Source organism: Dromiciops gliroides, chromosome 6, assembly GCF_019393635.1.
Source record: "Dromiciops gliroides isolate mDroGli1 chromosome 6, mDroGli1.pri, whole genome shotgun sequence".
Classification (NCBI taxonomy): domain Eukaryota; kingdom Metazoa; phylum Chordata; class Mammalia; order Microbiotheria; family Microbiotheriidae; genus Dromiciops; species Dromiciops gliroides.
The window spans coordinates 157,188,287-157,260,375 of record NC_057866.1 but is presented as its reverse complement, the minus strand read 5'-3'; the positions used below and the strand labels follow the sequence as shown (position 1 = coordinate 157,260,375).

Below are 72,089 nucleotides of genomic sequence, written 5' to 3'. Positions count from 1 at the left end.
GAAAGAGTTGTGACCTAAACTAGTAGTAAGAGTATCCATACTGAAGAAATTAGGGATCTACCAAAATATGCAAGTGCTATTCTATTTTCATATTTTTTTTCATGAAATTCTATAACTTTTGTTGTTTCAAAAGAATTTTGTCATTGTGTCTAGTTATAAAAAATAGCCCTTTGATAGTTTGATTATAGCACTAAATGTATATATTATTTTGGAGAGTATCATCTTTTTGTTATTATGTTGGTATGACCCAACCATGAACAATGAATATAATTTCAATTATTGACGTCTTTCTTTCTTTCTTTCTTTCTTTCTTTCTTTCTTTCTTTCTTTCTTTCTTTCTTTCTTTCTTTCTTTCTTCATTCATTCATTCATTCATTTATTTATTGCAGGGCAATGAGGGTTAAGTGACTTGCCCAGGGTCACACAGCTAGTAAATGTCAAGTGTCTGAGGCTGGATTTGAACTCAGGTCCTCCTGAATCAAGGGCTGGTGCTTTATCCACTGTGCCACCTAGCTGCCCCCCCCCCTTCCTTTATTTTTATGGTGTTTTGTAGTTGTATTTGTTTTGAGTATGTCTTACTATGTTTACTCTCAGATATTTTATTCATTTTTCATAATTATTATGAATGGGATCTCCCTATTTTTTTCTCATAGTTGACAATTTTTTGTTACTTCATTTTGTATCCTTGGCACTTTATGAAAGGTATTATATTAATCATCCATCAAAAAGCACTTATTAAGCATCTGTTATGTGCCAGGTACTATGCTAGTCACTAAAGATATAAATACAAAGAATGAAACAATTTCTTTGCTAAATTGTTGAGGTTTTCTAAATAAAGCACCATGCAAACTGCACATGGAGATAATTTTGTCTCTTCTAGGAATGGAGTCTTGGAGTGTTTCCTAGTGAAGGAGAAAGTCTCTTTCCTGTAGTGGAATGTACAAACAGTACTAGGTTCATCTCTATGGGATCATGGTCCCTGGACAACGAATACATTCCAGCATTTTTATAAGGAGAAATCTGTCTTGCAAGGAAAGAAAAAAACATAAATGCAATTTTCAAATTATGAGGATGAAGTATGTGATGAGGAGCATGAGGTTTATATTGATTTCAAACATATGTATGAACTGGGTCTTAAAATTTTTTTTTAACAGTAGTTGGAAGAAATACTTCCATTTCTCGCTCCCCACTCTGCTGACATCAATTCAGTGCTTGCCATGAAAGCAAAGAGGGAACTCATTGTACCTTAGAAGTGGAAGTGAGGTATAATGGATTGAATGAATTGTGGAGAGCCTGCCACTGGCACTTAGTAGCTATATGACCACTGATAAGCCAATCAACAATAATTTATTAAGCACCTATTGTATACATGCCAAGCACTGTGCTAAGCTTTGGGGATAAAAAGAAAGGAAAAAGACAATTCTTTTTATTTTTAAATTTTTATGTAATTTTATTTTTTAACATAAAAGTATTTTATTATGTTCCAGTCACATGTAAAGATAGTTTTCGACATTGGTTTTCATAAGATTTTTAATTCCAAATTTTTCTCCTTCCCTTCCTTCCCTTCCCCCTCCCCAAGACAGAAAGCAATCTGATATAGGTTATGTATATATAATCACATTAAATATATTTCTGCATTAGTCATCTTGTGAAAGAAGAATCAGAACACAAGGGGAAAAACCTCAAAAAAGAAAAAAAAAAAGAGCCAAAAAGTAGAAACAGTATGATTCAATCAGCATTCATAATCCACAGTTCTTTTTTCTGGGTGTGGAGAACATTTTCTATCATGAGTTCTTTGGAATTGTTCTGGATCATTACACTGCTGGGAAAAGCCAAGTCTATCATAGTTGATCATCACACAATGTAGCTGTTACTGTTTATAATGTTCTCCTGGTTTTGCTCACTTCAATCAATATCAGTCCACTCAAGTCTTTCCAGGTTTTTCTGAAATTTTCCTGTTCATCATTTCCTACAGCACAATACATTTCATTCATATTCTATTACATTCATATACCACAACTTGTTCAACTTTTCCCCAATTGATAGGCATTCCCTCTATTTCCAATTCTTTGCCCCAAAAGAAAATTCTTGCTCTCAAAGAGCTCACAGTCTAATAAGGGAGACAATATACAAACAATTATGTACAAACGAGATCTATATAGGATAAATTGAAGATAACCAATAGAGGAAAGGCACTAAGCATTAAGGGAGATTGGGATGAAACTCAGGTTTATCATATGTACAGTTGGGATAATGATACAAAACAGGGTTGGTTTTTAATTTTTTTAATTCTGAATTTAACTGATACCAAATAAAATGTGTTCCTATATTCAAAATAGAACAGACCATACAGAGTTATTAAGATGCTACAACAAAATTATTGTATTTAAAGCATTTTGGAAACTTTAATAAACAATTTATAAACTTTAGTTATATTATTTTCTACATTAATGGAGGCCAGCACTTCAAAGATAATAGAAAATATAGACATACATAGCCTTCTGAAACACCAGGAACCAATCTTCCCTGTGGTCTACCAATGAATAGTGGGGTGAAGAGGAGGAAGGGAAAAGTATAATGAGAAGTTTACAATTAGACCACAGGATGTCATGAGAGAACCCAAATCTCTACCATAATTGGACCCTCAGAACCTAACTAGCATTACACATTGGGTTTCTAGGAGAGGTAGAATATAAGTAACAATTATATATGGCTATTCTTGGTAGAATCACTGAATTATTTAGGTATGGTGGTTGCAAAATATATTTTATTTCATTATGACTTACAGTTGTTTATCTATTTCCTTTCCCTGAACCCTATGATCCAGAAGTCCCCTATTCCTCTGTTAATTCACACCTTTGTTCATATAACTCCCTCAGCCTGCCTTTCCCTCCTACTTGAACTGGTAGTCAAGAGATTTAGGCTCTTATTAAATCTGCCACTAAAATAGTTGTCACTTCACCACCCTGTGCCCCAGCTTCCTTGTCTATAAAATAATGGAGTTGGATTAGAAGATCTCTAACATCTCTTTGTTAATGTTGTTCAGTTGTTTCCATTTCATGAGACTCTTTGTGACCCCATTTGGGGTTTTCTTGGCAAAGATACTGGAGTTGTTTGCCATTTCATTCTCCACTCCATTTTACAGATGATGAAACTAAGGCAAATGGGGTTAAGTGACTTACCTAGGGTCACATAGCTAGGAAGTGTCTGAGGCCAGATTTGAACTAAGGTCTTCCTGACTTCAGGACCTGGCTGCCCCAAAGGCTCTATCAGCTCTAAAGGGGTGGCTAGGTGGCACACTAACTCTGAAGTTGGGAGCACCTGAGTATGACCCTGGGCAAGTCACTTAACCTCAATTGCATTAAACATGTGGGGCCATCTCTGGTTGTCCTGATATTTACATATATATACATACATATATATATATATTTTGCCACTGGACCCAGATGGCTCTGGAGAAGTGAGGCTGGTGACCTTGCACAGCTCTCCTTCAAGTCCAATTCACTGCAAGTCATGAGATCACCCTGAAGTCATGGTTCTCTTCAAGAACAAAGGATCAACAACAACAACCAGCTCTAATATTCAGTGACCATATCCCTTGAAATGTGTGAAAACACTAAGGTCCAAGTTCTTTGTTAAATTATTTTAAAAAGACTTTGTTTTCATATACACATTCAAACATAACTTTCCCTCCCAAATCAAACCCTTAATCATGACAAAGAAAATCAATAATCAGGAAGCAAACATTTATTAACAAGCACCTACTACATGCTAGGCACTGTGCAATACATTTGTGATACAAAGATAAAAGTGCAATGCCTACCCTTAAAAGGGTTACATTTCAGTGGGAACAAAAACATGTAGAGATGACTAAGGGGTACAGTGGATAAATCAGTGGTCTAGGAATCAGGAACACTTCAGTTCAAATTTTTCCTCAATCTCGAGTCACTTAACATCTCTCAGCCCCAGTTTCCTTGTCTGTATATGACAGTTGGATGAAAGGCTCAATTGTATGAGACTGGCCTCACTGGTAACAGACTGGTTGCTTGGTGCTCCATGCCTGAATGAGGGGTAGTTTGTGTGAGTTAGAGGGAATTTGTCTTCTTCCAGCTTTGAGAGAGAAGATACAATTTCAGATTCTCTTCAGGTCTCTAAAGGGAGAGAGAAAAGGATCATAGAGATTGCTGGCTCCTCTACATGTCAGTTTTTTGCCACTATTAAAGATGAATTTGACTTGATCTCTAAGGTCCCTTAAGCTCTAAATATATGATCCTATTATAAGAGTGATCCTTTCATTTCACTTATCTGGGACATATAGATATATCTGCTTCTGAGAAAAGCAGTTGTTGTCTACTTTGACAGTTCATTTGCCTGGGGCATAGGTGTATACTCAGTATTCTGAGAGCATTTTTTCTGGCTCTATTTACTACTCCACAGTCTCTTTCCAACCAGATCTGAATATACCTAATTATACTATCATTGCCAGTGTTGTCAAACTCAAATGAAAATAGATCCCTGTAGGGTCTTGTGGGTTTAACTTAGAAAACTACAAATTAATATTCTTTATATTTTTATTCATTTTATTAAACATTTTCCAATTACATTTTTTTTTTGCAGGGCAATGGGGGTTAAGTGACTTGCCCAGGGTCACACAGCTAGTAAGTGTCAAGTATCTGAGGTCGTATTTGAACTCAGGTCCTCCTGAATACAGGACTGGTGCTTTATCCACTGCGCCACCTGTTAAGGGCTAAAATTCTAGCTAGTCTGTCTAAAATATCTAATGAGTGGTCGCCAATAAATTATAAGCTTTAGCAAGAGTTAGGTTTTTAAGCATTTATTAAGGAGAATAAGAATTTGGTAAAGAGAGAGAAAAAGGCCTAGATTCCTATCTATTAAAGGGAGAGCACATTTCTAGCTCTGCTCTCCACCCGAGTCCAGAGGAAAGAGCGCCGAGAGCGAGCGCCAGTCTCTTCCTTCCTCCTCCCACTAGCCCGCGTCACTTCCTGACTCCTGGTCTTGCCCTCAAAGACCTTCGCTTCATGGGCAGAACTCTTCTACAGTTAAGTCTCCAGCAGGTGGCGTCATTCCAATCGTTACAGTCCCCCCTGTTGTTCCTCAAGAAACAAAATGTTTCCTTGACGGAACAGTAAAAAGAATATAATAACTATTGCTAACTAATAATATGTGAACAACAATATAGAAAAGGAAGAGAGGAAAGTTTTGTCCAGAGGGGCGATTTTTTTTTTGTCCTCATGAACCGACGCTTTGACATTAGTCCTGCAAAGGGAGGGCCTCTGCAGAGAATACATATTACAGATGGTGTGTATTATAACAGAAAGAGAAAAAAAACAACAAATCAAAACTGTTCATTTAAAGTCTCTGAAAGTCTTTTCTCAGATGTCCTCTAGGTGTAGTCGTGGAATGGAAGTCTTTTCAGGGGTTGATGTGTGGATGCTGGTAATCAGCCAGGAAAATTTCCTACAAAATTGAGCTTAACACAGCTTTAAAATAGCTTTGTCAATAATCAAATCAAACAATGAAAGTTCTCAAAAACATGTCTAAGGGAATTCAGAATCTTAGTTGTTACACATGAAACATATAATAAAACAAAAATTGAACCATTCTTTAAAATTATAATATTACTATAGTCCCCCCTTATGGAGGGTAATTGAGAAGACAATTGCTGCAATATTAATTAATAAAAATAATTTTTATCTTTGTTTCATCACTTTTTGCATCATCTGCCTAATTATCCTCATGCCATTATGAGAAATTAGAAAATCTAATATAATTGGTAACAGGTGTCAAGGCCAAATTCAACACTGTTATTTATCATGACACCTGAGATAATTATGGGGGTTACCATAAAAGAACAGAGAAATGATGGGATATGAGCATTCCCACACTTGAGCAATATGTACTGTCCATGCAGTATGCCAGGCTTAAAATAGGTGGATGGAATATATGTCCATGCCACCGAACATATTGGAGGAAACTGAGTCAGACTTAATCAGATGCATGGGATTGAGATGTCCATGGCATCAGGCATATAGGAGGGAGCATAGAAGCCAGGTGTAGAAGTGAGATGGGTGGGATCAATACTTCCAGCCATCTGTACAATATTGTGGGGAAAAATAAAATAAAATATTAAACCAAGAGAATCCAACCTCAACATTAGTCAAAAGCCGTTCCCTCGGCCATACCTTGACTTCATGCATGTCTCCCCTCATGTGACAATTCAGTGTCTTCTCTTGCATGTATTCCTCTTGTGATTGGATGGCATCTTGGCTAACTGGCATCTGATAACTCAGAATAAAGGCAATTAATGTCTTAAATGATAAATTCCCATAATCCAAATCTCATATGGATTTAAAAATTGAGGATAATAAATGATTGCAAAAAATGTGAATACATCTTGACTCAGAACACAATATATAATTATGCAACAATTTCAAATAATACCTTTTTTTTACTTAGTATACAATTTCTTTTTTGAAAAATCATAACATTTAAATATAAGTTAAATCACAACACAATCTCAAAGAAAACTTTTACAAATGTTCCCCTCTTTTTTTTTTTTTTTTGGAATATGCTTATCAAAAATAATCCTTCTTTACACTTGCCATGGCAACCAATTCGCCAGGGAAATGCTTTAAAGAGTTCGATCAAATAATCAGTTGAGAAAAAATAACAAAAACAAACAACTCAGAATATGGGAGCACAATACTCCTAGAATTAACATTGTATAATAAAATCAAAACCATCTTGTAATGTTTCAAAATTAGAGAGATGAATAAATAGAAAAAAAATACACATGGAACAATAAAAGACAATGAAATTCAAACTAGGGAAATCTAAATGAATGTGAACTTAATATTAATAAGAGTATTATAAAATATAAACTTGATCACATGACTATAAAAAGCTTTTACAAATATTCTCCTTGTTTTAGAAATTAAGTATAAGACACAATCTCAAAAGCATGAAAATCTCTATGAAAATAAACCCATACCATTAATTTCAAAATGTATATGTAATAGCATAGAAATCCTATGTAACCTCTGAACTGATATTAATACTCTGAGTGAATTCAGAACACTTTTGATTCCGGTATCTAAAATCCCCAATACTCATATCAATACCTTGCTGCTTACTTCTACATTTCTGTAAAATATATATCCTTCCATGGCAAAAGAAGCAGAGTCTTGAACTATGTTGATGATTGTCATTCTTATTCAGCTTAAGTTTTTCTTCTTTAACCCCTCTATATTGTCTGTCAGTCTTTTCACCATATAAATGCTTTATAAGATTACTAATTAAAGACAAAAGCAGGTTAGCAAAATTATGAACAAAACGAGCATATCTGGAATTTAAAGGGTTTTCTAAAGTTGTCTCAGAAGCACAGCCAGGCTGGGGAAGGGCTGAGCCTGAAGCTGCAAATGTAGTTAGAGAAAGTTGCGCATGAGCATTAGATCTCTGGACTTCCCAGGCAGGGGAAGCTATGGGCTTGGCCATAGGAGGAGTAGAGGGTGGGGTCTGGAGAGGAGGGGAGGGACCAGAGCAATTTGAATCAGACTTGATTTTGAACTCAGGCCTGGATTCCTCTTCCCCCACTTTGCCTCCAGGCTAGGGGATTAAAAGCTTCTAGAGGGTGGGTCATTGCCTCCAGGCATGCAAAATTAGAGCAACAATTAGTGTTAGAACTGGGAAAAGCTGCAGGAATCTCTTCAGGTTTCTCTGAAAAAGCATGGTTGGGAGAGGGAGAGATATTTCCTTGTGTGAGTAAGTTGCTGGCTCTTTTAACAAAAATAAAAATAAAAATAAAAATAGAAAATCCACAAAAACAAAGCATTAACATGATCTTATCTCCCATTTGTCTGGTTAAACAGACTAAAATCAAAAATAGGGTAATTAGGGAGTTTAAAAGGTCCATTCGAAAAAATTTAAAGGGAAAACACAGCCAGTACACCAGTACTTAGCAGTTAAAGGGAGAGGGAGGGGAAATTTCTTACCCAACCAGAAGATCAGAAGAAGACTGAGGGTTAGCTTTCCTCTTCGTGGTCAGCCATCTGTTAAGGGCTAAAATTCTAGCTAGTCTGTCTAAAATATCTAATGAGTGGTCGCCAATAAATTATAAGCTTTAGCAAGAGTTAGGTTTTTAAGCATTTATTAAGGAGAATAAGAATTTGGTAAAGAGAGAGAAAAAGGCCTAGATTCCTATCTATTAAAGGGAGAGCACATTTCTAGCTCTGCTCTCCACCCGAGTCCAGAGGAAAGAGCGCCGAGAGCGAGCGCCAGTCTCTTCCTTCCTCCTCCCACTAGCCCGCGTCACTTCCTGACTCCTGGTCTTGCCCTCAAAGACCTTCGCTTCATGGGCAGAACTCTTCTACAGTTAAGTCTCCAGCAGGTGGCGTCATTCCAATCGTTACACACCTAGCCGCCCCCCCAATTACATTTTAATGTGGTGCAGCATCACTTCAGAATTTTGTGGCAGCTTGTACCCAGTGGGCACAGAATTCAATACTTCTATCACATTCACAAGAATGATTTGAGAGAATCTGTCAAATCTTAGTTAAAATCTAGATAAACTAAATATAACGCATTCACATTATTGATCAGCTTAATTTTGTTAATGAAGTAAATTTGATATGACCTACACTTGAGGAAGCAATGATGGGTTTTTGTGATCACCTCTTCCTTTTCCATATGTTTAATAACCATCCCCTTAATGATATTTTCTTTATTTTTATTTTTTGCTGGGCAATGAGGGTTAAGTGACTTGCCCAAGGTCACACAGCTAGTAAGTGTCAAGTGTCTGAGGCTGGATTTGAACTCAGGTCCTCCTGAATCCAGGGCTGGTGCTCTATCCACTGTGCCACCTCGCTGCCCCGCCCCCCCCCCCCCAATGATATTTTCTAGGACTTTTGTCAGGAATTGAAATTAAGTTCACTAGTATACAATTTGTGCACTCCATTCTCTACACTTTTCTGAAAGTTGGGCATTTGCCCTTTTCCAGCCAATCCTGTAGCACTTCTCTTTTTCTCCACGATCTTATAAAGAATATTGACCATGGCTTAGAAATCACATCTGGTGACTCTTTGAGAACCCTGGCAGCAATGCATTTGGATGACTGGAACTCACTAAGGACAACAGGAGCTGCTCATCCTGGGTGTCAACTCCTTATCAGCCATTTTAATTTTGCCTTTTCAGGTCCAGAGATTCTTCCTCAAGGTAGGAAAGCAAAACAAGGGGGCAGCTAGGTGGCGCAGTGGATAGAGCACCAGCCCTGGAGTCAGGAATACCTGAGTTCAAATCTGGCCTCAGACACTTAACACTTACTAGCTGTGTGACCCTGGGCAAGTCACTTAACCCCAATTGCCTCACTTTAAAAAAAAAAAAAAGGAAAGCAAAACAAGAGTTGAAACATTTTCCCCCTCCAATGAACATTCTCTCAACCTTCCAGAACAAAATCTATATTCTTCCTTTGATTTTCCTTTACTCTCTGCTTATTCTGGCCTCTAGTGTTCCTGACAATATTCTTACAGAATCATGCTATGCTTGTCTAGACATCTTCCAGCTTCATGCTCTCATTCTTGTATCATCCTTGGGGGTGATGCATTCTTTTTTTGTTGACAAATTTCCTGGTTTCTTTAGATAACTGCCCCTTTCCCCACTTATCAGAATCCATTCTCATTTATTCTTCAGAATTTTATTCGTGAGAGCTTTCTATCCCTCTTAGGCTATAGAATTATGGAGTGCTATGTAACCTTTTTTCCAAATGAAATTTGTTTTCCCCAAATCTAGGGTATATGCTACACCATGCCTTCTCTCACACAGATTCTAGAATGGAGTGCTTATTTCCCCAGAGGTTCCCACAATTTCCTCTTCAGAATCTAGTTCCTCTTTGAATTATTTTTGTTGAACATTTTGGACAATTATTTTCCCAAAGCACGGCACTGAGTTTAGCTGGGAATGGTTGGGTTTTTTTTGGTTTTGGTTTTGTTTTTTTTTTTTTTTTTATTGTCTGGCTAGTGGGATTCATTGCCTCAATGTTTTGTTGCTGTTGTTGTTGTTGTTTTCAAATGCTCTAGAATTTCTTCTTCTTGAGTCCAGGAAGAAGAAAGATGCAAACCCTCCCCCCATTTTTTCTTTTGAGTTCTAACATAATTGCCTCTGCTTTTGGGAAGATTCCTGTGAGGAAAGCACAGCACATCAGCTAGCCGTCTTCCATAGTATGAAAGTATTCTCCATGTTCTATGCCTTGGATTTCTAGTTTTTTCCTCATTCAATTAAGGTACACCATGGCAGGTCCCGCTCAGAACAGGTTGTGTCAGACAGAACAAGCTGAGGGCTAACAGTGCCTCTCCTACCTGAGAATAATGAAGTTCTCTGGAAAGATGAGCCATTAGGGTTGCAGAACTGAGAGATGGTATTTGTCAATATGTGGCTTGGAACCCACCCAAAGTGGAGATCATTATGGAGATGCTGTTTTGCCACCACTGTTATCGACTGCACCTGCTGGGGGAGTGAGATCAAGGAATAGGAACTGCAGTACTCACAGCCTGAAAAATAGCCACCTTCTTACTTACTGCAGAAACTGGGGTCCAGGTTGGTGCTGGACTTTGACTCGGAGTATCACCAGCTGAGAGGATCACTAGCATTTTCCCAGGAAGAAAATAGAAACTTAAAAGGCGATGTGACTTATAGGGTTAAGATATGTCAAATGTTTTTCAAACCTTAAAGAGTGTTGAAGGCTGTTGATGGAGTTGTGAAAAGATCCAACCATTCTGGAGAGCAATTTGGAACTATGTATACCCAAAGGGCTAGAGAACAATGCATACCCTTTGATCCAGCAATACCACTGCTAGGTTTACATCCCAAAGACATCCCTGAAAGAGAAAAAGATCTATTTGTACAAAAATATTTATAGCAGCTCTTTTTTGTGGTGGCTAAGAATTGGAAATCAAAGGAATGCCCATCAGTTGGGGAATGGCTAAACAAGCTGTGGTATATGATGGTGATGGAATATTATTGTACTATGAGAAATGCAAGCAGGATGATTTCGGAAAGACCTGGAAAGACTTGTGGAAACTGATGTATAGTGAAATGAGCAGAACCAAAAGAACATTGTGCACAGAGACAGCAATATTGTTTTGTTTTGTTTTTTGAGGCAATTGGGGTTAAGTGACTTGCCCAAGGTCACACAGCTAGTAAGTGTTGTGTCTGAGGCCGGATTTAAACTCAGGTACTCCTGAGCTCTATCCACTGTGCAGCAATATTGTTCGATGAAGAACTGTGAGTGGCTTAACTATTCTTAGCAATACAATGATACAAGACAATATCAAAGGACTAATGATGAAGCATATTATCCACCTTCAAAGAAAGAACTGATATTGATTGAACACAGACTGAAACATGCTATTTTCACTTTCTTTAATTTTTCTTTTATTCAAGTTTTCTTGGGTTTTGTTTTTGTTTTTGGCAGGGCAATGAGGGTTAAGTGACTTGCCCAGGGTCACACAGCTAATAAGTGTCAAGTATCTGAGGTCGGATTTGAAGTTAGGTCTTTCTGAATCCAGGGCCAGTGCTTTATCCACTGCGCTACCTAGCTGCCCCCCATATTCAAGTTTTCTTTTACAAAATGACTAATGTGGTAATGTTTTACATAATTCCACATGTATAACCTATATTTGATAGCTTACTGCCTCAGAGAGGGGAGGGGGGTAAGGAGGAATAAAATTTGGAACTCAGAACTATAAATAAAAAAGTTTATTATTAAAAAAAAATTTTAAAGAGAGACACCAAAACTCAAAAAAAAAAAAGTGTTGGAGGCAAGATGAGGCAGCGAAAAAGAGCACAGGGGATTCCAAGCCAAAGGACTTAAAATCCCCTGGCTCCTCCTTTCTCCCCCCAATGTGATGTTGTCACTTCACCTTTCTTATCCAGGGGCATTGGACTACACTTCATCCAGGGCCTTTACTAACTCTAAATCTATAACCCTAAATACCATATATGAGATAGGTCTCAGATACTATCATTCATGAATGAATGAATGAATGAACGCAGCACTTATTTCATGCAAAGCACCATGTGAAGCTCCCAGGAGACAAATAGAAAAGTAAGATGGCCCCTGCCTTCAGGCATCTTACATTTTAATAGGATAGGTCCAGCATCCGTGGAAGGCTTTAGCTCTAAGATAACTAGAAAGGTCCCAGAGGCAAAGTGGTTGCTAAGGCATCTTGAGTGTCATACCCACTGATGAAATCATATGAGTTCCTGATGTCAAGCCATTTGACAGAGCCAAAGACTTTCATATTAAGCACTTTCTTTCCTGTGGCTATGGTACATGCAGGAGCAGTTGCCAGGCTACCTCTCCAAAGGGTGATGGCTGAGGGCGCTGGGCTAGAAGCATTGCTTTTTCTAGGGCTCTTGAGTTCAAGGTCCTGGCCTGTCTCCATCACAGTTTTAGGCAAGATGGTGGTCAAGGTGGTTGGTAGTGTTTTCACTTGCCTGACACATGTCACCTCAGGGTACCCAGCTTGCTGCTTGAGCTGGGTTGGCTTGCCTTCTCTGTGTGTAGTAGTTGGTGGGGATGGCTGGCCCCTTCTTCATAAGAGCTACATCCCTGGATGGTGGCTGTGAAAGCAGGGCTGGAAGCTGGATAAGGGATGTGGAGAGTGTCACTGGATCATACAGCATGTGGATTAGAGAAGAAAGAAATAGATGGGTCATGAAGAAATGTAAAAGCCACCCAGAGGATTTCTAGAAACAGCCAACTTATTTCCTGCTGAATAGTAGGAACCAAAGAGGATTTGCCTCAGAGGGAAAATCATTCTGTACATTCATATTAAGTGAACGGTTCATTCTTAGTGATTCCAAAGCACTTACATAAGAAGGCAAAATGTGCTATGACAATTATTTCCCTCAACTGGACATAGTCACAACACCATTAGTCTACCTGACAAAATGGGATGGTGTGTTGTTCATATGACTTTCCCACTGTCAACAAAGAGAGCTCTGAGTTCTTAAAACTGGGAAAGGAGGGCTTCTTAATCTACATTGGGAAGTCAGAGGTTAACTCATCTGTCTGAATATCCTAAGGTGGCTATATCCATTCATTAAAAGTCATTCAACAGGCATTTATTAAGCACATACACATGGGTTACAAAGTGAAAACAAACAAAACAAAACAAAAAGCCCTGTCCCTGTGGTTAAGGAACTCACATTATAATATACCAATAACTGTGTATACAATACACTGAAAATGGAGGGTAATCTCAGAGGGAAAAGACTGGAGGGGAGAAGGGCAGATATGGGTGACCCAGGCTGAGAAGGGTGTCCTGGAGAAAGTAGGATCTGAAGGAAGCCAGTCAAACTAGGAGGCAGAGGTGAGGAGGAAAAAATATTCCAGGGACATCAGGGCAACAGTGCAGAGGAAGGGTCAGGAGATAAAATGTTCTGTGCAGGGAACAGCAAGACCAGGGTCATTGGATCCAGGAGAACATAGGAGAGGAGCAGAGTATTAGATGACTTTAGAGGTAGAAAGGGGGCAGTTGTGAAGGGCTTCAAATGACACAGGATTTTATATGTGATCCTGGAGGCAATAGGGAGCTGTGGGAATTTATGAAGCAACTCTTTGGGGAAGTGACTGGCAGCCTAGTGAAGGACAGAATGGTGTGTGGGGGGGAAGACTTGAGGCAGTAGCAATTGTTCAGGTGTGAGGTGATGATGTCCTGAACCCAGGGAGGCAGCTGTGTAAGAAGAGAGAAAGGAATGTATTTTAGAGATGCTCTAATGGTCGAAAATGACAAGATTTGACAATATTCATAGTGGAGTCACCAAAAATGTCCAAAAGGCTGAGAGAGAGGAGGTCTGTTATCTTTGAATAATCACAACCAGATTCTGATGGCAAGAAGACGTGGATGTGAAATGAATTGTAAACCAGAGACAGGCTCGACAGACTTTGTTATTTATTTATAAGACAGTTGATGGATCCCACAGAATAATGTTTACAATGGCTCAGCTCCAGTTTGGGGAGATGTGTTCTCATTTACTCATTGATTCCTTGGGTTTCAGGTGTCTTTGGATGTTCACATCACATGTTATCCATATTTTCAAAGAAAGCAGTTCCAAGCTTTAGCCTTTGCTGTAGGGTGCTGGGGAGGGAGGGGATAAGGGTATATATTTCAGTAGGAAATTTGGAAGCCTGCCATCAAAAACAGACAGAAAACATTCCAATGCAGAAGCTCTGAACCATCTTATAGATGAGTTTTGTGATTTTATTCAAGGCACCCAGATTTGATTCACAAAGAGTTTCCAACAGGAAAACAATTGTTATTTTATATAGTGCTTTGTTTGCAAAGAATTTTACATATATAATCTCTTGATGCTCATACAACTCTATGAGGTAGGTGCAGTTATTATCCTATTTTATAGATGAGGTAACAGGCAAAGATACAGTAAGTGACTTGCCCAATTCCCAGCTTTCTATGAAACTACATTAACCTTTTTTAATATTTAGATTTTCTTTTTTTTTTTTTTAAACTCAAGAATATTCCTGATGACAGATTCTAGGTCTGTCTTCCAAGGACCAGACTACCTGTGACTGAATCAAAGGGACTCTTCACCAGGTTAAATGAAGATTGATAAGTTTGGGGACCACAGCAAACTCTCAAACACCATCTACTGACAGAAGGGTTGACAAAATCACAGAAACTTGAAGAAGTGAAGTGTTTTTAGGGAAGCTTACCAAGAGATATTCAGAAATCATTGTTAATTGGCATAGAGATCTCCTAACATTTCTTCAGTGATTTCTCCAGGGCATAGCATGAAGTTTTAATTAAGTCTTTGTAGAGATTTAAGAAGACAGGGAAGGGCAGCTAGGTGGCACAGTAGATAGAGCACTGGCCCTGGAGTCAGGAGTACCTGAGTTCAAATCCAGCCTCAGACACTTAACACTTACTAGCTGTGTGACCTTGGGCAAGTCACTTAACCCCAATTGCCTCACTAAAAAAAAAGAAAAAAAAAACAAAAGAAGACAGGGGGAAGAAGGTATTGTTTATATTTAGCACAGCTTTTCTTTTCAAGTTTCATCTTTGGAGGATTTTTGTGTCTTCAGCTTTTCAGTGAGAGCTTCCATTATTGCCAAGGCTGGTTTCCTCCTTAGTACCCTGGGCTTTGGGATCCTTTCTACCCTTTCCCTGAATGCTTTGAAATATTCTCTCCCTCAATTGACACTGTATGTCAGAGAGTCATCCCTTATAGTAAAAAAGAAAAAAAAAGGGGGGGGGGACATTTAAGCAAAAGTAACCAACATATTAAAAAAAAAAGCCTGACATTATTTACAATGTTCCAAACCCATAGTCCTCTACTTCTGGAGGAAAAAGTAAATGACAAAACTATTAATTTTAGTAGAATTGATGGATATAAGAGAAATCATTACCATTCCATTATTTTATAGCCAACAAAACTTGGTAAGAAGAGCTAGAGGGGGCAGCTAGATGGTGTAGTGGATAAAGCACTGGCCCTGGATTCAGAAGGACTTCAGTTCGAATCTGGCCTCAGAAACTTGACACTTACAAGTTGTGTGATCCTGGGCAAGCCACTTAACCCTCATTGTCCTGCAAAGAAAAAAAAAGGCTAGAAATTTAAATTTCATTCAAAATAACTATAGAAGCTATAAAATATTTGGAAGTGTTATTTTTCTAAGATTCACTCAGGGACCATATGCATCTAATTATAAAATATTTTTGAAGAAATAAACATAGGCTCAAATAATTGTAGAAACATTAATTGCTCATGGGTAGATTGAGCTAATATAATAAATATGGTAATACCACTTAAATTAATTTATTCAATGCTATATCAGTCAAGATCCTAAAATAATATTTTATAAAGCTAGAAAAACAATGAAATTTGTATGGAAGAATAGTTAAATATTTCAAGGGGAATGATTTAAAAAGTGGGAAAGGGTTGGGCGGGGGAGGGAAGGCTATATTAGTACCTATCTCAAACTGTACTGCAAAGCAGTAATTATTAAAATACTTTGGTACTGGTTGAAAAAAGAGAGAAGTTGTTCAGTGAAACAGATTAGATATACACAAATAGAAGCAAACAAACACCATAGCAGAGTGTTTAAGAAACCCAAAGAATCTACTGGGGGAAGGATTCATTATTTGACAAAAAAACTGGAAAAACTGGATAGAAGGTTTAGGCTAGCACTTCACACCATATACTGAAATACATTTCAAATTGATATGTGATTCAGGAAGAAATAACCCTTCTTATCTGTGGGTAGGGGAAGAGTTCATGACTAACCAAATGATAGAAGCTTGCCCAAGATAAAATTAATAATTTCTATTATATACTATTTATATTTAAAAAATAATAAGCATTTTAATTTAAGGTTTTGAGTTCCAAATTCTATCCCTTCTTCTCTCCCTCCCCTCACCCCTCCCTTAGGTGGTAAGCAATCAGATATAGGTAATACAAGTGAAATTATGTAAAACATTACCCTATTAGTCATTTTGTATAAGAAAACTTGAATAGAAGAAAAAAATGAAAGGCGAAAAATAGCATGCTTTAGTCTGTGTTCAATCAATATGAGTTCTTTCTTTGGAGGTGAATGGTATGCTTTTATTATATGAAATTTAAAAGGTTTTGCATAAACAAATCTCATGTGTAAAAATTAGAAGGGAAATGGCTATTGGGGAAAAAATCTTTGCAACATATTTCTCTGCTAAAGGTCTCTTTTCCAAGATATATAATAGCCAATGTCAAAAACAGAAGACTGTCCCTTACAGAAACCGAGTGAAAAATCCCACAGAAAACAGGGTAAGGCACAGCTCAGCAAGATGAAGCACCAATTTATTATTTTCTCAGCAAGATGGACACGCATGCACGGGGAAATCTTGAGAAATACACCCCCCCCCCCACATACCTCCCAGCATTAACTTGGGGAAGGTGATATTTAAACAGCAAGGTTAGGGTGTACAGTTAAGATTTATGGCCTTGTTTTTTCCTGGTAAATGGAGATGTTTATACAATAAGGAATCTGTTTTCAGTGGTGATAAACAACAAGTACTTGGGTTCCTCATTCCATTCTCAATCTGACACTTCAAGCCTTTAGAATAAACAGTAAGACAAAGGCATGGGGAGAGTTTCTGTATATAAACTGATATGAGCTGAAGCTGCTTCAGATGGTCTGCTCCTGTCCACAGCAATGGATTGTTGTTATGTGTTCTAGGTAGGTCCTCATATAGTCCTCTGGTTACCCGGATAATTGGCAGGGGGAGCTCAAATAATTTAGGGTACTCCTATTTTTTCTATGCCAACAATGGCAGACCTACTATATATATGTGTGTATATATATATATATATATATATATATATATATATACACACATACACAATAGACATATATGTCTATATATACATAGACATATATGTATGTATATGTGTGTGTGTGTGTGTGTGTGTGTGTATATATATATATATATAAACTTACTATGCACCAGGCCCTGTGCTAAGTACTTAACAATTTACAGAAATATAAGAAACTGATTTAAATTTATGATGGTAAGAGCCATTCTCTAACAGATAAATGATTAAACCATATGAACAGGCAAGTTTCAAAGGAAGAAACCCAATCTATCAACAATCATATGAAAACATGCAAGAATAAGAGAAATGCAAATTAAAGCAACTTTGAAATTCTTCTTAATACTTATTAGACTAGGAAAGATGACAAAAAGAAGAAAATGACAAATGTTGTAGGGGTTATGGGAAAACAGGCACCCTACTACACTGTTGGTAGAGATATACATTGGTCCAGCCATTTTGAAAAGCAATTTGGAACTATGCCCAGAAAGTTACCAAACTGAGCATAGCCTTTAACCTAGTGATAACACCACTAGGCCTACACCCCAAAGAAATCAAAGAAAGAGGATTCTATGTCTACTGAAATATTTGTAGCAGCTCTTTTTGTGGTAGTCAAAAATCGGAAAATATGCAGCGGAGAGAGGTAGTTATTGGAGAATGACTAAAAAAATGTGGCATATTAATGTAATAGAACAATATTGTTCCATAAGAAATGATGAAGTGGATGATTTCAAAGGAAGCTGAGAACACTTTTATGAAGTGATCGAAAATGAACAGAAGGAGGAGAATGATTTATACAATGATAAAAACATAATGATAAAAATAATTTTGAAAGATTTTAAAACTCTGATTAATGCAATGATAAACCATGAGTCCAAAAGAATAAAGATGAAACAATGCCACTCTTCTCCTGACAAAGCAGTTTATGGCTGAAGTATGTATTTACTTTACCAGACTATATAGATATGTATTGAAGAATTTTAAAATGATTAGTGGGGAGGAGGGTAGTGGAAAAGATGTATTAATTTAAAAGTACTTGTTTCTTAAATTAAAAAACCCCAATAAAAATAAAAGTAAAAAAACCCCAAAATCAAATGAACCAGAGTGAGGTGAGGTGCTTTCTGATATAGGCCCACATTGTTTATCTTTTTTTTTTTTTTTTGCATCCTGGGGTGGGCTTGATGATCACTATAAATTTTTTTAAGTTTCAAGAAAAATGATAAGAGTCATCAGAAGAACATTATCCTAACAATTAAAATGATTTACAAAACATAGCTGCAGGATGCTGTGGCATTCCAACTTCTTTGTGAATAGAGATACAAGGAAGGTTTCCCATGTTGTCCCATTGGAAGGCTGAGGAAGCCTATGTACTACTTGTCAGAATAATAAATGATTAAATGCATAAAATAAAATAATTTCAAGGAAAACAGTTGTAAATTGAAATACAATTATCAAACCATTTTTTAAAAACCAAGTTCACAGATCCTAGGTTAAGATTCTCTGATTTAGTCACTCTCTAAATCAACAGCATTCTCATCAGATTCATTCTCCTGTTCCCTTGGAACAAAGATTCATCCACTTCCCTGCTTTCACTAGCTTCCTCTAGGAACTGAATAGACGGGATGTGTCAAGATTATGATATGTTTGGAACATCTGTTTTCCACTTAATTTTTTCCCCCCTTGCTTCTTCCTTCATCTTTTCACTTTAATTTCCAGGAGCTCTCTCTGCATCAAACTTAGCCTTCCAACTTCAGAAATTCTTAATTGTTCCAGGAATGCCATGGAAATAATGCTCTGCTCCTTTTTCTGTTTCCTTCTCTTTTCTAGTTTTGATTTGATATGTAATTTCATTTAGTTTTATTTTTATTGAACAGCTGATACAACTTTAATCATTTTACTACATCTCAGACATCATTACCTTCTAGTTTTTAGTGGGAGAACATTTCAGAACAAGGATTATATCTGGGTTTTTTTTTTTTTTTTCCGCAAAGAAACTGAAAGGCCTTCTGGACAGTTTCATCATTTTCTCTTGCTTCAGATATCATAATAATGGTGATGCTGGTTTAATTTTTCTGACAATACTATGAAGGAATCTTGGTAGATGTATCCCATGTCCTCTAGCTCATTGTGTTACTTCTTGCAGTAATCTGCCATTGTGGCCTGAAATACTGACCCATGGAACACTCAAACATGAAGAGCTCTAACCTAGAACCTGGGACCATCATCATTATTTTATAGCATTTGATTACAATTTTATTATGTTGTTATTGTTGAAAGCCACTGGCAAGCTAACTGATGCAATAATGATCCCCGTGGTGAACTCATCTTTTCTTGGTTTCTTTTTTCAGTCTAAACGTCAGATAGACTCTTGTCCAAAGTTCAACAATGACTGTTCTTCCCTCATTTCAGAAATGTGTACACCAGAATTAAGCTCCTGCCTTCTATAAAAGTTTTCTGGGGGCAAATGAATATTTTGCTCCCTCAGCATTCAAACACTTGGCTTCTCTTTCCATGTTTTAAAAATAGAGGTTTTCTTCTCTTTAATTATTTAACTGACTTTAACCAATTTAACTAAGTTGCTGTGAAGGGAGGATCATTGGAAGAGGAATTGCCTCTTTCACAAGAATATTATTACTAAATTACTATGCCCTTGGATTTGGTAAGATCCAAATGTTGTAAAAAAAAAAAGCTTGATGATGATTTGCTGTGGAAGTTATATTTATATGGGGGAAAAGGAAACTTTTTAAAAAGTGGAATATCCTAATTATATTTTTAAAGCCCATGAAGGGAGGGGAGGGGAAGAGAGGGAGGAGTAATCAGACCTTATCCAGGACTTCCCTTCACTGAACCCTATTTCCTCTTCACAATGCCAGTATTATTTATTCATGCATTTCTTCTGTGCTTTCAGTATTTTTTTTTAATAGCTGCCTATCTGGGCATGCAAATCCAGGCCATTAAAAGACCAATTAGGGAGTGATTTTTCACTTTTACAAAGGGATTTAACATAAGATTCCTTCAAATTGCAAGGTCCTTTGGGCAGTGAAGTGTTAAATTTACATTTGGATTGGAGCCAGGAATTTAAACCTAAACTAAATCTAGAACTAAAGCTTTGTGAGTATAGCCAAACACTAAAGCCCAGTCATCATTAATTATTTTGGGAACTCTACTTGTTAAATTTAAATGACTACTCATGTATAACTTATTTGGAATTGTTGAGTTCTTGTGGGTGGGGGGTGGGAATGGAGCGGGGAAGAGAAATTGAAACACAAAGTTTTTAAAAAATTGATGTTAAAATTTTGTTTTTACATATATTTTGGAAAATAAAATTCTATTCAAATCCCGCCCCCCCAATTTAAATGGCACCCATCTCCAGTCTCCAGTCCAAGGAATTAAAACTGGGAAAAGATGGGAATAGAAAAAACTTTTTAATTGAATTATATTGATTTTTCCTGCTGATCAGGGAAAACCAATCAATGAGAGATTTACTAAGCTAATTTTAACTAAGTAAATTGTTCCATCCCAATGTCTATCATTCTGTACTAAATAATAATAATAATAATAGTAAGAGAGGAAGTTTGTCATAGTAGCAGAACTAGCTTCAAAGCTGGGATGACCAGGTTGCCTGAACTATTGCTATAACTGGACTTCCTTCTTCAATTCTTTCCCTATTCCAGTTCATTCTCCACTCATGTAGGTCTGACCATTTGATTGGCTGTTAAAGTCAACTCTAGTGGCTCCCTATCCAGGATCAAATATAAAATCCTGTTTGGCTTTTAAAGAAAACCCTTCATAACCTGCCCCCTCCTACCTTTCTTTCCAGTCTTCTTGTATCTTACTGCCTTCCCTATATTTTGTGATCAGTGATACTTTTGTTTGGAGCCTCCCAAAAGCTGAGCCAACTCTGGTAATGCATGCATTAGCCTCATTATTAATGTGTACATCCCTGGAAAGCATACTGCCAAGGTAAGTGAACTAATCCACAGTATTCAAAACTTCTCCATTTGCTATAACTGATGGTTCCACATATGGATGGTGTGGTGCTGGCTGATAGAGCACCTGTGTTTTCTTAGTATTGTTAGGCCAAAATTATCACAAGCAGCAGAGAACTGGTCCATTTTTTGTTGCATCTCAGCTTCAGAGGCTGCATAGAATGCACAATCATCTGCAAACAAAAAATCATGCACAAATATTCCCTTCCCTTTGGTCTTGGCTTGTAGCCTTTCCCAGCTGAAGACTTCACCATCAGTGTGGTAGCTGACCGTGATGATTTGTTGGCCATCAATGAAGGCGTTTGACAACATGGCTGAAAACATCATGCCAAAAAACATGAGAGCAAGCACACAGGCTTGCTTCACTCAACTGGTGACCAGGAAAGCATGAGAGCATTGAAGGTCTACAGGGCCATTGTGGTGACCTCATTGTTGAATGCCTGTGAAACCTGGACAGTATACCAACACCATGCCAGGAAACCGAATTGCTTCCATTTGAATTATCTCAGGAAGATTCTGAAGATTACCTGGCAGCATAAGATACCAGACATTGAGGTCCCCTCTCAAGCTAAACTGTCAAGCATTCAAACGTTACTGCAAAGAGCACAACTCCAATGGGCTGGCCATGTTGTTCAAATGCCAAACGTATGCTTGCCTAAAAGACTATTTCATGGAGAACTCACAGAAGGCAAGTGCTCACATGGTGGTCAGAAAAAAAGTGATATAGACACTCAAGGTCTCTCAAGAACTTTGGAATTGATTGCATGATATGGGAGATGCTGGCACAGAAACCCTCAGCATAGTGTATCCTTATCAGAGAAGGTGCAAAGTACTACTCTTTGGGCAAAGTAGAATTGAAGTAGCTCAAAAGAAACATGAGATGTGCAAATTTAGAGACTCCAACCCAAATATTCATATGAATTACTTGTGCCTGACTTGTGGTAGGGGGCATTATGGGCTTATATTGGTCTGATCAGTCATAGTTGGACACACTGTAACTTCACTCTAAAACAGTGATGTCATTTTGGTCCTCTTCGAGAATGATGGACAACAACCATGATCAGTGATAGCGACCTCCTTGTTGTTCCTCAGAGATCTCCCTGCATTTCTTTTTCAAAATGCTGTTCAGAAAGAAACCTCTTGACAATTAAAGATTAGCCACTACACTTTCAGTCTCTTTGGCATCGTTATGGGGATGATCTAACCCTATTCCAACCATTTTGAATTGTAATTTTAAAGCTAAAAGGTACCAAAAAGATCTAATGCAAGTACTGGATTTCAAGTATTTACGACAGACATCATTTTGTGCTCAATTACCTCAAAGTGTTAATTCTGTATTATCTCTCTTTTAAGCTCTATGATAGGAGCCTGAAGTCTTTTCCTTTGGGTATGGGGAAAGTATACATTTCCTTATTTTTTCTTTTCTGCTGTACCTTATCTTAAAAAAAAAATTATTGACCCCTCCCCACAATTCTTTCACCCATGGGGTGAGGGTTGGAAAGAAAACTAAAACCCTTGTAATAAAGGTGTATAGTCAAGCAAAACAAATTCCTGCGCTGGACATGTCCAAAATTATCTCCTTCTGCATCTAGAATCTATCATCTGTCAGGAGATGGGTAACATGCTTCATCATAGGTCCTCTGGAATTAAAGTTGGTCTTTGCATTGGTAAGAATTCTTAAGAGCATCAAAATTAGTCTTTACATTGTTACTGTTATACAAACAGTTCTGTTTATGTTCTCTTCACTCCAAATTGGCTTATTTAAATCTGCCCAGGTTTTTCTGAAACTGTCCCCTTCATCATTCTTAGCTATACAATAGTATTCCATTACATTAATATATCATAATTTGTTCAGCCATTCCCCAATTGATGAGCATGGCTTTAATTTCTAGTTCTTTGCTACTGCCAAAAGGGCTGCTATAAATATTTTTGTATCTATGTGTCCTTTCTGATTTCTCTCACCCCTTTGGGAGCTCAGTAGTGGTATTGTTGGGTTAAAGGTTATGTACAGTTGAATAATTTGGGGGTCAGAGTTTCAAACTGCTTTTCCAGAAAGGCTAGACCATAAACTTCACCTACAGGGAGTTGATGTTTTCCCAAAGTCCCTCTGACATGTTATTTTCCTTGTCATCTTTGCCAATCTGATAGGTATGAGGTGGAACCTTGGGGTTAATTTTCACTTTTTAAATTCTTAATAGTTTGAAGCATTTTTTTTATCTGTTTATTGATAATTTGGATTTTTTCCTTTGAAATTTTATTGTTCATAGCCTTTTTTTTTTTTTTTTGGTGAGGCAATTGGGGCTAAGTGACTTGCCCAGGGTCACACAGCTAGGGTTAAGTGTCTGAGGCCGCATTTGAACTCAGGTCCTCGAGTCCAGGGCCGGTACTCTATTCACTGCACCACTTAGCTACCCTGTTCATAGCCTTTTGATTCTCAGTTGCCTAACAAACCAAATGAAAGGACTTAAGCCTTGGCTGGCTTGTCTGCTTCTGCCAAAAAAAAAAAAAAAAAAGGCATCTCAGCCACAGCTCCTTCTAGCAGGCAGTGGGCCATGACTGGTTTATTTCCTACAAGGTATCGTCTTCTTTCCTCCTTCACTTCCCCTTTATGCTTTTCCCCTCCCTCGTCCTAGCTAGAATTTCTTTGCAGTGATGTATACTAACATGTGAGAGAGACCTTTTATTATGTTCTCCCCAAAACTGCTGTGGGGACAACTTGACACTCAAAATCAAGGCCCTGTCAGTCAGCTTGAAAGCCTGAATTCAAGGTCCTGATCACCTGCAGGCTATCCAAGGCAGCAAGAGGCACTGTGGATATAGAGGTAGACCTGGCTGAAGTCAGGAAAACATGAATTCAAATTTGGCCTCAAACACTTATTAGCTGTGACCTGGGGCAAGTCACTTACACTCTGCTTGCCTCAGATTCTTCAACTATAAAATGGGGCTAAAAGTAGGTAATACAGAGCAGGGCACATAGTGGGTGGTATTATAAATGCTTATATCCCATCCCAGTCTTGCCTTTGTGACTGCATCAATGACACTCGGGAGATATTTGAGCTCATTAAAGTCTAGTCTCAAAAGTAGAGACCTTTACTGTCACTGTCCAAGAGAAAGGACTCCTCACTTTGTGACCAAAGCCCATGAATCCCCTATGTGGTTATAGCAATAGTAGATGAGGACCTCAAGGTTGGCTGACAGGCAGAAAGGTGTGGTCACCCAGGCAGAAGGGGATTCCTTCCAAGGCCCCTCCCTAGCAAGCAACCTTTAAGAGGCAGGCTTTGGTCATTTATTGTTCCCAAGTTCTTTTAAGGGATTATAATGATTCACTATCTTAAAACCAGAGAACAGCACTTTTGAGAATATGGTTTTTATCCCCCCCAGAGGAAAAATTCAGAAGGCTGGACTGGACAGCTACCTTTGCATTGCTAATGGTTGGACTAGGCATTTCTTTCCAAATCCTTTGGGCTTCTAGTGTTTTCTGTTTGTATATAGAAAAGATTTTAAGCTGGGTGATGGGACCTGATCCCCTCTTCTCTTCCTCCCCCCTTCCCGAGAACAAACCCAAACAAAAAACCCGGGCGTGTTCTACCTTACTGGGGGATTTGTGTAGAGAGGGAAAAGAACTAGGTTTTGAGAATGAAAACCTACTTCAATCTTCTCATTTGCCTTCTATGGAGATTAAAGGAAAGCCCTGTGTTCTATCAATTTTTTTTCTTTCCTGGTTGGAAGACTATGGGTGAAGTCACTTTCTGTCACTTAATAGAAGTCAGTGGAAGATAGGTTTCCAATGATACCATTTTCATCTTGGTTCCATACTTTGATTTTTAATACTTGCTTTTATTAATGTACTAAATAAATCAACTATTCCTGCTCTCACCCTACCACCAGGAATTGTCAGGAGACATTTTACAGAAGGGAGGAAGAGAAGAAAAGGAGAAAAAGAAAGAGCAGAGGAAGAGAAAGGACTAATGTAGAAGTGCTTCTGAGTGGTACATCTGAATACTAAGCTGCTCCCTGGTTTGTTAGGATGTAACCAATGATATTGGATACATTCTCTGTAACCCATTAAATGAACTCAAATGACTTGAAACGGGGGAAAAAAAGATATTGGATAAGCAACCCCCATGAAGAATGGCAGGTGGACTTTTAGGATTATACCCTATTTACGCACCCCTTTGGTTTTTTGGTGGGGCAATAAGGGTTAAGTGACTTGCCCAGGGTCACACAGCTAGTAAGTGTTAAGTATCTGAAGCCGGATTTGAACTCAGGTCCTCCTGAATCCAGGGCCAGTGCTTTATCCACTGCACTACCTGGCTGCCCCCCCCCTTTTTGTTTGTTTACGTACCCCTTTGAAAGGGAGCAGACCCGACTTTTGGCAACTCTCGTACCTTTTGTTTTTTGTCTTTTATTTTAGTGAGGCAATTGGGGTTAAGTGACTTGCCCAGGGTCACATAGCTAGTAAGTGTTAAGTGTCTGAGGCTGGATTTGAACTCAGGTACTCCTGATTCCAGGGCCAGTGCTCTATCCACTGAGCCATCTAGCTGCCCCAACTCTCATATCTTTTGCAGCCTTAACTATAAACAGGATTATAATTATATATATTAGGCTCCAAGGACACTTCCAGGAGTCCCTAGATCATAAGCAGACTTCACTTGAGGGTGCTGTGAGGGATCCCATCTGGGAGAGACTGCAAAGAAAGGAAGATATACTCTGTGAAGGGTAGGTAGTTTCAATGATACATTCTTTTTTGCAGGAAAGGTAGATTGTGGTAGTGGTGGGGAAACTAACCCTCAAAACAAACAAATCCTATCCCTTCCCATGCTTTACAAAATCTTAAGGAATGTGCACTATAGTCTCAGGCACCATCTTTTTATGACCTACAATTGTTAAGTCTAATTGACCCTGTTGAAGTAGTTGTCCAGTAGTTGGTTATGGGTATAGCCAGTCTGTTCATGGGCCTGTGTGTATGTATGCCTGAGGTGGTGAGGATGTCCTATCCTTTTCTATCCATCAAATTAGTCTATAGGTCGTCACACCTTTCAGTGTTCAAGTTCCCAGCTCCATAGCTTTCAGTGTAACACTCTGGAAGGATGATGGTTTTCCCTTCATCTGGCCCTGAGCAGGAGTTGTGCCCTCTCCATAAAAACTGTCACACTGCAGAGGTACTGGCCATGACTGCAGAGATGCCTGAGCCCCAGGAAGCCTTGAACATTAACCAAGTCCTAGAAAACCCTTCTAGACTCCTTCGTGCCAGTGTGAACCCCATCTTAAACTGGTGGATCCCTGTCCCCATTCACATAGTTTGTCTTTGTAAGACCTAAAAAATATTAATCTTAAGAAGTGAGGTTTCCAATGGAAGGAAGGCCATTTCCCCCTTACCCCTAAGATGCTCTTTGTCCCCTCTCCTACCCATCTTGGGTTTTCTTTTTTGAGACCTTCCCTTAAAAATTTCAAATAAAAAGGGCTACTGCTCTCAGAATTAAGTGGCTCTAAGGGTTTGTTTTTTTAACCTACCACAGGGTCAAAAGGTCTGTATAAAGACATTTGGTGAAATCCAACACCTAGGCACCAGGCTTCTTCAAATGGAAACTTTTGCCATTAGATCTCTCTGGTAGCTGTTAGCTCCAAAATAACAATTCAAACTGGCTGGAGTAGGGGTAAGTCATCCTCATAAAGATGCAAAAAAGACTGAAGTTAGTGGCTGATCTTTCATGGTTAAGAGGTTTTCCTTTGGAAAGCATTTTGAAAAAGAAAAACAAAAAACCCTAACAAAGGCAATGTGAGCAATTGAATTAAAACTAGCTTGTTACATGGTTGAACTCTTCCTAAGTCTCTTGTTTTTTTTTTCTCAATGATTCAAGGTCATTTTAACAGTATCTTTTCCAAGGGCCTGAAACCCCATCTTTTTTGAATGGAAAGTGACAGAAGTGAATGATAGGGAGGTATAAGGGAGAGGTGAAGATTCAAAGATTACAATGACTTTGGGAAGCTGGGTGACTGAAAGAATGCTGGAGTCCTATACAGTAATAGGGAAGCTTACTAGTATGGTAGGGCTGGAAGAGAAAAGAGAGAAATCTGTGATGCAGATCAAAACCCATCCAAGTCTGCTTCACCCCCAGAAAGCAGAGTCTGAAACCACCCAAAATGTAAAGGGGGAAGGCAAGGCACCTACCACTTTGGGAGCATAGTCAGCCCTCCTGGGAGATTCACAATTTTCTGAATTCTGGCTGTTCCTCTGGCTGTGCTGTGTCATGGGGGAAGGGTGGAGGAATATCTAGATACCCAATCTTGCAGTTTCCATTACCACGGCTACTAGCTCAGCTCAACAAGCCTCCTCACCTACAGATCCTACATCTTCCTAACTGGCTTCCTGTCTCTATTCTTCCCTGTAGCAATCCATCCAACACTGTGTAGCCCAATTAATTTTCCTTAAGGGAAAATTTGACCAAGTGGTTTCCTACCCCCTTCAATTAACCTGACTTCCTGTTTCTGCTAGAGTTAAATAAAAACTCCTCTGCTAGCGTCTTTTTTTTTTTTTTTTTTGGCGGGGCAATGAGGGTTAAGTGACTTGCCCAAGGTCACACAGCTAGGAAGTGTCAAGTGTCTGAGGCTGGATTTGAAGTCAGGTCCTCCTGAATCCAAGGCCAGTGCTTTCTCCACTGCGCCACCTAGCTGCCTTCCTCTGTTAGCTTCTAAAGCCGTAGGCCTTAGCACTGTGCCAATGCACGAGGACTTTCCTGATCTCTGGCAACTGTTAGTGCCTTACTAACCAAACTGCTGTGCACAGATTTATAATCCATGCTTTTTCATGTATGCTTGCCTCCCCCCATTAGACTGTAAGCACACTTTAGCCCAGGGAGTTTCACTCACTCTATCTTCAGCACTGGTATTTGGCACATAAGAGGTCAATAAATACTTGAAGGAAAAAATGGCTTTTACTTAGAATAAACTCTAAGGGACTCAATAGGTCTATAAATGGCATGACATGTTATCTGATCTTTACAACAACCCTGAGATAAACTTGATTTGAGAGATAATCTAGTTAAACTTTTATCATTTTACAAATGACAAAGCTGAGGCTCAGTAAGGTGAAATGAGTTTTCCAAGAAATAAAGTAGTGGTAATGGTTTTTTTCCAAAGACCTATTCCCCACCCCCCACCAGAGCTGTATATAGGTATTATTTATTGATATGAAACACTATCCACCTCACAACATCTCGTATTTTAAAATCTTTCTGTATTGTGCTTTAAAATTAGCAATCAAAGTCACAGAAAGGTAAGACATTGAGAAATAAGGAAAAGAACACAAAAATTAAAACTGTAGTTTGCTGCAAGATTCATAGATAATTGTCCACTCCACTAAAAAAGCCTGAGTTTTTTGTTTTTTAAAAGAAATACCACCAGGTGGCTGCTTAGGTGATGGATGTTTAAAACAGGGTTAAGAGCTTCTTTACTGGAGTGGAGGGAGCACCCTTACTGAGGAATACATAGATTCTTTAATTGTCAAAGTAAAAACCTGCAAAAAGCATTCCAGAATGAATTTCAACTTATTCACAGTATACACTATTATTTTGGCTTATGGCTATTATGTAATACTAGTCAAATAAAACGACAGGAATATAAAGATACAGAAATAGAGGAAATGAAAATCATTTCATGATCAAGACAAATTTAGTTTTTAAATTTTTGTGCCAGCTGAGTCTACAAAACATAAGATGTCAAGGAGGCTTTAAGTTGCTTTAATCAAGCTGTGACCGGGGCTCACCATCATGTGGTGTGAGCCTCAGTAACTCTAAAGAAATGAGAACCATTAACTCCACACACTGAAACTTATGGGGATTCTGAGTTTTACCGGGGAAAAAACCCAAACCCAAACCTAAGGTTCTCAAGTGCAAGTACAAGTTGTAATTCTAACATCTGGGGGCAGTGGTGGAATTTGGAAGGTGAGGAGGTGGTGTCTGGGATGAGGCCTGGACAGGAACGTGCCACAATATTGTCCTCCTCCAAAGGGTTTAGAAGTTGCATAGCATGGACAACAATTTAGTGACAAGGCTCTAGCCCTTACACCTTGTGTCAAATAATATTTCCTTCCTTTTCAGAGCCATTTAACAAAGTCTGTTTTTATCATTCTGTGTCAGCTGCTTTTGAAAAAAAGTCTAGATTTCTATCTTTTGGTAAGAAATGAAAACAAGTAGATTTCCATATGGGGAGAAATCAGCCTCATCTATTACAAAGAATATCTTTGGCTGAACTAAAAAGAAATGTTAATAACTCTTTTAATCTTTACCTGGTCAATTCTACATGAGGAACCTGTGGAAGAAGGGAAGGAAAGGAAAGTACAATGGTCAGAAGGAGGAGAAATAACTTTTTTGTGGCAATAATCCCTTGCTTATAAATAACTTACATGAAATCATTGAAGGGAGCAGTACATTGGCCAAAATACATGTCTTTTATCCACTGCTAACTAATTCCTCATTTATGAACTATGCTTCCAATAATTCTGGATCCAATTCTTTTCTAGACAAGGATTTGTAGCAACTGATGTTAATTTCTGTAAGTCCTCAAAGCTAAGTTCATGCTCTATAATTTATTATAAATGGTCTCAGAAATATAGGACCAAAGTTTATATCACAGATGACATACTCATTTCTATTTTGGAAATCCAAACTAATGCATTTACAATTTTGGTTAACTTTAAAATTCATTTCTTCACCAACAGAATCTATGATGGGTAAATCTTTACCTCAAGTCTCTGATATTATAGCTGACATTTATATAATGCTTTAAGGTTTGCAATATCTTTTACATACATTATCTCACAGGATATACATTTTTTTATTTCCCAATTACTTGGGAGGATTCAAAGTTGGCTGCAACAGAACAAAAAAAAATTGCTTGCATCTAAACTGCCTTCCCTTCACTCTTCCCCAAAATAAACCAGCCAACCCACCACCACAATAATAACCCTCATCTAATTGGGAGGACCCTATACACAATGTCACCTTGTCACTTGTAGACAATGTGGAAAGTATGGATTGGACAGGAAATCTCCAGAGTAAAGTTCATGGTCTTTCCTGTTCACATGTTCTGCTTTTCTATAAAACCTGGTCTGTGAAATAATTCTCTTTGAGGAAGCCCCTCCTCAAAATTGATTCACTTACTGTCACAAATATGAATGCATGTACAATTTTACCGTGTTTATCTTTAGAGGCTCAAACCTACAGCAAAGATGAATAATAAAATCCCAGGCAACTCATTCAATTAAAAGAAATGTAAGGCAGAGTTTTTTAAGAACCAATATTTCCATCTTTGTAGGCAAAAATGCCCAATGAATGACTCCCTTTAATCCATAACAGCACATGCTGTAATACTTGTAGTCTTAAGAGTTGTCTGGGGAGCCCTGAGAATTTACATGACTTCAACATGGTCACACAGTCAAGAGGATGGACCTGAACCCAGACTTCTTGATATTCTGCAAAAAACATTTCTAGGCTTTAAAAAACTCAAGCAGATTTTCTTGGGTTCTCTCCCTTCTCTGGAAATTTGGACTTTTTACAAATTGTCATAAAACACAAAGGAAAAAAAAGACAAGGCCAAATCCCCCAACTCCATTCTTTCCTTAAGCTGTTTTTCAAAGCAAATGTGGATGAAACAAAAATCAAATCATAAGAACATAGCAGGATTACTTTAAAAAAGAATAATTTTTCAATTCTGTGTAGAGTAAGAAAGCCTAAGTACTATTTGAGTTTTCTGATAGGTTAAGATCCAGGACAAGAAGTCCATACTCTGGGATTTATACAACTACTCACAGAGATACAAATATGTAACACAAAGAGATGAGATCTGAACTAAAAATAAAACAAATTTGCAGCTCCAAAATTTGGGATCAATGTTTAATGCTCAGGATTTTGTTTGGTTAATGCAATTCAAAAAAAATTATGCTTTCCTAGAATAATTTCTTCTGAATTATTTTAGGAGTTTATAATAAACTACCAAACTTTTTTTTCAGAACCACCAGATTTTACTTCTGGAAAATCTAATACCTTTCAAAAAGTTATAATTCTAATACCATCAACACAAAAGAAGTTAATTTCTAAGGTTTCATGTTCTTTAAATTTTCTGCAGCCAAAGACTCACATTTTTAATTACAGTACTGCAAGGCACATACAGAACCCACCTCCTTCAAAACACGAAGCAGATATACTCCCTGAAATAGAATTTAAAAATCCTTAAACAATTAGAAATACTACAAAGTTAGCAATTTCTAGTTAAAAAATTTTGCTCCTACAGGACCATGCACTTTTTTTTCTGAAATCAATTTAGTAAATATCTATAAATGTTCTTCCTCAAACATTTGTACTTGAAAAGTAAATAAAATGTCTCTGAAGAGCACTAACTTGGAAAGTACTGTAGCATGACAAATGTTAAGTTATTGCCTTCATTATAGATTGCATCACCTCTGATATTTTCAAGGACATACAAATTTAATAATGGGATAACTACGTACGATATATTTAAATATGTTTTGAACCTCTTCCCACCCCTTCCTCCTTTCTTGGTTCAATGCAGATTTCTTTTCAAAAGGACAATAAACTGTCTTTTTACTCAGTATGAATAGGAGCAGGACAGTTTAATTGCCTCTACTAAATTTAATGCAGCTTAATTAGGGACCATCTATATATTTTCTTTGAAAGTTTTATGTTTTCTTTTGGTCAAGCATGTCTAACCATAAAAGTAAATGGACTTTTAAGAGGTAGATTTTTTCCATGATGCACTTTGTTAATAAATAAATGTATTGTCAAGAAAATAAAAACAAGTAATGGGTAGGGTTCTTAGTATAGGGATCAAATGAAAAAGAAAATAAAACTAGATATGTTTGATACAATCTGACATTTTAACAGTCATAATAATAAGTATTGGATGCTGTTTTATAATCAGTGCATTCAGGATTGGATTTTTCCTTCTTAGGATCAAAAAACTAGCCTGCCAATTGTACTGAATCCTCCCCCTCCCCCTCCCCCGGTTGGTCCACAGCTTCCTGGAGGGTCATTGTCATCAAATCCATTGGGCCGAAAGGAACAGGAAGCAGAAGCAGCCTGTAGTGCACGTGTTCGAGCATTCAGCTCTTGTTCCTAAAATCAAAACAAATAGAAGAATATAATGGAAGGTATATAAAAAGTTTCTTTTGATGGAACATCTCAGTACTCTACATCCATGAACAAATGGACTTTATAAACTTGAGCACACTAATCTTAATTTTATAACTGGAAAAACAAGGTACTTGTAAACACTTAAATGTACAGAACTGGTAGATCAGGAAGGGCACACTGGCAGGGATCCACTCCAACCTTTATGTACTCTATGGTATAGCCAAACTGATTTTCTTGCCATTCCTAAAACATGATACCCATTCTCCATCTCCATACCTTTGCAATGGTTGTTCCCCATGCCAGAAATGCACTTCCAGCCTTTAAAATCTTGTTTGCTTCAAAACTCTGCTCAATCAATACCTTCAGAATGAAAATTTTCCTAACCCCCAAGCTAGGTTTCTTCCCTATCTACATTTACCTTGTTTTAATTGTGTGTGTGTGTGTGTGTGTGTGTGTGTATGTATGTATATGTACATTGTGGGGCAATGAGGGTTAAGTGATTTGCTCAGGGTCATCGAGGCAGTGTCAAGTGACTGAGGCTGGATTTGAACTCAGGTCCTCCTGAATCGAGGGCTAGTGCTTTATCTACTGCTCCACCTAGCTGCCCCTTTGTATAGTCTTATTTATGTATACATTTGTCACCAGCATAACATAAGCTCCTTGACAGTAAAGACTTTAGTTTTGTCTTTGTATTGCCAGGGCCTAACCCATAGGAGGTGCTTAATAAATGCCTGTTGATTGATTGATGGTATAGTGGAATAAGCCCTGAACCTGAAGATCTGGGTTCAAATATTAGCTCAGCTGTGTACACTTTGTGACCTTGGACAAAGTCATTTCACCTTGACCTCAGCTTTCCTCAGCTGTAAAATGAGGGGGTTGAATTAGATGATCTTTAAAGTCCCTTCTAGCTATATAAATTCCATGATCCTACATCAGAAAGATAGTCTGTTAAGTTGTCCCAAAGAAAATATTACAGCTTATCCAATAAACACCTTAGGAAAAGATTACCCTCCTTTTATACTTACGGTACATCGCAGTGAGACAAAGATCTGTGCACACATAAAAGCTAGCTAGCAAGCACGAAACATTGTTCCAGATCTGTGGGTATTTTGGAAATCGATTATGGTATTAAGTTGAGGCAATGGCAAGTAGAGAGCTAAGTTTCCTCCACATTTCTCCAAGTCTACAATGGCATTGTAAGGTATCAGATTCAGTTTCTGAGTAACACACGTCAAGAAACCAATGGCAAATCTATATAGCAAAGGCTAAAATCTTGTAGATTAAGTGTAAAGGTAAGAGTCTTCACTTGCTAGATGTAAAAACTTGTATTTAAAAAACAGCTGGATGCTATATTGGGTCATAGTTTGAGTTGGATAAGACCATAAAGATCACCTAGCTCAACTCCCTCATTTTAGGGAAAAGGAAAACAAGTCCAGACACATAATATGACCCAAGGCAATTAGGCCAGTTAAATGTTAAGAGTCAGAATTAGAACTCAAGTCCAACAGAAACTGTTCATTTGTTCAAGGCATCATGAACTACAAGTCCGCAGCATGCCATTTTTAAAGAATCAGTCTGACTCTTAATTTCAGTTTAATCCCCTTGGTCCAGAGACTCAACCCAAAATTTCCATTATGAAAAAAAAAAATAAATTAATTAAAAAAAAAATCCAGTGCTTGGATGATCCCCTTAGTAGTTTTAGCATTACTTGTGCTCAGTGACTGATGTGGGACTGTCAGAATGAAATGCTGCTAGTGGCATGGTAAAGCATAATGTTGTAATGCAGTAGTAGACTAGTTATGCTCTGACAGGCTAAAGGAAACATTTTATACTACCTGTGAATTTGAGGAGCATTTTGGACAAGCCTCTTTTCATTTTACTGAGTAGCTTGCTCTCTCTCAAGACTTGCTGAGCAAAGAACTAGACTACTCTTTAAATGCTGACCACAATCCCTCCAGTGAAACAGCAAACTCTTTCAGACATACTCAATATTAACACTAGACTCCAACTAAGTAAGTCTTTTATTCCTTCATTTGAAAAATAAGTTAAACAAGTGTAAAAGAGATGTGTTAAGGAGATGGAAAAAGCTAATTTTCACTGCTCTGTTAATAAAGTTGGCATTTATATATATACTTCAATGTTCGTAAAATGCTGTAAATACATGTTACCTCACTACAACCCTGTGAACTATGTTCCATATAAGTTCCTCATTTGCAGATGAAGAAACTGAGGTTTCACAGAGCGGTTCAAAGTCTTGCCCATAGTTACACAGTTGGTCTCTAGAATGGGCTGGAGGTGGTCAAACCCAGTTCTATTATGCTAAAGTGTTGTTATTAAACTGATCCCTCAAATATTAGATGTAATATGGTATATATGTATGTAATATGTAAAAGAATAGTTAATTCTTAGTTGCACTTATAATCTGTGTTGGGAAAACTGATAAATGTACCTGTTGAGTTAGAGTGAATTTACTTTGGTGAGTACAACATTAGAGAGAATTTTGTCTGAACTTCAAGCAACTTTCTGAAAGTTAACCTATGTTTTCGTGAAGGATACAGAATAAGCAATTAATTTAATTGCTTCATTGCTTTTGGGATCATAAAACCTGTTCATAAGGTTCCTAAGAAAGTAGCAGAATGAAATTGACATTCTTTTTTCAGTCCTGTCACCTGATTGTACAAATATTAGGCTGACAAAGGTCTAGATATGACATTTAGTCTTTGGGAGAGATACCCAAATGAGCAAATCTAAAGATGGCTAAAAACTGCCTTTTTCATTTGGTTTTTCTCAACAACGGAAAAGCATGACTTTGGGGTACATTAACAGTCAAAAGTCATGGTTCCCATAGCAACTAATTTACATCGCAAATTGATTTCAGGGTATTTATTAATCCCATGATTAATAATAGACTGCATACAGAAGAGTTACTGTTGCTGTGGGGGCTAAGAATTTTAGATTTCTTGCTCTGAGTTAAGGCAAGTAATTCAAATCAAATTCCATTAAAAACTCAGGAAGGACTGACCTTCAGCACCATGGGTCAACACACTAAATATTGCTGATTTGTCTTCTGATATTAACTGTGTGACCATGGATAAGTCAACTTATTGAATCACAGTTTACTCATAAGTACACTGTGCTTGGTAAATGCTAAAGCACTCTATAAATGCCACCCTTTATTCCTAACCTATTCCTTTTGAATCTCCACTGTAGGAATAATTAACTCCCATAGTGGCTTGTCCCCTGGACTATTCCTACCAATACTCCCCCCTACTCCTTTCCTTTGTCCCCTCCTAAAGATGACAAATGGAAAGATCATTGCAAGTTTTACTTAGGTGCCTAGAGTTTAAATCTGCAGAAGTAGACTGAATTTCATGTTTATGTATCAAGGTATGGGTATGAATAGACTGGACAAAACCCTGTTCTCTATAACAGACTTCTTAAACCATTTTTCCCAATTATGACCCCTTTTTGCCGGAGGAAATTTTGCAACACTGGGCATATATAGGTATATAAAATAGGTAACATAACTTTTTACTGTTGCCAAAATTTTCATGATTCCTACATTCAGTTACACAACCCCATATGGGGTTGGCAACCCCCAGTTTAAGCAGCTTTGCTCTAGAAAAACATTACCTAATCTTGCTGTTGCTACTCAGGAGTTGATGATACCAGAACCTATCACTAATAAACTGAATGTATCCAAGTAAAATTTTAAATCCATTAAATACTAATTTATGAACATATTTCTTTTAATTAAAAAAACTAGCTAAATGTCATACACATATAGGTAACCTTAAAAGGCTTGTTCCAAGTCTTTTCTTTTTTAGTAAATTAATTAATTTTAATAACGCAGTTTAATGCTACCTGTTAAAGCCAAAGATGTTTTATATATTTTATAGAGAGTAAAAAAGTTGGAAATGCATAAATAGGCACAAAACTAGTATTGCATTAAATAAAAATCTAAGGATGCTAAGGATAGAGCTATTTTTAAAAATCTATCAAGCTATGAAAATTAAAAATAATACTAAAGATAACAGCTGAAAACAAGTTCCATCACAACATTTTCCAGTTGCTTGACAATTATTAAAGCATGCTTAATTTTCTGAGAGAAAAACAAGTTTCTTGGCATAAAATGAAAGGATCAAAATGCTCTGGCTTGATAAAGCAAGCAAATTAGAGCCTCTTCTAAATGCCTATAACTGCTTTGCTAGTTTAGAGACAGCTAGGTGGCATAGTAGGTAAGAGTAGTGTTGTCAGAAGCCCAGATGGCAAACCTTGCCTCAAACACTTATTAGTTGTGAGACCTTTGGGAAGTCATTTAATTGTTTGCCTCAGTTTCCTTCTCTGTAAAATGGAGCTAATAACAGCACCTACCTCCCAGGGTTGTTGTGAAGATCAAATAAGATAAAAACTGTAAAGTTTTTAGCATGCTGCCTGGCATACAGTAAGCTATTATTATATCCTTAATACATAAGGCTAATGACAATAGAAAACCTTTAAATCAGATGTGTAGATTTAAAAAAAAAAATGTACCAGCTTAGACTCGCTACATAACCTAATACAGAAAATTCCCAACTTCAAAACGGGCTATGTTCCAAAAGTTCTTTTTTTTTCAGTCAGCTCCTTGAAAGCAGAAAAATACTTTCCCATTAAACAATGTCTAGGGGTAAGATCCAAAACTGAATTTAATCCACAAATTCCCTTAAGCACAGAATTTTAACCTAAACACAATGTGTAATTTTAAATACAATTTTTTGGGGGGAGGGGAGAGGAAAGGAGAGTAAATCCAGAATTTCTTAACAAGACTGCTGGACTCCCAATCTGTTGAGGGCACACACTCTTTCCACCCATCTATGACCTTTATGATCTTGCCTAGGAATCTTTGCCAACTGTGAATAGAGTTTAGTTTGGTAATCTGAATTCCACCAAACCATTATCACAGTTCTAGAAGGATACAATTTAGATTAATCCCCTGCACTGATGAAACAAATTGGAGATCACAAGGTAGAATGTTGTAAAGTCAATCATTTTCCTTCTTGTTCAAGGGCAAGTGGCTCCATCTGTGGCCCCACAATATACTAGTCTTGGTCATATCATGGACAATTTAATTATTAATTAAGAATTCTGATTAACAAGATGTTAAGTGGTTTGATATACTGAATTTCTGATAATGGCTAGGTGGAGAGCTTCTTAGATTTGGAGTAAAGAGATCTGGGTTCAATTTGCCCTGGATACTGCAAGTCATCTAACTGTTCTGAGTCTCAGTTTCCTCGTCTATAAAAGAGGAATAACACTTGCAAGAAGACCTAGCCACCACATAGATTTTTTCTTTTTGTGAGGAAGCTACATTATAAACCTTAATATAATAAATGTGAATGGATAGTGCTATGGATATGCTGGATTTGGAACCAAGAGGTCTTAGGTTCAAATCCTACCACTGCTACTCACTATGTGACCATAGGCCTATTTCTTTATCTTTATAATGAGGGGTCAGGACTTAAAATGTACAATCCATTCCAACTGTAAATCTGATTTTCCTCATAATAATATTAAGCATACAGTAAAAATCTAGCTTTAGATTTCTTATTTGAAGATGAAAGTAAGCAAAGTGAATAGGAGTCTTTTCTTTCCTTCGTTGGGATATACAGAAACTCCTTGAAAGAATGAATGTACATTTTTTTAACTCACATAATAATAGGGCATGAGAGGTTAGCAAGGCCAAGTCCCTCTTTTGCAGGCAGAGTCCAATAGGTTAAGTGATTTGCCCAAGGTCACAAGTAATGTCAGAAATGGAATCTGAATACAGGTTTCCCTCTGGCTTCTTTTTTTTTTTTCCTTTTGCAGGGCAATGGGGGTTAAGTGACTTGCCCAAGGTCATACAGCTAGCAAGTGTCAAGTGTCTGAGGCTGGATTTGAACTCAGGTCCTCCTGAATCCAGGGCTGGTGCTTTATCCACTGCACCACCTAGCTGCCCCCTCCCTCTGGCTTCTAAAATCTTTGTATCCTACTCCACTGCCTCTCAATATATAGATAAGAGATAGTAGGTACTTAATAAGTTTATGTTAAATTTTTGCTCAATTGCTTCCACACATGATTGAATTTACACAACTACTGTGCTATGAGGGAAAATTGCCATTTACTCAAGTAGTTATATAGAAAACTGCAAAAACTACTAATAATGATAAAGCAAAAAACCAAAAAAAAAAAAAAAAAACCCCAAACAAACAACGAAAAACCCCACAACAACACCCAAAACAAACAAACAAAGCAACAACCCCCAAACCACCAACCCCACCCCAACCCAACAATAAACATTTTCATCACTAAGATCATGGTCACTGGAAGGTACTCAGGTTAAAGAACTAGAATTAAGTGTGCTTTAGAAGGAAGCAAACTTATTATGTCCAAATCAATATATGTTAATACAAATGTTACTTTTCAGGATGGCAAGAGAAAAATAACCCATCTTGTCCACTAAAAAAAAAGCCCAACGTCAAATACTACTAATTAGAAATCTTTTTCTTGTTTTTAGACTGTTCAATTTGTGGCAAAGGGTAAATGTCGCTAAAAACTCAATTCAGGTATAAATATTCCTACTGCTATTTCTCAGAAAATAATTCCACAAAGCACTAATTAAAAGAATGAATTTTTTTCTGATATTTATAATTTTACTTTTATATAAACCAGACCATTCTTTTTAGAAATTAGTTAGGAGGGTGTGTGTGTGTGTGTGTGTGTGTGTGTGTGTGTGTGTTCATGTTCCTACAGGGAATTACTTTCTATTATTTGGTCTAATTTTGTACTATATATTTTTCTCCAAGACCAATCTGCTGTATTTATACTAGGTCTTTCCTTCTCCTTTATATATTAAAATTGAAATATTATAGATACTGTCTTCTGATCACATAGATACATTTCACTTGCACTATTAAACCAGGGACTTGGTTGCAATGACAGCAGACTACAAACTACCTGGGAATGATAAGCCCAGTGGGATAGTCAGAGGAATTCTTTCTGCCACCAACAAGGGATGGGATTTCCATTCCCAAGACTGACTAGCCCTTACCTTGGACTATTCTCAATCCTATTTCTCACCTCATCCTCAGGGCTGACACAGGTTGAAGTCAGAGAAGGAAAAAGATAAATACTCATACTTCCTAGGATCCGAAGAGCTGGTATTTTAGTAGTATTCCCAACTTCCTGAGAACCAGCTTGTTATTCTTTACCCCCAAGTCTGAGTTTCTTCAAACACTCAGAGACAATCAATGCCTAGTATTCCTCTGAAATGTAAAAAAGGGATTTGTATACCCAAAGACCCACTATTTCTTGCTGGTGTGAGGCTCAGTTTAAATATTAAGGGAAAAATCAACTAACAAGCATTAAAAATCTGGCACTGCTTAAGCTGAGGCAAAAGTGAGGAGGGAAAGCATTTCAGGCATGGGATATGAGACAGGACATGAGGAACAAGCAAGGCTGGACCAATGGTTCCCAAAGGATGTAAAGGCTAATATTAGTGTGCCTTGAATTTTGCTAAGTAAGCCACAAAATTTTCCACATTATATTAATATATGGTAAGTATCATATTTTCAAAATAAATATGTTACACACACACACCCACATCCACACACCCAGAGAGGTGCTGAGGGCCTGAACTGGGTGGTAGCTGTGTGAGTACAAAGGAATGGATCCAAGAGGTAAGAGTTGAAGAGACAGAAAAGATAAGATCTGTCACTTGCTTAGATCTGAGGAGTGAAGGAGAGAAAAGAGACTATAAGACAGAGCCTTGGGGCAAAGTTAAGGAGTGTAAAGTCAGAGCTAGCAAAGGAGAACCAGTAATGTATTGTCACGAAAACTGAGAAGATAGAATTCCAGGATAGTCAGTGTTGAATGCAGCAGAGATGGTGAGAAAGATGAAAAAGAAGAAATTCCCATTAGATTTAGCAATTAAGAGATGTTTTTTAACTGAGGGAAAGTTTCAGTTGAAAGATGAAGTCAAAAGTTTGAATGACAAGGGGCTAAGAAGTGATACTGCAGGAAGTAGAAGCAATGTATCTGAAAAATATCCTTTTCCAGAAATTCAACTGAATAGAACTATATGCAGAACTAGAAGACAGTTCAAGGGGATGGTAGGTTCTAGTGAAAGAATGGTGTATAAATGTGTAGGATACTTGGGCACACTTGAAGGACTCAATAAAGAAGTGGGCCAAGGAAAAGAAAAAAGGGGAAAAAAGTGATTCAGGAGTTATTCTGGGCTGACTACCATCCCTGAAAATTTATAAAAGGAGTGTGGGGCCACAACTCCTAAAACCCTTAAATTTAATCCTATAACCTGCTTGCTCTTTCCTAACCATACCTTTCAAATCATTTACTAGTACCTTTGAGTTGGGGGGGAGGGGAGAGAGAAAGAGAAAGTTACCCAAGTTAGAATTCTTTTAAAATGTTTCACCAATCATTGTACATGCTCTTTTCTTGTATAGAACACAAGCTCTGTAAGAGCAGAAACAGTTTTATCTCTGTATCACCAGGGCCTACCACATGTAGGGACAAAGGTCTGACTGAACCATTGTGACAGCTTTCTAGTATTAACACAGGGCTAATTACTTCAAAGCACCTTCTGGTTGCTAGGGGGCTAAGCCTAGGGAACTTAAACCATTTCTGTAATTTTTCTACTTTGGGAAAATGCCTTCTGAAGTTAAGGCCAATTTAGAGATCACCTTTTGGAAGATTACCTCTATTCACACACTAGAGGGTCTGATTCTGTATTTTATTACAATGTTACATTACAAATCTTTTTTAGGTTTCTTTTAGGGTTATTTTTTAGTTTTCTTCCACTAGGAACATGTGGCTTAAGAAGCTTTCTTCCAGATGTATTTGTCTAAGCATTTAGACTCTTTTCTTTCTATGTTTCTTCTAGTATTTTGATTGACTTGTAGTCTAAGTGGCAATTACAGTCACTATAATGTAATTTACACATTTAATTAATGCATTATTTGTTCCCTTTAGTCAAAATTTAGATTGAAAGTTAATTTCTACTTTGGCTGCCATGTCATTACACTATATTTTTATGCCAGTGAATGTCAACCAATTTTGCAAAAGTAAAATCTCAGAGCTTAAATCCCAATACAGGGTGTTCTGACTGCATCTGCTTTACCCATGACAACTATCAGGTTAAGTCCTCATTTTAGATACATATATTTTCCTCAATACTTAACCCATTCTTTTGTCAAACTGTAAATTTGATGCCAAACATTCCTGGGATTTCTTCCCTCCTTAAAGATTAGTACCGGTAGCCCTCTTCCTCTTCCATCCTCTACCAGTCTCTTCAACAGTTCTTTATGTGATTATCAAGAAACAAAGCTCCAGGGACAACTAAATGGCTCAGTGGATAGAGCACTGGCCCTGGAGTCAGGAGTACCTGAGTTCAAATCCGGCCTCAGACACTTAACACTTAACTAGCTGTGTGACCCTGGGCAAGTCACTTAATCCCAACTGCCTCACTAAAATAAATAATTAATTTTTAAAAAAAGAAACAAAGCTCCCAAGCATGCCAATTCTTTAAGGCCAGAAAGTGATCTGGACTAGATAACTGAACTACTTCAAATACATAAGATAGTCATATTGTGGGTAGCTGCTGTTGAGAGATTTTCCAAAGGGGGATTTCAGCAAGGGCCTTATGGCTTTCCCAATAAGCAAGGAACTTTACCTTCCTTTTGCAGGCTGACTTTAAAAAATCACTAACCTCAACTGTGTGAACCAACTTTCAAATAACTGAAATAATATAATTATAATCTATTAATTTCAAACTAATTGTGTATATTGCTACTGCTAATTGATACTTACAGGGCATTTAATGGTTTATAAAGGTAGAAAGAAAGCTTATTGGCAATTTTATAGACTTGACAGCTTTTTATAGGAAAAGCTCACATTCAGACCTCAAAATTCCTACTTTAAGAAGAAATCTCAGAACTTAAGAGACTAGATTTGAAAATTAATTAAGCATGATTTGCAAAACTCTGATCACATGTGACAATCAATGAAGGGAATGTTACAAATAGGAAAACTTCTGTAAAGTCATGAATCAGGAATATTTGAAACTTACCTGCAAGTATAGTTTATTATCTTTTGTTATAGCATCCATAAGTTCCTTTTGCAGAGGCGGGTCTCCATTCACCCAGAGTCCATTAGTTGTATTATTAGCGCTGAAACCACTAGTACTATTCTGTTTTTTGTACAATAGAACATAAGCAGTATCCTTTGGAAACCTACTGGTAATTTTCTGGACTGATTGAAATGAGGTAAACGTCACTCTGCTGTCATTAAATAAAAACCACTCCTTTGACATTTCATTATTTTCCAGATCCTGCTCAATAACTGCAGTAGGAATTTCCCCCCCCAACAAATGTCCCTGAGGGGAAGCTAGAGCCAGAGTTTCAGACTGATGGCACAGCTGAAAGGAAGAGTCAGAACCTGTGATATTTCTGGCATATGAATAGTAATGTCCACTTTCAGAGGATATGCCTGAGTGAACAACAACAGAGCTTAACAGATAGGGCACCAGTTTTGGGCAGCATGCTTCATCAGTCCCTGAGGACTTGAGCTTTTTAGCCAGATTCTCACCAGTATCTGTGAAATCAACATCTACTGACCAACTTTCTGATAATGCAGTTAGAGAGGAATTAGTTCTTTTGACTGGTAACTCCAAAACCAATGGCAGTGACACATTGTCTAGGATTTTGCGTCGTATGTGACACTTCTGATCATAGGAAAATCTCAGGAGAGTGAGAATAAGGTATTCAGGTTCCTCCATGATTTGCATAGTTTTCTCTGCATTCTGTAGAGAAGCACAGTTTTCACAATAATAGCGGTTATCGCCATTAAGGATTTCTGGTGCCAGAAAATAATTTAGCAAGTCAGTAACTGAAGGTGTGCTTTCACCTCCTGGTTTCTGAGCTACTCCTTTGTTAATTTGAATCTTGCATGGTTCATTAGAGACCAAAGTGTTTTCTGTACAGTGAAGCTCAGAAGAAAGATTGTCTAAAGCTGCTTCATCCATGACAGTCTCAGAGCCACAGCCAGTGGAGGCAGGATGACAAAATGCTGACTCTTCAGGAGAGCCAGCTGTTACCACACTAGCCTGTACCACAAAGTCATCCTGCACCTTAGGAGAACATGATGGATCTTGAAAAGATAGGTTTTCCATAGAAGAGGAAGGACAAAATGCAAGTGAAAGATCTGTAAAGGCTTCCTCTTTCTGTGAGGTACTCCTGCAGTTCAAACAGTGTATATTAGTTTGGAGTTTTCCCCCAAACATTTTTTCTATTAAGGTTTTCTCACTATCATTTGTGTAAGGGATCTCTGTAAATGGTGCTGCCCTGTTGTCTACTTCCTGTAATGATGCTTCATCAGATCCCATACTTTCAGAAGGCTTCAGTGAAGACAGAGCTTTCAAGGTTCTCTCTTCTTCATGGAGTCTACAAAGGAAATGATCACATTTACCTTCTCTTAACCAGCTTTAGAATGACAAGTAACTACATTTTCAGGAAAACCAACAATTCAGAAGGCCATTTTTATAGCCTCAAATTTACAAAATGTTATCTTCTCATTTTTACAATGTTATAAGTTGAAGTCTGCTGCTTACACCACTTTTGCTTTGAAAGAAAACAAATTAACCTACGTGAACTAAAAGTGATACTCCCTAAAGTCTAAAGAGAGTCCTTGTTTTCATGTCCCTTGGCTATGAGATTGAAGCACTTTATCACCAGTTAATGCCGTCATCTTTAAAAAATGTCCCTATAATTAGAGTTTTAGAGTTTTCATTTTCTTGGGATGAGGAGACACCTTGGAAAGAAGTGATTAGTCTTATACAGCATTTAATAGTTAAACTAGAAGGCAAATCTGTAAGAGTTAGTGATGAAACAGGATAAGCCAATTTTGGGAATAATTTTCTAAATACTTCAAAGGCTTCTAATACTCTGTATATTCTCTTCTTGAACTCACCGTTTTAATGCCCCAGAGCAGAGCTCAATAAAAGTTTGCTGGAGATCATAACTATACTACAGCCACTGCACTTGTTTAAATAGAGAAAAAAGAAAAGCCAGGTGAAGGAAAGAACAGAAAAACTGAAACCAGGCCTGTCTCAGTGATAAAGCAGTAGAGGCTGCATAAATTGCACCTAGAATCTACCTACTTTACTAAGTTTTCTAGAATTCCTCACTGGAATAAAGATATATCACTTTGTTACTTAAATTTAGTTACCATATTTAATAAAGAAGGGATTTTAGGCTACAGAGAAAGAAAAGGATAGCAGGTTAAAAAAAAATCAGTGGAAAAGTGACAGTAAAATGTACTCCAAGAGTCAGTTATCAGAAAGGATAAAACAAGATGTTCCAGGAAGAACTGAATTGTACTTTAAAAAACAAAGTTGAAAGAACAGCTTGAATGCAGGGGATTTTAAAGCCAATGTTCCTCCTTACTGCAGATAATAAGTATCTTATTACAGGTACTATTAGGTAATTAAAATATCAAATGTAAAATATCAGAATAAACCCCATTTGGAATACTTATCCTCTATTTGTAAAGTTTAGAAATACTTACCTGTCTAGCAGAAACCTGAGGTATTCAGAACAGTCCTGCTGTGATCTAGGAGTAAACCAGGGAGGCCTGGAAGCCTCAAAAAATATCCGTGGGGCATATGCTTCCCTCTATTAACAAGAGGGAGATTAGAAGAAGTAAACAATTTATCCAGAGTGAACAAAATAACTTTCGGCCAAGTCATCAGCCTCTATATTTATGAATTACTTGTGAAATGTTGGCTTTGGAGGAGGACTTTTGAAACTAATCCTGTTAAGACCTGAACAAAAATCCATCCACTCTAAATCAGCTATCCTATTCCTTTGCCTTCTGTGAGTTAAAAATGTCCCCAGCTATTTTAACCAATTCCCAAATGGCACGATTTTGAGGTGTTTTACCAGCCTGGCTATAATACTCTGCATTTTCACTCTATGAATTTCCTTCCTAAAATGTACACTGAACACAACGTTCTAGTTATGGTCAGACAAAGTACGAGTCCAAAGGGATGATCACTTCTCTTGTTCTAGATATGATGCCTCTCCTATGGCAGCTGAATATCATCTGGGTCATTGTGGTTGCCATGCTACGTCACTGACTCACAACCTCACTGGGAATTCTGAGTTTTCAGAATCATTCCTGAAATGTACCCATCTTCTTCTGGGCTGATTACTCCTAGAGAATTGTAGTCCATAGGCTCCTCTCTACTTTTTCCATGAACCCTTTGAAAACTGATTTCCCTAAATCTATGCTCCACATCAGAATGTACCTAGCCTTCCTTTCCTTCTTCAACACTAGTTCTAAGATGTAGTCTCTTCTTCCTAAGGCTCCAATTACTTCCAATGTAGAAAATCAGTTTTCCTATCGGTAAGATAACTCTGGGGGTAGGTGCTAATTGAGGAAATTAAGGTAGACAGAAGTGAAGGGACTGCTGTGTACGACTCTGCGTCTGAGGTCACACTGGAACTCAGGTGTTCTAACCCCAGGGCCAGCACTCTAGTCACTGCACCCCCTAGGGGCTAAGTGGCATAGCACAGCCTCACTCAGGTGAAGAAATCCAGGAATCAGAGAGGGGAAACATGGAGAGAAATTTGACTAACAAAGCAAAAACAGATGAGATGTGGACAATGCTGGAATATTTTCCAACAGAAACAAAGTTAATCCTTGGCTTGTCTTCATCACACTTTCATTCTGCAGGCAGTTAAGTGAAACTAATAAGGGGGAATTGCTTTTTGGTATCAGATTCTTACCAAAAGAAAGAGCCATTAGGAATGGCCAGCCAGCAAAGTCATGGATAACAAGTTAAAAAATAAACTATCCCTATTATAGGTGGGAAAGTACTAGATACTGCCCTTTGAATTCCTGGGAATCTACTGTGTCAAGAGCTGTGACTGTCAGTGGCCCATTTTCATCCATTAGGGCATATGTTCCCCCAAAAGCAAATATCATTAAATTACTGACTTTCCTTTACTTTGAAATCAGGGTTGCTCTTTCTTCACTGTTTCATTCTTTCCTCTTAACATGTTTACATGATGTTGGCAAAATTAAAACCCAGTGAAAAAATATATATTTTCATTTACATGCTATATAGAAATAGTAAATTCTAAATGTCACAATTCACTGTACTCAAAGTAGTTGGCAAAGAACTCTCTAATAAATGTATGAGAAAGCAAGTTACTACTCCCATTTGGTGTTGGCCATGAAACATATGTAAAAGAAGTCACTTTAAATTACATGCTGATGCCTTATTTTCATGTGATGTCTTGTTTCACAACAAGAACAGTTCATCAGACCTGGCACAATGTATTTGTTGTTATAATCAACACAGGCAAGTTCATACTTACTTGTGTATGAGCCAAAAAGGCAAAAAGATGCTGTAATTTTTTCATTAATGAATTGCACCCATTTAGATTTAAAGATAATACATGCCTCCTGAAACTGAAAGAGAATAAAGCATAATTATTAGTATTATTTCACAAGGACTTATTTAAATTTAAATAAATATGGATCTAAAGGGAAGTTACTGTATTGTATGACCTTTAAAGCCATAAGACCATTACTAACTCACACACAATATACCATATTAATGTGCATATAGGAACCCCCAAGATTGCAAAAATAGCCATTTACTGTTAGCACAGGGCCAAATAATAAGACATAACAAAAAAGTTAAATTGTACGTTGTATTCTCTTGGTTAAGAAGGCAGAAATTTGTGTAATAAAAGTTTTGTTATTACTTTAATTTTTAAAAAAGGTTAAAATGTTTTTCATTTTAAAAGAGGTAAACTTGGAATGACACAGAAAATCAAGTTATGTAGAAAACCTCATTCTATGATCCTGAATTAAGTCACTCACTACAGAGGTGTACATTCCAAATGTCTGGAATGGAAAACTATTAAAATATTTTGAGATAACACATAGTTTATTTAAACTAGATTAGCCATAATCTAGTTTAAAGACACTTCTAGACACTAGAATAGCCATAGAAGTTCTAAGTGTCATGACACTCCCCTCTCAGAGCCACCAGTATATTCTCTTACATTTTTTCCCAACTCGAATTTTGTAAAATGCAAAAGGTACCAGAACTGTTGCAAACCTCAAGGAACAAGGGCACAGACAGACAAGGTGCTCAACGTGTGCCATTTACTAGCTGTATGAAGTTGGTTTCATCACTTACCCTCTCTGAATTTTAGTTGCCTCATTTTAAAATGGGAATTGTATTTAGTCTTGCATTTGACCCTTTCTCTCACAGCACCACAATTTAGGTTAGACCTTAATCACGTCTCATAAGGAAAACCACAATGGTCTCCTCTAGGTAAATTCTGTGTTTCATTTCTCCTCCCACCCCAAACTAACCTCCACCTAGCCACTAAAGTTATTCTGCTTACAGATATATGTGACTATGTCACTCTCTATGTTGCTATTAATCTTTCTAAGGTGATTCTTAATACATTCACTCAAAAACACCAGTGACTCCCAAAGTTCAGACTATTTGGTGTGTCATCCAAGAATCTTTCCAGCTTTTCCTCCAACTAATCCATTTGTCAAACTGTGGTACTCACTGTTCCCAGGACATGAACAGTATTCCCTTCTGATAGGGTTATTAAGGGTATAAACAAAATTATTTTAACAAATTCTATTCAATCATTCAAAATACAGCTTAAATCCTAACTCTTCCATGATTTTTTTTCCTAATCCTGCCAAAATAATAAATAAACTTCTTTCTCATGATCCATAGTACTCTGAAACTTTTTATGGAATTTATGCTCATATATTATGCATAAGGAATTCCTTGAGTGTAGGAACTTTCTCTTGTATCCCTATCACCTAGCACAGTACCTAGCAAATGACAGTTTAAAAAACACTTACATGAGTTGTTGGTATGTATTATTCTCCACTAGATTTTTAAGCTCCTTGAGGGGTGAGGCCAAGATTTCTTTGACTTTGTATTTTCCCCCAGCATGTAACAGTGCTTTTCATATCACAGGAGTTTAACAAATGTCTGTTCTCTATATAAAACATTCTTAAATTTAAACTTACTCTGTGGCCATGAACAATGCCTGTATCACACTGTTCATATAACAAGTATTTCCTAAGTTAATCAGTCCAGTTTTCCCAGTTTCAGATTTTCCAGAGAGTCTAGACAAACAAGATGCCAAGGAATTAGACTGAGAGGTCCAGGCACTTTGATTGAGGATCAATTTAATCTTCTCTTCACTGGGTTTAGGAAAATCCTGTAGATTATTAAAAGAAAAAAAAGACAAGGGGAAATAAGTTTAATATACTTTTTTTTACCTGTCACGTCACAATTCCCTACTTTCACACCCAGGGTTGTATCTCAGTTGGCTTTGAAATAAGACAATAAAAGTGGCTAGTCATCAAAGACTCAAACTAAATTATAGAGCCAAAATAAATCTTCCTGGAATCAGATGATTAACTTTAACAATACTACAAGGACTACTAAAAAAAAAAATAATATAATGGTCACTTTGGAACTGTGCTCTGTATGTGTTGAACTATTTATGAATAGAAAATATGTTGTCTTTTTATAAGATGGGAGAATAAAGAACTAAACCAAATTTAATCCAAAAAAGCAAAAAAAACCCCAATAACCCCAAACCAACAAATTAATCTATAGCCCCTTTAATTTGATATGTATAATGCACACTTATTTTCTCAATATGCACCCCATAATTATATGTGCAAACTGGCTTGGGGCCAAAACGACCATCTAGATATACATAGTTGTATGTATATTTAGCAAGCCAAAACTTGATTATTTTGCCTAAAATAACTCCATTTAATTTTCTTAGTTCTGCAGAAAAGTCACTGTTCTTTAAAGAGATAAAGTATTTCCCATTTGGATTCTATGATGCATTTGAGAAAAACTTCAAGTAAACACCTGAAATGAGTTGATGGATAAGAGAAGTAGGAAGAACCACCAGAGTTAAAATGAGTGAGGGAAGTGGGATAAAAGCACAACTTTCCTACATTATAGCCTAAGGGGTGGCTAGATGGTGCAGTGGATAAAGCACAGGCCCTGGATTCAGGAGGACCTGAGTTCAAATCTGACCTCAGATATTTGACACTTACCAGCTGTGCGTCCCTGGTGAAGTCACTTAATCCTCATTGCCCCGTGCCCCACCCCCCTCCCAAAATGCCCAAGAGGTTAAGGTACTTGCTTAGGCAAATAGTCAATAAATGTCTGATGTAGGACTTGAATCCAGGTTTCCTGGACTCTGGCTCTCTATCCATTCCTCTACTGTTATATTTGTTGAATCAATGATCAGAATTTTCTTCTATTGGTGACTGAAAAACACAATCCTAAGTCACCAAAAGGCTTTAGAATCTAAAGCACACCATTAGTTGGGTTCTGACAATGATCTGATGGTTTTGTTTTTGTTGGAGTAAATACCTGACTCATCCCATATCACCAAAATAGGAAGGCATGGCTGTGTAGTGGTCCAATTTAGTCTATTTCAAAAGTCATATTAAACATGCAAAAATAAAGAAAAAATAAACAGAAGCTGTCAGAATGTTTTCTAGGCATTTGGGAAATATTTTCCAATTGGACTGGTTAAAAACATTTAGAAAATGGACTCAGGAGTTTCTATCTAAGTAGGTGAAAGGTACTCATTTAATTTATAAACACATCCAATACATAACGAGCAACCCTGCTGAATGAGTGCTACAAACTGAAAATTATTAATGAATTTTTCTATTTGGCAACTAATCAAAGAAATTAAGGCTGGTATAAATTCTAAGGAACCAACAGGCAGGTAATCAGGTATAGTCTTAAGATGACAAATTCTACCCCAAATTAAAGGTTTATTTTAAGAATAGTTAGTATTGGGGGCAGCTAGGTAGCACAGTGGATAACGCACAGGCCCTGAGTTCAAATCAGGCCACAGACACTTGACATTGGCTGTGTGACCCTGGACAAGTCACTTAGCCATTGCCCCAGGGGGGAAAAAAAAAATAGTTAGCATTACTCAAGCTCCTAGAGGTGGTTCTATATAACAATACTAGATGCTCTGATTGGAAGAGCTCAGTGTTTTTGCTGACAGAATGGTCTTGTTTATAAAATGCTTTATTAAAAAGCAGTTTAAATTACCTCATCTGATCCTAAAACCAACCCTACGAGGGAAGTAATAGCAATCTCATTCACCCTAATTTTTTTTGGGGGGGGGGGTGTGAGGCAATTGGGGTTAGGTGACTTGCCCAGGGTCACACAGCTAGTAAGTGTTAAGTGTCTGAGGCCGGATTTGAACTCAGGTACTCCTGAATCCAGGGCCAGTGCTCTATCCACTGCGCCATCCAGCTGCCCCCGTCTCATCTATATATTGACACATCCTACTTTTTTGACCATTATGTTTTCATTTGAAATTTAAATTTGAAATATCTAACAAGAAATAAATATGACTTTACAAAGAGAACTGGGTTTTATTTTTACTCAAGAGTTTTAATGTGGGAAGAGAATAAAGACTTCAAATGGAAAACTCATTGGCCAACCTGTGAATAAATTTTTGGACACAAGTGGGAGGAAATACAAACGAAGACTGAATCCACATGCCTATAAACCAAGCCATGGTGAAAAAAGATTTAGTAATCAGGTTACATTAAAAAAAAAAAACAACAAGGTTTATCTATAGGCATATAGGTAGATCTATTTTTTGGGGGGGGGGGGAGAGGGAGGGTCTTTGAAATATTTAGTCACAGAGGTTAACAGAATTATCTTTTAGGACAGAACCATAGCCCATACTAATTTTTAATACTTCTATAACTACTTCAGATCATTTACAAGAAAAAGGAGATCTAAGTCACCATTCTCATTTCATTAAAACTGAAGATTACTGCTCTTAACTTATTTATAATTATTAACATATCCATAATAAGTTATGGAAGTCCATAAAAATTTTATTAATGATCATGTAGAATGCTAACCTTTACTATTTCCTTTCAAGACACACTTCACAGTTGTCACCATTTCAGTTGTTTACATGTCAATGTTATTGCACATTCATGTCACACTGTACCTTGATGGCTTCCAGAATAGGTTCATAAAGATCTGGAAATCCTGAATAATGATACATCATACAGTGTATCAGCTCTGTTAACTGTACTAGGAAGGCTGTACTGGAAGGCAGGCCATCAGTTCTGAAAGAGTGAACCAAGTTAACCACATGTGGAACAATCTAAAGGAAAAAAAAAAAGAAAAAAATATCATCTGAAATGTACTAAGATGATATAGCTGATAACAGTAGCTAATAAGCTGTATTTTAATACTTACACAACAGATACTTTTTTGAAAAGCTTGGTACTCTCTATTGGACAATATTTTGGCATTTAAGAGTTACACAGAATTTCATGTAATTCTCTTAAATATTATATTAAAAAATTAAGTTCTAAAATAGTGAGGTCAACATTACCATTCTGAAAATATTTTACCTTAGTTGAAAAACTATCTCAATAAGAATTATTTTCTAAAAAGCCCAAATTTAGTTTGGAGCTCCATCTAGTGTGGATTTGAGCTTTCCATTTATAGGGACTTTATATCATGTAGCATACCATCCCACTATTCAAAATCTTGGAAATAACAGGTCATACAGGACACATACAATTATGGCATAGATTTACAAATGTCTTTGGCAAAACAATATGGGGTAGTGATATACAGCGTTGGGGCAACTAGCTCTACACAAGCCAGAGATGATTCAATAGTTATTCTAAGAGTAGGAGAAGCCTTTTTACTCTTAAGACTAAAAATAATTTAGTACCTTGAGCCATTTTTGTCTTTTGTAACCTCTTTTGTTAGATTCACTTCTATTATTTACGTGAATGGACTAGAATTTTGCCATTTATAATAATGACTGCATGGTTCAGGAAGAAGACATAAAAAGAAAAACTCTTGGTATTGATGTAGCCAATAAGAGTACGCAGCATCGACAGGGTCCATTAAAGTCAATACAGACTAACGGCTACATAGGATAGCTCCAATGACAATTACTATTATAATAAGACAGATTCAATCTAATGAAACCATTTCTATTTTGGTTTGTTGTATTCAGCAGATATGGATACACATTTTGTTGATTGCGGCAAAACTATTTACAAATATCCAAACGCTTTTTTTTCTTATTGCATAATTACCACGATAAGTCACTTTTATGCCTACATTCCCCCCCCCCCCCTGCAGTTAATTCACAGTAAAAGCAAATCTAAAGCTCTTTGATTATTCTTCTAGCCCCACCTAAAACATACTCTTCAACTCTCCTCCCTAGCAAAGCTATACACAACTGGTTCTTTTGGCCACAGTCCATTCTCATGATTTCTAGGCACTGTTTCTTCATGTACTTGAAAGACTTCTCTCTCATTTCAGTTCATTTCTCCAGGCTCAATAATCCTCAATTGCTTCAATCTTGCCTCCAGTACAGGTATTGATTTCTAATAATAAAAGTCAGCTGATTATTTAAATTTTTAAAATTTTCACAGCTGGTATTAGAAATAATTAGCATTATCAAAACCAAAATTAAGAGAAGTAACATCAAAGGGGGAAGAAAAACATTTATCCAACTCTACAGTTCCAAATCCCCTGAGGATGGAATTCTGCCTTGCCCTTTCCTTTGTTAAATACACCTGGGCCTTTAGAGTATCTTCCGTCACATTCTGAACTTCCAGTTCTATTATTGGGACAAGAAAAGGATAGAAGGCTTTATTCTCCATAAAGTTATATTCGTTACTAGCAAGTACCCTGTAATCTTTCAAGTAGTCCACAGCCCAAATATTCTCAGTTGCCAAATCTGATTGTCCCTACCTTCACAATATCTCCAATAACCTTTTTTTTTTTTTAAGTGAGGCAATTGGGGTTAAGTGACTTGCCCAGGGTCACACAGCCAGTAAGTGTTAAGTGTCTGAGGTTGGACTTGAACTCAGGTACTCCTGACTCCGGGGCCGGTGCTCTATCCACTGTGCCACCTAGCTGCCCCTCCAATAACCTTTGCCTCCTACTTTCCACTCACAAGACCATCACCTTAATTTAGTTCATGCCCTCAATCTATTCGTTTTTGCTTATTGTAATAAGATGACTGTAAAACAGCTCCCTAACTGCTCTTGCAGGAAGACCGCATTACTCCAGCACTCAAACGTCAGTGCCTCCCTGGTACCTCCAGAAACAAACAATGAGCTCCTCTGCTTGGCACTTAAAGCTCCTCACAACCTGGCCCCTCTCTTCCCCTTCATTCACTTTATGGTCCAGGCAATCTAACCTTCTTATTACTTCTCCTTCATGGCACTCCATTTCTCATCTCTGCCCCCTGATGCCTAGATTGCATTCTAACCTTACTTCTCCCCTGAGGTGTCGCCTTCTACGTGTCTCGAGACTGAATAGAAGAATAAAATAAAACCAACTTTTCCAAGAAGTTAACAGCTGAAGCAAAGGACACAAGTAGGAGGAAGAAGGATGTTTTAAAGCTCTTTCCATTTCTTTTCTTGAATTTTTAGGAGCCTTATTAATCAATATTGTGTGTTCCATATTATTTCTTTTATTTCAAGGTCCTTCTTATGAACAGTTTGGGTTTGAAAGAATTCCATTCATATTCACTAAAATGACATCAAAAAAGTCAGCCAAAAAATTCTATCCCTTAAAATTTTGAAAACATTCCTTGATTTAGGGGCAGCTGGGTGGTACAGTGGTTAAAGCACTAGCCCTGGATTCTGGAGGACCTGAGTTTAAATCCAGCCTCAGACACTTGACACATACTAGCTGTATGACCCTGGGCAAGTCACTTAACCTCTATTGCCCAGCAAAAACAAAACAAAACAAAAAACACCCAAACCTTGATTTTAACCCAGATTCACATAGTTCTAACATTTATAAGCAATTTCTTTACACTAACACACATTTGACAAATAGTTCAAGTATTATAATCTCCATTAAAAAAATATAAAATCCAGACCTGGTATTCCACAAGTGCTAGGAATTTCTGGGTGGAAACTCCCCCCACCCAAATGCAGAACAGTAACTTATCTGTAATTTTTAAGTCCTAGAAAGTTGTCTTAGGGGACACTGAGAGATCATCATGAGGTAGTACTGTGTTAGAGGTAGAAATGGAACCTGAATCACCTAGACTATAAGTGTTTAATAAACAACTTATTTATCACTATGTAATAGCCTTCTTCTAATATGGTGAAATGATCTCATTTTGAGAATATAAAACTTGACTTAATACTAAAAATTTTAAAAGCAACTTAGCACATAGAAATCAAATGTCAAAGTTAACTTACCAAATGGAAAGCCTCTGGAGAATGCTGAAAACTAAGCAACATGTGGGAAAGAACTGCAAGAGCACCAGGTCTCACAAGAGGAAACCAAAGTCGATTAAAAACCTTAAAAAAAACAACCCAAAAAACCAAACATTTATCACGTGTCGTTTTTTCCAAAAAATACAGAACATGCCTAGTCTATAAGCTATTTTAAGTTACCAAATTTTCTCTCTCAAGTTCTGAAAAAAAAACAAAAACTCTGTAATACCATATTTTAAAAAGGGCCTTTAATAGGTACTTCTACTTTAATTAAGCACAAATATTTCATACACAAGTATATCTCTACAACTGATTAACTGAATATTCATAAAGTTTAGCAAGAACTCCTTCTCTCATTTTCCAAATAGGCCAAAAGGATTTATTTGTTCGTTATATCCCCTAAATTTAAAGGTTTTCACCTCACCTACCAATTCAATTTTGAGCAAAGTAACATCTATCAAAATAGTAAACTTCTGCACTGCTGCCAGTCCTTTCAGCAGTGCAATCACCCATGTCTCCACGTGCTGTGCCAAAGGCCAAGAGAGCCAATCAATCATTCTGAAAGACAAAAGAAAATGAGAAAAAAATCTGTAAGCATATTTTCAAAGTATTCTGCTCAGGAGCAGCAAGAGTTCCAATATAGAGGAGTAAGATGAGAAAAAAAATGCAGGTTCTCAGATGAATAAACAACAGCTAATTCCCTCTCCATTTAATAAAATTAGATGAAACAGTTTGCATCTTCCATTCACTCATTCAAAACAAGTATCTGAGTGATTCCTAAGACATCTCATTTCTCACTCATTTTGGACTTCTTGGACTTTTCCGCCACCATGGCTCTCATCATCAGGAAATCTCAGCATTTCACAAAATCTATTTAGCCTCGTTACTCACCCTCATCAATACCCTCTGCCCCTCAGGGTCATAAACCCCTACACTTAAGGAGAGAGACATCTCATTTCCCACAGGGCTGCCTGCCCTCACTTTGGATTTCTTTGATTTCTCCACCATGTCCTAGGCCTCAAGCATCCTCACTTCCCAGGTTTTCAGTTTTTTTGTGTGTGCTGTCTTCCCCCATTAGACTGTAATCTGCAGTCCAGGAGGCACTGTCTTTCCTTTTACTGTTTAATAAATGTTTATTGACTATGGACAGAATAGGTTGAGCATGAAGAATAAGACAGATGAATAAGGAACAATCCCTCTCTTCCTAAGGTTTATAATCTGACCAATAGATGCTATAAAATGGTTGTCAAGGGGCAGCTAGGTGGTGCAGTGTATAGAGCACCGGCCCTGGAGTCAGGAAGACCCGAGTTCAAATCTGGCCCCAGACACTTAACAGTTACTAGCTGTGTGACCCTGGGCAAGTCACATAACCCCAATTGCCTCACCAAAAAAAAAAAAAAAAGGTTGTCAAACTGCACTGGTTGAAGGAGTCTTGGATGGGAGATCCCTTCACCAGAAAGTGTCAACTTTTGAATGATGGCCTGAATCAGATTAAATTGTAACTGGGAAATACTTAAACTCAATAAAAAGACAATATAACATAGATAACATTACATTTTAAAATGAAGTCAATATGTGACCGGTGGGAGATCCTTATGTATCTCTTATGCCCCTATTTCTATGTGAGTTTGACACTATTGCCTTACACCTGCCTCACAGGTTTGTATAGCTCCCTCATTGTGTGTGTGTGTCGAAATTGGGGTTAATTGACAGTAGTATTAAAATGTCCAATGCCAAGGAGATTGAGGGCACGGAAAAGCCATCAAAAGTATAATTTTGGTAGAGTATTTATTCAATCAACAAATTAGGTACTATATATACTAGGTTCTAAGTATTCAAAGGCAAGGACAAAACAATCCCTGCCCTAAAAAGATTATGTTCTACTGGTGAGGGTGGGGAAGGGCAGGGTGGGGAGAATAGTGATGAATGAGGTTAAGCAGGGAAAAGAAAGATGATCAGAAAATGAAGGCATTAGGGGAAGGTAATTCATTTAAAGCTGATAGCTACAGGAAGCAGGTAAAATGAAAGTGGGGAAAAAAGGCAAGTTTTTAAAAGTTTTTTTCAGGCAAGTTTTTTAAAAGGAGACCAAAGTGCTTGGAGATAGAAGAGAAGTGAGGAAAATTGCAGATTCTGGAAAGGGAATGGTTAAGTAAAATAGTTAAGTTTGGGGGAAGGGAGAGTCTATGGAGTAGAGGGAGAAGGGGTTAACTTTCTGAGAATCCTGGGGATCTAGCACTTTGCTTTATTATAACCACACTCTATTCTGTACTGTTGCTATAACTTTAAATTATGATAAAAATCATTCATTTTATAATCTTGTGATGCCTTTTTAAAAAAAATTAAACGAGGGCTTAGTAGTGAAATCTACTTGAATTATCAATTATGAGACTATTCATTGCAGTGATTTCTGTATTTCAATTAAAAATCTGTCCCTAGCTTCGAAATCTACAATCATTGTCAATATAGTGCCATGAAATACCTGCACAGAGCTTGGGTCATACTCGCATCTTTTACATTTGGATCGGTGGTAAGGCTCCTGATGAGAACTGTAATCATCTGCAGTGGAATATGCTGCACTAGACTTGCCAAGGCAACAGAGGGTTCAAATGAAGCATCTATTTAAAAAACAAACATACAACAAGAGAGACCAAATAAAGCACTGAGGAATATGGCACGTTATTAGAAACATATAATGAAGAGAATATAAATTACAACATTAAATCTTATGCTATAACCCAAAGACATCCTTTAATGATAGTAAAAGGAGGAAAATGGAGGCTTATATACATTCTTATGTACATCCATGCACTATAGTCATTAAAAGTCTGGAACATCTTATTAAAAATACCAAGGTTGTCTATTTGGTCATTATTACATATTATTTGGTTATTTTGTGCTAAAGTTTACATTTGCATGATATATTATTTATTTAATAACCGGAAACAGCTGGTAGTGCAATGGACAGAGAACTGGGCTTGTGGTCAGGAAGACCTGAGTTCAAATCCAGTCCTCAGGAATGTACTAGTTAGTTGTCTGATCCTGGGCAAGTCACTTTACTTCTGTTTGCCTGAGTTTCCTCAATTGTAAAATATGGATGATAATAGCACCCACTTCCCTGGGTTGTTGTGAAGATCACATGAGGTATTTGTTTAAAACAAAGAAAACTGCATGAGTTATAGTTTAAAGCACAGAAAGTGGTGTGCAGTTACATCATTTGACATTTTATTTCAAAGTAACTTATGACCATTAAATGAAACAGTCAATACTGCCATTGGGTTTGAATTCTACTCTACCACTTCTTATTGTTTGTCCTTGTTCTGGAAGAGGACCCTGATATTAGAGTGATATCATGACCTGCACTGAACTGGATTTAAGTGATGGAGGGCTGTGTAAGATCATCAGCCTCACTCTCTCCTCCAGAGCCATCTGGGCCCACTGGCAAGATATCAGGATAACTGGAGATGGCCCTGGATGTTTAAGGCAATGGAGGTTAAGGGACTTTTCCAGGATCACACAACTAATAAGTGTTTGAGGTGAGATTTGAAAAGGTTCACTTGACTCCAGAGCTAGTGCTCTATTCCACTGGGCCACTTAGTATGTAAATGAAACTGGGGGTAAAAGTCTCAAATTCCCTCAGTAAAGAATTTTCTTATTAGAAAGACGAGAAAAATACTACCTGAAATAGTTTTCACAGGGTATTTCTGGGTGAAAATCAAAAGTAAACTTTGTAAACTATAAGTGCCAGGTAGCAAATTCATATTAGTTATATTAAGTGATAAAAAAATTACTTTCATCACATCTATTTAAAGGAGATAAAAGGAAAGAGTGAGGGACAGCTAGGTGGCACAGTGGATAAAGCACAGGCCCTGGATTCAGGAGGACCTGAGTTCAAATCCGGCCTCAGACACTTGACACAAGCTGTGTGACCCTGTGGGCAAGTCACTTAACCCACATTGCCCCACCAAAAAAAAGAGTGGGGCAAACATTAATGTATTAGATAATTTTCTCAATTTATAGCAGAATACTAATAGTTACAATGATATGCATGAATTAAAACAATAATTTTTAAATACTTTTGAAAACACTTGATAATCTCAATTAATATTCCTGCTATATTTTCGAAGTAGATAAGAGCCCTGGTATGAAGTCATGAAGATCTAAAGTCAAATCTGGCCTCAGACACAAGCTGTATGACCCTGGGCAAGTCACTTGCTCACATTTGCCTCAGTTTCCTTAAGTATAAAATGAGTCGGAGAAGGAAATGGCAAACCACTCCACTATCTTTGCCAAGAAACCCCAAACGGGATCATGGAGAGTCAGACATGACTAAAAAGGACTGAACAACATTTAGCATGAAATGCTACATCACCTTTCATAAAATTCATGACATCCCATTTTTTTTTCTTACCACATAAGTGGTGATAAAGTATTTTAAGTATAGATTACAGTTCAAGCAGTATGATGTGAGGGGACCCAAGCAGTCCTCATTTCTAGTAGTCAATGAAAGGTGATTGAGGATGTCAACCTAGAGTGCATTCTTCTTAGCAGCTTTATCTCTACAAACCACCCATAAAATTCATCAATAAATTGATTGACTTGGTGGAATCACTATGGGATACAAAGTCACTATAGGGGATACAAAGTCACTATAGGATACAAAGATGAATAAAAAATGGTCTTTTGTTTTCAAGGTACTTACAACCTAAAAAGATAAGAGTATGAGAATAATTAATTTATCTGAAGCAAGAATAATTAATTTACCAAAAGCAGAATGATCAAGGGCTACAAAGGCAGTAATGAATGAAGAAATGTTTTTAGGGAGGTCAGTAAAAAGATCACATTCCACCAGCAAAGGAAGGCTACATTTCACAAAGTTTTGATGTCAGTCATATCTGGAAGAAAACATACTAAGTAGAATTGTTTCTGGTTTGTTTTAAGGAAAACTGTACATTTCATTAATTGTGAGGAGACTGTGGGCACTGCAGAATGGGTAAGATTTCACTGAAGACACTCCAAAGCAGTGAAGAGCACAAGTAAAGTTGCCATGTTAGAAAAGTTTGATGAATAATCTGGAAATGCTTTTAGCTGAGGGTTGGGGACATAAAACTAAAAAAGTAAGATGAGGCCAAGGCCTTAAACACCAGGTTGCAAAATTAAATTTTATTGAGTAAGCAATGGGAAATTATTGAAGGTTTTTGAACTGGGGGTTATGACAAGATAGAGAAGACATGACTGGCATAATTAGGGTATATAATTACAGTAAAGTGACACATCAAACGGGAGTGTGTAGACTGGGTGTGGAAGACAAAGGTAATTTAGTGCTGGGAGCAGGCTCTAACCCCAAAGGACACCACCAGATCAGGAAATACCAGGTCAGAATAAGAAATGAAGAGTCATGGGTGAGAGATTTCCTGACTCCAACAAGGCCTAAGTCTCTTCTCCTGGTACTTTATCTGTGGATAATTTTCTTTAGAACTCAGCCCAAAGAATATTTATAAATACCCATCATTTTTTTTTTTTTTTTTGCGGGGCAATGGGGGTTAAGTGACTTGCCCAGGGTCACACAGCTAGTAAGTGTCAAGTGTCTGAGGCCGGATTTGAACTCAGGTACTCCTGAATCCAGGGCCTGTGCTTTATCCACAGCGACACCTAGCTGCCCCATTACACATTCTTAATATCATTCTCTCCCCCTGTATACCAGAGAATGAAAACTGCAATGGATAAAGAATAAAATGTTAGTGATAGGTTGAATAAGCTTACAAATTACTTTCTGGAAAGTCTAGGACACTCAAAGAAATATGAGCCCATATTACATTAAGGCACCAGAGTGAGCTATAAGTATAATGTTTACCCTGTGATTATAATGAGTCATTAACGATTAGGAAAAAGCTTCATCTTCAAAGCAGTCCATAAATAACTTGAGCAAAGGCAGAGTAGTGAAGGAAGCATGGCACAATAAACACCTCTGGCTGGGAGTCAGAGAACCTGTGCTCAGAGTCCAGTCACTACCTGCATGACCTCGGATAAATCTAGTAATCTCTCTGGGCCTTGGGTTTTTCGATTGTAAAAATGAGACAAAATGGGGCAGCTAGGTGGCGCAGTGGATAAAGCACCGGCCCTGGATTCAGGAGTACCTGAGTTCAAATCCGACCTCAGACACTTGACACTTACTAGCTGTGTGACCCTGGGCAAGTCACTTAATCCCCATTGCCCTGCAAAAAAACAAAAAACAAACAAAAAAACTCCCAAAACGAGACAAAATGGACTACATAGTGATTAAGGTACCTTACAGCTCTAAATTTATGTTCCTATAACCTAGTAGTTTTAAAACTTATTCTAAAACAAAACTAATTCCACTAAATCACCTCCAGCTAACGCTTTCATTATTTCTGTTTACACCTCGACCACACTCTCAGTCATTTAGGCCTAAAGTATGTTTCTCTTGACATATCTTACCAGTCAGGCATTGCTCTAAGCACTGGGGACACCAAAAAAAGGCAAGACAGTTTCTGCCCTCGAGGAACTCAAATCTAATAGAGACAACAGATAATAGCCATATATAGTACAGATAGGCAGGAAATGATCAATAGAGGGAAGGCACTAGAATTAAGACAAATTTGGAAATGTTTCCTGTAGAAGGTGGGATTTGTTTCCCACTCCACTCCCTATACACCCAGCAGTGTCCTCTCCAACCCTCTTAGTCTCAGAACATTTCAAGTCCCCACATTTTTGTTTATGTGCCATCCTTGAAGACCATTTCAAATGCCACCTCCGATTATGACTCCCCGACACAGAAAGGATTTCTCTATGGGTCCTCCAAAACTACTGTGCCTGTACCTACATACTAAGGCTTTCTTCCTCCCTCTTTGTATTATAATAACCACAGCACCTTGATACTTGAGTTCCTATCCCCCACCTCCAGCTAGAACCTAAACTCTAGAGGACATATTAATCCCCCTTATCTCCCAGGGTTGGCTGCGTTGGTACACTGTACCTGCTAAACGAATGATTAATATCGCTTTTAGTGTATTTATAAAGTCCGAGATGCCCTGGAGAAAACAAGAGTTCAACAAGTCTCGGACACGAGTCGTCTTGGTTTCTGGAGGGGGGAGGGCTCATTTGAGCCCCGGGGATCCCGATGCACACTTACACACTCACGTTAGAAAACAGCGCGCTCCTTACCAGTGGAGGAGATGCTTGCAAACACTTCTTGCAGGGAGGGCAGCAGCGTGGCGGGTTCCGCCTTCCAAATGTTCTGCAGCAAGTTGCTGACTTTGGTCACCTGCGAGACATACTCCCGCAGCTCCTTCTCCTGGGTGGAGACGCACTGGAAGTGCCCGATGGTCCGCACCAGCTGCTGGCAGAAGGCCACGGCCAGCTTGCCCTTGGGGATGCACTGCACGAAGTCGCTCAGAAGGTCGCAGAGGCGCGCGCACAGTGCCGGCTCGGGCCTCTCGCACACCATGCGCAGGACCTCCACCTGCAGCAGGCTGAACAGGTCCAGCACGGAGGGGCAGCTCATGATCAGCTTCAGCCCGGTGTGGATGTAGTCCAGGATGGCCACGTCCTTCCTGTCCAGCGTGCGGTAGCCGCGCTGCAGGAGGCCCAGCACGAAGCTCTTGTTGAAGAAGCTCTCGAACTCCGGGCGGTGGTAGCGGGCGTAGGCCTCCAACACCTGGTGCCCCACCTGCCTCTGAAAGGGGTCCTGGCCCTCCAGGATGAGCCTCGTCGTGAGGCCGAACATGGCCTCGCACTGCGCCTCGTCCAGCCAGTTCTCGGCCGACTCGACCACCTTGCGCACGATCACCCTCTTCAGCGGCAGCGGGTGCGACGAGCTCACCAGGCCCTCCAGGATCTTGTCCATGGCGGCGGGGGCGGCGCGGGGCTGGGGGCGGCAGCGGAGAAGACGAGAGCACCGGGGCAGAAGCCGGGGAGGGCAGCAGCTGGACCGGCCACCGCCGCCTCCGCCTCAGCAGCCACATCTATGGGGCAGGCGGGCCCATCCGAGTCGGAGCGCGTGCGGGGGGCCGCCCAGGACGGGACGGAGCCCGCACCGGAGCCGCTGACGCCCCGCTCCTTCGGCTCTGCTGCCGCCGAGGCGCCCGAGGCCCGAGACCCGCCAACGCCGCTTCGTCCGTAGTAGGAGTTCGCCGAGGTCCCGGGCCGGCGGCCTCCCTCACCATGGGCGCCGGCCGCGGAGTAGCGGTGCGGGTCTCGGTGCCCAGGGAGGAAGAAAGGTCCTCGGTCTCCCTCCTTCCCCAGGACCCTGGGGTTGGGAGAAGGTTGCGGCGAGCTCCGGGAGGGCGGAAAAAGAAAAAGCGGACCGGGAACTAGCGAGGAAAGAGACCGAACCGCGTTGACCCCGGATATAGAAGTAGCTCCAAACAGGAAATGAGGGAAATCTAGGTCACTTAGAAGTGGAAAAGAAGGGCCACGCCCCTTCTTTGGCCTGACCCGGGCCGGGCCGGGGCCCCGCCCCTTCCTTGGACCACCCCCTTCCCCTCCCACCCCCCCCCCTTCCCCTCCCCTCCCCTCCTCTGTCAAATAATGCGCAGGCGCGCCCACCTCCTGAACTTAATTTCTCCTCCCCCTCCCCTTCTTGTCTCCTCCCCTCAAGCGCAGTCACGTGGCGACGTAGCCGACGCCCGCGGCTCCGTCGTCACTGGAGAGGTTCTGTCCAGTCACAGGCGACAGTGGTGGGAAGAATAGGTCAGTCCGGGAAGCAGCCCGGGTGAACGGTCGCGAGGGGACGTGCCTCAGCGCCTTCACTTCCGGCCGCCTCGAGGCAGTTAGTTTCCTCGCATCCTCCCCTCCCCCCGCCATTCCTTTGTTCTGCGCGTGCGCAGCCGTTACTACACACTCTTCACCTCCCCCCCCCCCATCTCCGCTCCACCTTACAACATCGTTCGCCTGATGTGCGGTTAACCGCACGCCTAGGCCTCCTCCCTCCTTTCCTTCTCTCCGGGTCTCTCATCTCCTGGGGCGGTCTCGGTCCCTTCCGGCCCCTCCTTCCCTAGAGGGCCTGGCATCCGCTCCAGAGCAATAGACTAGCCTTGCGGTTCGGTGGGGCCTGGAGGCGCCGGACACTCGATGAATCCCGGTTTTAGTTTTTTCAGTCTGTAAAATGAGGGTCGCGGTGCCGGCCCGTTATTTCGCTTGCGCCGCGGGTAAATGTTGCCTGAAGCGCTTTCCCCACCTTATCAAACGCTATAAGGACGCCTCTTCTGGTCCAGGCTCAGCGCCTTCCTCACCTCCCGAGGGCGGGTAGGGGTGGGCTGGGATACGGACCCGGCCCCCCCCCCCCCCCCCCCCCCGTTGTGGAGGTTCACACGTGGAGCGCTTGGCTAAACCGAGGCCTCCGGGACTGGGGACTGAAGCGGAGTTAAAAGCCCCCTCCCCTTCCTCGCCCGTCCAGGCTCACCAGTGGTGCGAACGGGCGAGATGGCGGAGCCTCTTTCCTCATCTGTGAAATGGGGATAGCGGCTCTTGTAAACCAGCTGAGGAGAAGGAATCATTGGGCGCTTGGCATACATGAGATCTCCCTAAAGGTGGTAGTTGTGGGACCAAGAGCAGATCGTTTAACCTCTCCCGAAGTATCCCCCTCTTCTCTAAAATGATCAGTTGCAGATTTGTTCTAGATAAACTGTGTAACGCCTTTCCCAGTCGAATTCAGGCTTCTGCATTCTCAGAATAATGTTTTTGAATGCATAAAAATGTAAGTGGGATCACAAAGTAAATAAATTACATTGAACTACAGCTTTCAAAATATATTTTTAAAATGCTCCAACAGGTTAAGAGCCCCTGATCTAGAGGGAAGTGTGAAAGGTATAGGCACAGAAATAAAATCCCAAGTTCCTAAGACCCCCACCCCCAACTATTATCATTAGACTAAGGATATTCGACCACCCTTTTAGCTAAATTTCCTCTCCCTCCAATTATCCTTTCTTGATAGTAGCTTGACTTTCAGTAGCACTTTAAAGATTTACAAAACCATTTCCTCATAACTCATGAAGTTGGTAAACATATGTATATTTTACAAGCTGAGAAAATTTGAAGTTTGGAAAAGTAGTTTGCCCTACTGAAGGTCACACAATTGGTGTCAAAGCAGCAATAAAATATTTCAGCTCTCTCCTGATCCAAGACTTTTACTATACCAGAATACCCCATATGTCTAAATAAAGGATATGAATACTAATGAAAAAAACAAATTGTTGTACCAGGTCTCTTAGAACTATTATATTTTCCCTCCTACAGGATAATACATTTTTATTTAAATTTTTAAATATATTTCTTTTTTTCCCAATTACATGCAAAAACAATTTTAAACATTTAAAAAAAAATTTTAAGTTCCAAATTCTTTCTCCTCTTCTTCCCCTCCCCTCTTCTTGAAGAGGCAAGCAATTTGATGTAGATCATACATGTGCAGCCATACAAAATTTTCCATATTAGCCGTGTTGTAAAAGATAACACACACACACACACACACACACACACAAACTCAAGGAAAAATAAAGTAAAAAGTATTTCAATTTGCAGACTCCAACAGTTTTCTCTGGAGATAGATAGCATTTTCATCATAAGTCCTTAGGAATTGTCTTGGATCATTGTATTGCTGAGAATAGCTAAGTGGATCATCAGTACAATACTGCTGTTACAATGTTCTGGATCTGCTAACTTCACTTTGTTTCAATTCATATGTCTTTTCAGGTTTTTTTGAAACCATCCTGCTCATCATTTCTTATACCATTATATACCACAACTTGTTCAGTTATTCCCCAGTTGATGGGCATGCCCTCCATTTCTAATTCTTTGCCACCCCAGAAAAGCTGCTGTATTTTTGTACATATAGGTAGTTCCCCTCCCAAGCCCCCTTTAAAAAATCTTGGGATGCAGATTTAGTAGTGTTATTGTTGGGTCAAAGTGTATGCGCAATTCTATAGCCCTTTAGGCATAGTTCCAAATTGCTCTCCAGAATGGTTGGATCAGTTCACAATTCCATTAGCATGGCATTCTTGTCCCAATTTTTCTACATCCTTTCCAACATTTGTTATTTTCCTTTTTCTGATAGGTGTCAGTTATTTTAATTTGCATTTCTTTAATATCGATTTAAAGCATTTTTTCATATGACTATCAAGAGCTTTGTTTTTTTCCTGAAAACTGCCTTTTCATATCTTTTGACCATTTATCAATTGGGTATCCTTATAATTTTGATTCATTTCCTTATATACTTTTTCCTGCTTTTCTTCAATGTTGGGTGTATTGGATTTGTTTGTGCAAACCCTTTTTAATTTAACGTAATCAAAATTATACATTTTACTTCCAGTATACTATCTCTTGGAGATATGGTACTGCTAGGCCACCTTCCTTTACATTTATTTTCCATTGATTCCCTTTGGGGCAGTGAGGGTTAAGTGACTTGCCCAGGGTCACAAGGTGTAAGTTTCAAGTGTCAAGGTTCGAATTTGAACTCAGGTCCTCCTGAATCCAAAGCCATGCTTTATCCACTGCTACCTGGCTGCCCCCTACTGATAAACTCTTAATTCCAAATCTAGTAGTATTCTTGATCTTTTGTTCTTCCAGAAGAATTTTTTTTCTAGCTCTATAAAATAATGTTTTTGTTGTTTGATTGGAATGGCACTGAAGAAGTCAATTAATTTAGGTAGAATTTTAATTTTTATTATATTGACTTGGCCTGCCCATGAGCAATTACTATTTTTCCAGTTGTTTAGATTTGACTTTATTTTATGAAAAGTGTTTTGTAATTGTTTTCTTATAATTCCTGGGTTTGTTTTGTCAGGTAGACTCCCAAGTATTTTATATCGCTTATAATTATTTTAAATAGAATTTCTCTTTATTTTTCTTGCTGTAGGGTGTTGTTGGTAATATATAGAAATTTTGATGAATTATGTGGGTTTATTTTATATTCTGCAACTTAGCTGAATTTATAAATTACTTCAACTAGTTTTTTAGTTAATTCTCTAAGTATACCATCATATTGTCTGCAGAGTCATAGCTTTGTTTCCTCATTTTCTATCCTTTAATTCATTTTTCTTCTCTTACTGCTATAGTTAGCATTTCTTTTTTTCTTTTCTTTTCTTTTTTTTTTTTGGTGAGGCAATTGGGGTTAAGTGACTTGCCTAGGGTCACACACCTAGTAAGTGTTAAGTGTCTGAGGCCAGATTTGAACTCAGGTCCTCCTGATTCCAGGGCCAGTGCTCTTTCCACTGTGCCACCTAGTTGCCCCTATAGTTAGCATTTCTAATATGATATTGAATAATAGTGGTGATAATGGGCATTCTTGCCTCATCCCTGATCATTTTGGGAAGGCTTCCAGCTTATCCTTGTTATGGATAATGCTTACTGATGGTTTTAGATAGATACAAGTTATGTAATAGTGAGATTTTTAAAAATAAATTTTTTTTAATTAATAAACATTTTTTCTTCTCCCTCCAAATCTCCCCTACTCAAACTGAGGGAGAAAAAAAGCAAAGAAAAAGACCCATGTAACAAATACTAATAATCAAGTAAAATTCCCATATTTACCATGTCCAAAACTATGTATTTCATTGTGCATATGTAGTCTATCAGCTCTCTGCCATGCAATGGGTAACATTCATCATAGGTCCTCTGGAATCATGCCTGATCATTGTATTGATCAGAATTAAGTCTTTCACACATTCATTTTTGTAATACAGTATAAATTGTTCTTTTGGTCCTGCTTACTTTGTTTCAATTCTTCACAGATTCCCATTGTCTTCCCAAGTTTCTATGAAACCATTCCCTTTATCATTTCTTTATATATAAACATTATTAGTGAAAATTGATGTTGTTTCAAAAAAGAAATGGATAAGAAGAAACACGTCAGTGTATACAGTACTAAAAGTCTTTGGAAAACTGATTAAATGAGAGATTTTGAATGTAACAAATATAAGAAATTAAAATATGTATAATTAGGGCTAAAGACATGCTCCTGGGAAGATGCCTTTGAGTTCATTTTACATATGTTGTATTTAGATCACAAGATTAAGTCTGGGCTCTGCTTTTTAAAAACTTTCACCCTAAGTGTGTGTGTGTGTGTGTGTGTGTGTGTGTGTATGTATGTATAAGAAAGGGACCTTAGAAAGAGACTTTCAATTGTAACCAACTCATTTTTCAGCTGAGGAAACTGAGGTTCAGAGATCATACAGGTAAGAAGGATTTAGGATTTGAAAGGATTCCAAAGCTAGGATTCTTCCCATGGCTAACTCAGTGATGAGCTTAGAGGGTGGTGAGACTTTACTACTTTGTACCTCCCTATGGAGGGCGTAGATGACATGCTTATGGACAACCGAACTTATTACTAGATATACCCATTAATGACATTCCCTCAGGAATAAGTGATTGAGTTAAAGTGGTTTTAGAAAATTTGGTAGGAGCCACCCCTTTTGCTAGGTCAATATAGGTATTTGCTGAGGTGTGTAGGATCCAGTTCTAACAGACTGCTATTGTTAAATTGTCATTGTGAGCAGTCTTCAGAAATTAGCAAATGCTGCAAAATAGGGCTGGAATGATTGTTTTGTTGAATACTTAAGAAAATAATGGAGAAAATAATAATATGCAGATTAATTATGCTAGTATACATTTTCTCCATCCCCTCATCTCCTTCCCCCTCCCCCATTTCAAACAATTGTTAAAACATTTACCAACATACCACTTGGTACAGTATTTGTACCACCAGCATTTAGTACAATTCTTGTCACTTCTAAATACATAATAAAGAATTGATAATCGATTCATTTAATTTAACAAACCATTTATTAAAAGCCTATATGGTGTTGGAGATACAGAGACAAAAAGATCCCTGACTTTAAAGAGCTTACATTCTATTGGGTAGGAAAACATCATAAATAGATAAATACAAAGAATATACAAGTAATTCCATGAAGGAGAGAGGAATAATAAGGGCTAAGGGTGGGACAAAGTGTCAGGAAAGTGGAGGTGGCACCTGAACTATGCTTTGAAGTAAGCTACAGATTCTATTAGATGTAGTTGAGGAGGGAGTACATTCTAGACATACAAGTCTTGCCAGGACTTTAGGAAATCATCCTGCTTGTCATTTCTTATAACACAATAATATTCCTTCACCATCATATACCACAGCTTGTTCAGCCATTCCCCAACTGATGGGCATTCCTTTGATTTCCAATTCTTAACCACCACAAAAAGAGCTGCTATAAATATTTTTGTATAAATAGGTCTTTTTCTCTTTTTGGGGATGTTTTTGGGATATAAACCTAGCAGTGGTATTGCTGGATGAAAGGGTATGCACAGTTCTATAGCCCTTTGGGCTTAGTTCCAAATTTCTCTCTAGAATGGTTGGATCTTTCCACAACTCCACTAACAGTGGATTAGCAACCCAGTTTTCCCACATCCCTCCAACATCTAATATTTTCCATTTTTGTTATATTTGCCACTCTGATAGGTGTGAAGTGATACCTCAGAGTTGTTTTAATTTGTATTTCCCTGATCAATAGTGATCTAGAACATTTTTTCATATGGTTATAGATAGCTTTGATTTCTTTGTCTGAAAACAGCCTGGCCATATCCTTTGACCATTAATCAACTGGGAAATGACTTGTATTTTTTATAAATTTGTCTCAGTTCTCTATATATTTGAGAAATGGGGCCTTTATCAGAGATATTTGTTTCAAAAATTCTTTCCCAGTTTTCTACGTCCCTTGTAATCTTGGTTACTTTGGTTTTGTTTGTGCAAAAACTTTAAGTTTATATAATCAAAATTATCTATTTTACATTTATTTTATTCTCTATATATTCTTTGATCCTAAATTCTTCATCTGCCCATAAATCTGACATATAAACAATTCCATACTCTCTTAATTTGCTTATGGGATCATCCTTTATGTGTAACTCATGTACCCATTTTGACCTTATTTTAGTATATGGTATGAGATGTTGGTCTATACCTAGTTTCTTTTTGAGTCTTAGTTTCCTCATTTATACAATGAGTATGTTGGATTAAAATTTGTTGCTAGGATTGCTTCCTTTAAAGGATTCCTTTAAATCATGTGGAATAGGAAGCAAGTTCTCTTTGACAAAACAAAAGGAAAAAACCTAAGTATTTAAGACATAAGGTAGTTGGGCACCTAGGTGGCACAATGGATAGAGCACCGGCCCTGGAGTCAGGAGGACCTGAGTTCAAATCCGGCCTCAGACACTTGACACTTACTAGCTGTGTGATCCTGGGCAAATCACTTAAACCCAATTGCCTCACCAAAAAAAAAAAAAAAAAAGACATAAGGTATTAAGAATTGTTAGTGGTTTCCATTATTCACATTATGTTCACTGAGTCTATTGAACATTGTTTCTTTACTTTTCTGATGACCTTCACAATGACCTAAAATGTAAAAGAAAAATCTCATCTATTTTATGGATCAGTATTCCTATAAAAGTTGCATTGTGCTGGAATTCTGTTCATAAAATATTGTCAATTCTTTGGATTTCCTAAAGTGCCAGCATAAACTTAGAGAGAAGCCTGAGAAATGAATTTGCAATGAATGACAGTGAGAATATAAAGACCATTTCTTACTCATTAGAAATATCCAATAATTTAGGAATAGCAATTTAAAGTAAAAAAATTGTTTTTATATTACATATATTTTTAAAAAATTAATGATACTTCCACGGTAGAGTCAAGGTGACAGAGTAGAAAAAGCACTCAGTCAAGTTTCCCCAACATTCCTTTCTAAACAATTTAAAAATGTTTCAAATTGAATTCTGGGGAAACAGAGCCAACAAAAGATCAGAGTGAGACATTGTTCCAGCTCAAGACAACTTAAGAGATCAGAAAGAGAGATTTATGACGAGGGGGTGGAGGTTGGTCTGTAGTGCTGATGAAATACCAGTGGTGGTGACAGCAGCAGCAGCAGAAGTTTTGGGATTTCTCAAGCTAAAGATGGTAAGGAAATCTGGAAATTGGTCAGAAAGAAATTATAGTGCTAGCACTGGATACAGGACCACATGCTGTTTAGCAAATTCATTGCCTGTACTCACTTCTGGGTCACAGTTCAAGGGTTGGAGAGAACTTTTGGTTGAGATGGAGTAGGAGGCCCTAGGAGCAATATTGTTTTTGTTCACTAGGGATCAGGGCCCTGAGGAACAGTGTTGATTGAAGTCCCAAAGGATCATGGGTCCTTTCCGGGTAAGGACCAGAGTGCAAACCAGGAGAGCAGTGACAAGACTTCTCCCCAATACCAACTTGGAAGCACTGAAAACTTCCAAACTCCCAGAACTAGCTCTGAAAATAGCAGTTCGGAAAAAGCCTGAAGCTTAAGGTAGTATCCCTTCCCATCCTCATTACCCCCCCACCCCCAACACCAGGAACAGAACCCAACTTTAACATAAAGTTCAAGAAATAGCATGAAAACAAAAAGCAAACAATTAAAAAAAACCTCTCACCATAAAAAGCTATAGTAACAGGGAATAGCAAGACACAAACTCAGAAGACAATGAAGTCAAAACAATTACAAGCAAAGCCTAAAATGAATGAATATTTATTAATCATTTATTATGTACCATGCACTGGCTTAGCTATGAAGATACAAATAGAAAAAGGAGATGGTCCCGGCCTTCAGGAAACTTTTAAATTTTAAAAGTTTTAAACTTTTTTTTTCAATTAACAAACACATTTTGTCCCACCTATCTCCCCGCCCCTCTGGAAAAAAAAAAGAAAAAGCAAACCCTTGCAATAAATATTTGTAGTAAGTCACAACAAATTTTTTTCATTAGCTATATCCAAAAATCTGTCACATTTTGCATTTCTTCATTCTGCAACTACTTCTAGGGTTCATTACTTCTCTATTGGGGGTGGGTACCACCTTTCCTCACTGGTCTTATACCTTATAACAAATCATTTTTCAAAAGAGAGAATATCATCAGTCCAGCAAAACTAACCAACAATAAAACTGTGTATACCCTTTCATCCAGCAATACCACTCCTTGGTTTATATCCCAAAGACATCCCAAAAAAGAGAAAAAAACCTATTTATACAAAAATATTTATAACAGCTCTTTTTGTGGTGGCTAAGAATTGAAAAGCAAAGGAATGCCCATCAGTTGGGGAATGGCTAAACAAGCTATGGTATATGATGGTGATGGAATATTATTGTGCTATAAGAAATGACAAGTAGAATGATTTCCTAAAGTC

At 38.1% G+C, this 72,089-nt stretch overlaps 1 protein-coding gene and 1 pseudogene across 1 annotated transcript; both read right to left on the bottom strand.

Annotated features, from left to right (window-relative positions):
• Positions 1–17,518: 17,518 nt before the first annotated feature.
• On the bottom strand, positions 17,519–19,533 carry LOC122731678 (annotated as a pseudogene).
• A 9,055-nt stretch (positions 19,534–28,588) lies between these two features.
• On the bottom strand, positions 28,589–62,912 carry USP38 (ubiquitin specific peptidase 38). Its single transcript, XM_043970636.1, has 10 exons — positions 62,069–62,912; positions 57,366–57,501; positions 55,315–55,444; positions 54,869–54,970; positions 51,622–51,780; positions 48,626–48,819; positions 46,930–47,023; positions 45,113–45,219; positions 42,618–43,989; positions 28,589–32,500 (listed from the first exon to the last, which is right to left on the bottom strand). The coding sequence occupies exons 1-10, from the start codon at positions 62,748–62,750 to the stop codon at positions 32,339–32,341; spliced, it is 3,138 nt and encodes a 1,045-aa protein (XP_043826571.1). The 5' UTR covers positions 62,751–62,912; the 3' UTR covers positions 28,589–32,338.
• Between the last annotated feature and the right edge of the window lie 9,177 nt (positions 62,913–72,089).

What these genes read in the sequence shown, in the direction of transcription:
- USP38 (XM_043970636.1), bottom strand. Translation starts at nt 62,750, where the DNA reads ATGGACAAGATCCTGGAGGGCCTGGTGAGCTCGTCGCACCCGCTGCCG. An exon ending in CTTTGCTCAAAATTGAATTG is followed by an intron (nt 54,971 to 55,314) that starts GTAGGTGAGGTG and finishes GTTTTTTTTAAG; the next exon opens with GTTTTTAATCGACTTTGGTT. An exon ending in GCATTGTTCATGGCCACAGA is followed by an intron (nt 47,024 to 48,625) that starts GTAAGTTTAAAT and finishes ATTCTCTTTCAG; the next exon opens with TTTCAGGAGGCATGTATTAT.